This window comes from Silene latifolia, chromosome 9 (assembly GCF_048544455.1).
Source record: "Silene latifolia isolate original U9 population chromosome 9, ASM4854445v1, whole genome shotgun sequence".
Lineage (NCBI taxonomy): Eukaryota > Viridiplantae > Streptophyta > Magnoliopsida > Caryophyllales > Caryophyllaceae > Silene > Silene latifolia.
This window is the reverse complement of record NC_133534.1, coordinates 15,054,867-15,126,955: the sequence shown is the minus strand read 5'-3', so window position 1 is coordinate 15,126,955 and position 72,089 is coordinate 15,054,867. Positions and strand designations below refer to the sequence as shown.

At 36.7% G+C, this 72,089-nt stretch overlaps 4 protein-coding genes across 4 annotated transcripts; 1 reads left to right on the top strand and 3 right to left on the bottom strand.

Moving 5' to 3' along the window:
- Positions 1-9,050: 9,050 nt before the first annotated feature.
- On the bottom strand, positions 9,051-12,531 carry LOC141599196 (CASP-like protein ARALYDRAFT_485429). The gene is made up of 3 exons (XM_074419135.1): positions 12,015-12,531; positions 10,084-10,216; positions 9,051-9,581 (listed from the first exon to the last, which is right to left on the bottom strand). The coding sequence occupies exons 1-3, from the start codon at positions 12,143-12,145 to the stop codon at positions 9,387-9,389; spliced, it is 459 nt and encodes a 152-aa protein (XP_074275236.1). The 5' UTR covers positions 12,146-12,531; the 3' UTR covers positions 9,051-9,386.
- Positions 12,532-30,416: 17,885 nt separating this feature from the next.
- Positions 30,417-33,301, top strand: LOC141599195 (pentatricopeptide repeat-containing protein At1g20230-like). Its single transcript, XM_074419134.1, has 2 exons — positions 30,417-32,926; positions 33,017-33,301. The coding sequence occupies exon 1, from the start codon at positions 30,711-30,713 to the stop codon at positions 32,784-32,786; it is 2,076 nt and encodes a 691-aa protein (XP_074275235.1). The 5' UTR covers positions 30,417-30,710; the 3' UTR covers positions 32,787-32,926; positions 33,017-33,301.
- Positions 33,302-47,146: 13,845 nt separating this feature from the next.
- LOC141599193 (BTB/POZ domain-containing protein At5g66560) lies at positions 47,147-50,633 on the bottom strand. Its single transcript, XM_074419133.1, has 3 exons — positions 50,281-50,633; positions 48,657-49,898; positions 47,147-47,905 (listed from the first exon to the last, which is right to left on the bottom strand). The coding sequence occupies exons 1-3, from the start codon at positions 50,401-50,403 to the stop codon at positions 47,342-47,344; spliced, it is 1,929 nt and encodes a 642-aa protein (XP_074275234.1). The 5' UTR covers positions 50,404-50,633; the 3' UTR covers positions 47,147-47,341.
- Positions 50,634-62,797: 12,164 nt separating this feature from the next.
- On the bottom strand, positions 62,798-69,366 carry LOC141599192 (uncharacterized). Its single transcript, XM_074419132.1, has 6 exons — positions 68,929-69,366; positions 67,883-68,124; positions 67,388-67,585; positions 67,175-67,265; positions 66,160-66,424; positions 62,798-63,246 (listed from the first exon to the last, which is right to left on the bottom strand). The coding sequence occupies exons 1-6, from the start codon at positions 69,174-69,176 to the stop codon at positions 62,908-62,910; spliced, it is 1,383 nt and encodes a 460-aa protein (XP_074275233.1). The 5' UTR covers positions 69,177-69,366; the 3' UTR covers positions 62,798-62,907.
- Positions 69,367-72,089: the final 2,723 nt, after the last annotated feature.

Here is a 72,089-nt window from a genome sequence, read left to right as displayed (position 1 = left end):
TCTCTGGTGGATTTCAGGGTACTCAGTGGGTGATGCAACCTGCTGGTTGCACTGTAAGTTCTGAATATTGTTGGATGCAGGAACCACACCCCCCCCCCCCCCCTTCCAATGGTATAAAGAGGTCTCGGATTGTTGGAACATACCAAAACATGTGTTTGTTGGCTGGCTAATTCAGAGGAAGGCTCTAAATACTCGAGTTAAACTAGCAAACATTGGTGTCAGTACGTCTGATAGATGTATTCTATGTGAAGGAGCTGAGGAATCACATGAGCATTTGTTCAGTGACTGTGTTTATAGTAGAATGGTAATTGCAGGAGTGGAACATTAGCTTCATCTTAAACTAGATGGCAGGAATGGAAACTGTTCACAGAACAAGAAGAGAATTTGCAGGATGGCGAAGATGGCTACTTGGGATAACATATGGTTTGAAAGAAATAACTGTCGCTTGGAAAACAAGTTAAGGAGGCCTGAGATTCTAGTTATTGACATTATTAAACAAGTGCACAATCGTATCATTCAAAAGCTAGATGGGAAGACAGCTTCAAAGGATCGAAATTGGCTAGCTTTGCTTCATATTTGTATCTCGTAATATGGTAGCCTTTTAGTTATGTTTTGTCAAATATGGACTATGATGTAATTGTTTCTATTTTAATACAAAGCTCACATTTCATCAATTTTTTTTTTTTTGACATTTTTACCGATTCATTGATGTTATACCCAGAATCTAAATTGGAAATACATCAACACCAAAATGCCATTGTAGCTGCATCTACACGAAAACAAATACGAGTATAACCTTAACAAGAAATCTACATAGTATAAAAACCAAGTTTTTTCTTGACTTTTGATTGGCTACTCAATTTCTATATGTGGGTCCCCCCATATTTCTTATTCTATTTAATTACTCTCTCTTCTCAATCTAATTCCTATTCTTATATTCTATTTCTATTTTAATTACTTATGTCAAAACATAAGTTTATACGTTAAAATGTCACAATTTATATAAAATGTTGCAATTTACATACATTCAACGGGTCTAATATGTCAAATATCTTTAATATAATTCTAATAAAATACGATTGTATATTATCTGATATTCAAATATAATATTTATCAAATATTCGAATCTCCAAATATGGACTATTTATATTGTCACGGTATGAACACTGAATCACGCTCAATTATATGTTCATGTATCATATGATAGCGCATGCTATTACCACCCGTGCATTTTTTTGCACGGGTATAAAACTAGTTTCCAAAAAATCAATGATTTTTTTTACGACAATACTACATATATACGGAGTATAATATAATAAGAATATTTGGGAGTATCATTTCTAATCTATATAGCTGTATATTGAACAATATTGTGGAATCTTCACAGGATGATACAATATTTTTATTATTGTCATGTAAATATTAGGTGTATAATATCTTGGCTATATTAGTAAACCAAATAATAGGCTACCATGTTTGTAGGCATAATATGAGGAAGTGAATATTATGTAAAGTAGTATATAAGCTATGATGTAAGGAGTAGTTGATTATCAAGAATATACACAAACAATCTTTTCCCATCCTTAGCGTTTTGTTTTCTTTCATGGCATCAGAGCATTAATCCTGGCTCTTTTGTTCTTTTAAAAAAAAAAAAAATAATAATAATACAATAAACAGAACGATGACACAGGTTGGAGCTTTAGTCAAATCTGAGAAAAAGCAAGAGTTCATACCTCCTTCATCTCCTCTATACTTGCATCCTAGCGAAAGCACAGTCCTATCTCTGACTCAAATAATTTTTGATGGAGATAATTATCAATTATGGGCAAATGCAGTCCGGAACGGTCCCGATGCTAAAAAACAAATTAAGTTTCGTCGAGGGTACCATCAAAAAAACCGGAAGTGGTGGAAGGCGAGGCAGAAACTCTATAAGCCGTTGCTTGACGTCAATGCAACATTATGATAAAGGCGTGGCTACGGAATTCGATCCACCCAAAACTTCATTCTAGCATAGCCTTTTCAGAGACTGTCGTGGAGATTTGGAAGGAATTGCATGATCGATATTCCACGGGTAATGCGCCTCGAGTTCATCAACTCAAGAGTGATTAAAATGATTGCAAGCAAGAAAAAAATCAATCAGTAGTCGAGTATTATACTCGGTTGAAGGCTATTTGGGATGAGTTAGAAAATTACAGCAAGGTCCCTCACTGTACTTGTGGAGCCGCTGCCGCGATACTCAAGGAACGAGAAGAAGCGAAGGTACATCAATTCTTGATGGGGCTCGATAATACGCTCTATGGCCAGATTCGCTCCAACTTATTAATGGAAGACGAAGTTCCTGCTTTAAGCCATGCCTATGCACTTGTACACCGTGAAGAAAGACACCATGCTGTTACCAAGGAGAAGGAAGTCTTGGCGGAAGCGGCCATGGTCGTGCAGATTACAGAAGGTCCGAGCACTGACAGAAACAAGACTTACGATTGGGACAAGGATGGTGAATATATCAAGGTTATCCGCTGCATTCATTGCAAAAAATTATGGCACACGGAGGACAAGTGCTGGGAGAAACACGACAGAGGAAGAGGTCGTGGGAAGCGTGGAGGACGCGGCAGGGGTAACAGAGGCCGAGGCAACCAGCAGGCGCATGCTGCTACCGTGACGGAAGAGGAAAACTTAACTACTGATGAAGTCGTCCAGTTGCGGAGTCTTTTAAAGAAGGGCGAGAGCAGTAAGCAAACCTCAGGTATGAATAATAACAATTACGGTCATTGGTTACTCGATAGCGGGTGTTCGCATCACATGACAGGTAGACGGGAATTGCTAGTCGATGTTTGGAAGGACAAGGCATCCACCGTAAGCCTACCAGACGGGTCACGGAGGCTGCTCGAGTAATTTTAAATGACAATTTTACGTTGAAAGACGTGCTTTACGTTCCGTCGTTAACTTGTGATCTAATTTCTATACAACAATTAATTACGGAAAACAATTGTGTTGTGACCTTTTATAATGATCACTGTGTGATACAAGACCAATCTACGAGGATGAAGATTGGGAGGGGTGAGCACAGTGACGGAGTCTATTATTTCAAAGGAGAACAAGGACATATGGCTGCTCGAGCAAATGTAAGCACGAAAAGCTTATCGGGGGCACATTATTTTCTTACTATTGTTGATGACCGTAGTAGATATGTTTGGGTACGATTAATGCGTGATAAACACGAAGTAAGCCAACTTATGATCAATTTTTGTAAAATGGCCAAGACACAATTTGGGAAGGAGGTTAAGGTAGTGCAAAGCGACAATGGGACCGAATTTTTGTCCAATACTATGAAGGATTTTTATAATGAGCATGGCATGATTTTTCAAACTAGTCAAGTCGATACCCCAGAACAAAATGGTAGAGTAGAACGAAAACACCGATACATCTTGGAAAAAGCGAGAGCCCTTCGTTTCCAAGGAGAATTACCTATCGAGTTTTGGGGAGAATGTGTCTTAACCACTGTGTACTTGATAAATAGGACACCTACCCGATTACTTGACGGTTTAACGCCTTATGATGTCTTGTATGGAACTCACCCCACTTTTGATAATGTTCGAGTTTTCGGTTGTGTGTGTTATGCTCATAACAAAGATAGACCCAAAGACAAGTTTAATAAAAGGGGTAAAAGGTGCATTTTTGTTGGTTATTCTAGTAACAAAAAGGGATGGAAGGTTTACGATTTAAAAAGAAAGTGCATTTTTGAGTCAAGAGACGTTATCTTTTATGAAAATGTTTTTCATTTTGCTCATAATTATTCCATGCCCCAACAAGATATTAGCCAAATAAATACACCAACCACACCCCCTTTTGTTGATGACTTACATATCCCACGTGAGGTAGAGCATGTTCTAACCAATAAAGGATCACATATTGAAATCACTGGGAATGATAAAAATGAGAGCAAGATGGCAGAAGCAGAACCGAGTACTTTCCATGATGAAATTAGGGAAGAAATAGTAGCCACACCCATCACAGATAACGAAAATACCAGTGGAGAGGAACCTCTTCATGAGCAGGTTGATAGTAGTGAAGAAACAGCCATAGGAAGAGGAGCTCGACAAAAGTTCGACCCTTATTGGAAGAAGGATTACATTTGCAAATCGACTTGGATTATCAACTCCACTGGTAATGCTCACTCCTCACAATCGTCATCCAAAGTAAAAGGTACCCGCTATCCCTTGATTAATTATGTCACAACAAATTGCTTTTCTGATAATTACAGGACCTTTCTAGCAAAAATTGACGAAATCCGTGAGCCACGAAATTACCATGAAGCATCGAAAGTAAAAGAGTGGCAGGAGGCAATGGGAAAAGAATTTGATGCACTTGAGATGAATAGAACTTGGAAGGTTGTTGATCTCCCAAAGGGTAAGAAACCGATAGATTGCAGGTGGGTGTACAAAATCAAGTACAAAGCTGATGGCACTATCGAAAGGTACAAAGCAAGGCTAGTTGCACAAGGATACACTCAAGTGGAGGGCGTAGATTATCATGAGACTTTTGCGCAGATAAGTGCATATTTTATATACTTTCATCCCCTATATTAGCTCTATTTTATTTGTTATTTAACACTTATCATAGTGTCATAAGCTAATATTTGTTGTTCTAGTGTATTTGCTTGTCTTAACATGTTTTTGTAGGAATCTAAGCATTTAAAAGCTTTTTCCTATCATTTTGTACACTACGTCCACTAAGCTAAACAAGACCTAATATTGGACTAGCATGGAAGTGTTTGAATGGGTGTTTGCATGAAGATTTGTTGGATTGAAGTGAGAATTACAATTCAAGCCTAATGCAAAAGTCAAAGCCCAATGTTCAAGTCCAAGTCAAGGTGGAAAGCATAAGATTCCAACATGCTTAGGATACTTTTTGGGAGCTCTAAACATGATAGATGAAGCATTTACCCGGGTGCATTAAGGATCATTTATCGCAAACATTGGATTCCTTCAAGCATTAAACAAGAATTTAAGCCAAAATACCCGGATAACCACGACCACGATCGGGGCCGCATGCTCATTGATTGTTTACGTTTTCCTTCTCCTCTCCTATAAATAGGAGAGGTATTCCAAGGCTTATGCATCCAATTTTACGTCTCATTTTACATTACAATAAGCCTTAAGCACTATATTTCTCTCATTAGTTTTCTTATTAGTTTTCAATATTGTTAAGCATTTGGTTCTTAAACATTTGGTTCTTAATACATTTTCAAGCATTTGGTTATATATTGTTCTTCCATACAAGATCATCTCCTTAAGGTATTTCTATATAGTTTACATTTTTATATATCTATTTAGTTTATATTAGTTTATAATAAAGCACTCTAATTAGATTACTTTAGTTTAATTTCTTTTACATGTTAAATCATTTAGTTCATATAAATCACTCAATCATGTTTACCATTTCTCTTTATATAGTTTATAATTTACACCTTAATATGAGTAGCTAAATCTCTTAGTCTAAGGGCTAGGGGAGCCATGCATAAATCAAATATGTAACATGATAAAATAGGTTAATAATAATATTGTTCAAATTGCTTCTATCACATGCTTGTGCCATAACGTTTAATCTTTGTTTAAGGCCTTATTCAATTGATTAAGTTTGTTCATTCGTTCTATAAGTCGAGAGGCACGGAATCGAATTAGACTAAGCATGTATAGTAGGACGACCTAGCCATGGACGAGAGTTTCTCTATGACCCGGTCTATGGTTGACACTAATATCGTAAGATGGGTGTCTCTAAGCCTAAGCAATTGACAATGTTATTAGTACCGAATTTATCATGATCGTATTTTTACCCTTGCATGTGTGACCCGAACCCCTTAGACTCTCCTTTTAATTATATAACTTACATCGTAGTTTTTATTAATCATCAAACAAACGATTCAAATCAAAATCGAAATCGACCTTGATAAGAATCTACCCATAGCAATTCACGACGTAATTCCCGTTTCCTTGTGGTTCGACACCTATTACTACATTAATTTGTGTCTAGGGTATAAATATTATTTTTGCATAGGTACGCGATAAGCCTATCATGCGCCCGTCGTCAAGATGACGAGTGTCCGTTGCTTGCTCGCAGTGGCGGTTTCAAAGGGATGGTCCATTACTCAATTAGACGTCAATAATGCATTTCTCCATGGAGATTTGGATGAGGAAGTATACATGCGAATGCCACCTGGTTTCGAAAGGGGAGGTTCAACCAAAGTTTGCAAATTAATGAAGTCATTATATGGGCTCAAGCAGGCTTCTCGGAACTGGTTTGCAAAATTAACAGACTCATTAACGAGGTATGGGTTCACTCAATCGATGGCTGATTACTCGTTATTCACTTATAATAAAGATGGCATTTTTATTGGAATCTTGGTTTACGTCGATGACATGATAATTGTAAGTGATAGCGAAGAAGCAAGTGACCGCCTCAAATGTTTCCTTGATCGTAGCTTTGGTATAAAGGACCTCGGAAGACTAAAATACTTTTTGGGAATTGAAGTAGCAGCCGGGTCCAAGGGACTTTTTCTTAGCCAAAGAAAGTATGCCTTAGAAATTATTAAGGAGGCAGGGTTGGAAGGAGCGAAGCCAGTTGATATACCCATCCAACCTAATCATCAATTAGCTTTGGCAAGCGGAGAATTGCTACACGACCCTATGAAGTATAGGAGATTGGTAGGACGGCTCATTTATTTGACCATTACGAGACCCGACTTAATGTATGCAGTTCATATTCTGTCTCAATTTGTGCATGCTCCACGGAAAGAGCATTGGGATGCCGCATTACGAGCAATAAGATACATTAAAGGAAGTCCGGGAAAGGGGATTGTGATAGAGCGTAATAATGATTTATTGTTGCGTGGATACTCGGACTCAGATCATGCGAGGTGTCCGTTGACGAGGAGGTCAATTACCGGTTATTTTGTGACTTTGGGACACTCACCGATATCATGGAGAGCTAAGAAACAAGCTACCGTTGCTAAGTCGAGTGCAGAGGCAGAGTATCGGGCTTTGGGTGCCGTGACAAGTGAAGTGATATGGTTAAAATCTTTTCTTAAATCACTTGGGATAGATCACAGTTGTAACACCCCAAGAGTATGAGAGGAAAGTTGTCCCACATCGGAAAAATATGGAGCTTGTGATATGTTTATAAGAGATTCCACCCACCACTTAGTAACAAGACCTTGTACTTTTGGGCTTAAGTGAGGACAAATTATAGGCCCAAAGGTACACATCCTATCTTATTGGGGTTGTGTTATGACGGTGGCGGGTCGGGTTGTTATAACAGTACACCCATTAAAGTGTTTTGTGATAATACAGCCACATAACTTGGCTATATTAGTAAACCAAATAATAGGCTACCATGTTTGTAGACATAATATGAGGAAGTGAATATTATGTAAAGTAGTATATAAGCTATGATGTAAGGAGTAGTTGATTATCAAGAATATACACGCGTACAATCTTTTGCCATCCTTAGCGTTTTGTTTTCTTTCACTGTACATTATATGGTACCAGACTACCAGTTATGAACAAACAAGTAGAGACAAGTCGGTGTAGAGGCGGCAAACAATGACACGACACGAAAACACGACACGAACCCGACACGAAGTTAATGGGTTTGGGTTGAGCCTTAATGACCCATTTATGTAAGTGGGTCGACACGAACACGACACGAGATTTAATTGGGTCGGGTTTGGGTTGAGCTCTCTAAACACGAACCCGACACGAATGACCTATTTACTAAATAAATCATAATTTTTCTTGATTTTCCATCGCATAAATATACTTACACTTTCCAAATATAGACAAAACACGACACGAACCCGACACGAAATTAACGGGTTAGGGTTGAGGCTTGATGACCCATTTATGTAAGTGGGTCGACACGAACACGACACGAAATTTAATTGAGTCGGGTTTGGGTTGAAGGGTTTGTGACCCGATTACATGTGACACGAACACGAACTCGACTCGACCCGATCTGTTTGCCAGGTCTAAGTCGGTGGCATCGTATTCAAGATTTGAATGGTATGCACAAATAACTACAACTTCGGGAGGATCCAAAAATTGAAAAGAGGAGGCAAAAGACAGGAACCAAGACAAGAAAGCCATGGCAGCCGAAACTGAATATCTGCTACTTATCGTCCTGGGCACAACGTAATTTTAGGATATGTCATAGAAAAATATAATGTAACATTTAGTACTAATTTGCATCTTTTAAAAGTTCAGGGGTTTAATTGCACATAGTGGCAAAAAAAAACACTTGTTACCAATTCGTAAACTAAATTGAAACTGTCAAATTAAGATGCAACATTACTCGATTCGAGTTGTTATTGAAGCTTAACAAATGGCAAAGTCCATATTCAAATAACAAGGAAGGAGAGATAAGTGATTTTAATGGGGAAGAGATGAATTTTAACGGAGGATAACGGATAACATGCAGTGGTTAAGTGTAAGACAGGAAGAGAAAATAGATCTTAAAACGACAATTTACGGCTATGATTGAGTTTGGTTGCCTCGGATGACCAATTGGTAATGTTTTTCATTCAAACCAGTTATAGAGTGGTGTATAATTTTAAAAAACAATTAAAAAGATAGTAATTCTTAAAAATGAGATGATATTAATAGTTTTCCATCCAAATCGTTTTCCCTCCACAACTATACGGAGTAGATATAAAAGGAAAGTACAACATTTTTATAAATTTGCCAAAAAATGTAGAACAATACAGAGAAATGGAGGGGACGGGCGGATTTGCGGGGGGAAAAGGGAGGGCAAGTGTCACCCTCATAAGAGAATAATTTGTTATTGGTACTTATTAATAGCATTAATCTTCAATTGGCCGAATGGTTGGAGCCTCACTATATAAACAAGACCACCAGGTTCAAATCCCACCAAGAACATTACTCTGATGCCCTCCGTTAAGTAACCTGATGGAGGGGACCATAGTAGTTATAAAACAAAACCTAATTTACATGTGTGTTTTATGCTTAAGATCTCATGACCTAAGCCAAACATGGGCATTTTGGCTGGCAAGGGAGACTATTAGATAAAAAAGTTCACATTTTTACTGGTTCATTCATGTTGTACCCAGAATCTAAATTGGAAATACAACATCAAAATGTCTTTGTAGCTGTATCTACATGAAAACAAATACGAGTATAACATCAAATCAATGATTTTTTTACGACAATACTACATATATACGGAGTACTATATAATAAGAATAGTTGGGAGTATCATTCCTAATCTGTATAGCTGTGCATTATATGGTGTACCAGACTACCAGTTATGAACAAATAAGCAGAGAAAAGTCGGTGGCATCGTACTCAAGATTTTGAATGGTGGTATGCACAAATCTATAACTTTGGGAGGATCCAAAAATTGAAAAGAGAAGAGGCAAAAGACAGGAACCAAGACAAGAAAGCCATGGCAGCCGAAACTGAATATCTGCTACATATCTTCCCTGGGCACAACGGTGACTTCGCTGCTAACAATATCTGTGCAACACTTGCAGTTGAGCATGCTGCTCCTAGTGAAAGGAATGATAATACCTGATGAATTGAAAATTATGAGTGTATTTTTGACAATTGTTATATCAGCCCTATGTTACTTCGACGCTTTAATTGTGTGGCCTTATGGTCAGTCTGGCCACTCTCACGTGTCATTGTCCGACATGACCCTAAAGGTCTGCAATCCATACAAAACACTTCTCCGAGTGAATGCACAGAGAAAGGCTTATTTGACAAAAGTAGAGGATGAGCAGTATACATGTAAGTCATTATATACGTTCCCGACATCTTTGCATTTCAGTTTAAATAGTCTCATTATTTCTTTACTTTAATCAGAAACTTAGTATGTGTTTTAGAAGGCGTGTCCTTGTATCGTGCTCTTATTTGATACAAAGTCCTTATGTCTCAAAATTTGAGTCATAATGAACCCGATACTTGGATATGTATATCCGCATACCTGAGTTTGAGTAACACAGTATATACTCGACTCAATGAACGTAATTGGAGAAATAAATGAAATTCAAGTAGATGAAACTGTAATTACCCAATCTCCAACAATAATTATGATCATTACTCCAGGTTGGCGTTGAGGGAGTTTAACAAAGACGGAATATGCGTCAACTAGTCCCATTGTCACACTCCATGGAATCATCAACCCCATGATTGTTACCAAGAAGCTGCACAAAAATAATGAAAATTTTAATGTACAAGAAGTAGCTAAGACCTAAGAGGATAACATCAAAGGTGATGGAACTAGTCTATTTCATTTCAGTTGCAAAACCTAAAGTTTACCAAGTACGTATAAAAGTTGCGAAGAGCACATGCTTAGCAGAAATTCAATGGTTACGTTTTCATTTGTCAATGCTCGATGGTATATTATTATTCTTATAGTAGTCCTCCAGATACACTGATTTCCTAGCACTTTTCATATTCTAGGGGATTTTGAAAAATCAGAAGAATTCAGCATATCAGATTAAAGATGATTCTGTAAAGGACAGTCAAAGATTGAATTTAAAGACTATAGATTGCGCTATGCATGATTCCTTAATAGAAACCCCTGTTTTCAATGCTGAAATCTTGCATTGATTGGCCAAAGTCGTATTTGAGCTAGCGTGGAGTAACAATTTTAAGTTTCACGGTTTATCTATTCAATTACTTAGCCATCACTAAACGTGAAAGCGCATGATATATAATAAGTTCATACCCTGAACAAACACATCTTTCCTGAGAGTATTCCATGTTGTTTTTCAATGAGCGATTATTAACAACCAAGAGTAAGGCATGTTTTCATACAATTTCATTGCCGACATATCAATAACCAAGAGTAACGCATTTTGACATTTTCTGAGGGCCAGTTGCTGACTTTCTAACTCAGACAACAACAGCTGCCAATATGGATCAACTAATAATGATCCAAGATGGATACACCAACCTAATCATAGTCACTCTCAACCACAATTATCGGCAGTTGGGCAATATTTGTTTGAAATGTCAATTTAACATTTTTCACAAAACATACTCCACTGTTTATATCAACCTTGTCATCCTCCTCAATTCTGTACAGATATTCATGACGGTTTAACCACCAGCATAATTGATGATGATTATATATCGGAAAGATGAGGAGTCTATCAACAAAGTGGATAGAAAATGAAAATGTCCACAAACAACATTTTCATACTTCGATATAACTTTTACTCGACCCCATTTTGCTAAACAATTATAAATCATCGTTATTTAACAACAATTCTAATAATTTGACCTAAGCTAACAAGAATGATTAACCATCTCTTTACTACCAAAATTTATACTCCTATGTCCCGGTCATTTGGTGTCCTATTCCATTTTTGGGTGTCTCAAGTCAATTATTGTCCTTTCTATTTTAAGAATGAACTTGATGAGTAATTTGATCATTCACACACAATTTGTTGTCATGTGCCAAAACCAAAGCACAACAATTGACCGGGACGGAGGGAGTAATTATCGTATTTTCTTACTCCAAAATCAAGTAATTTGATTTTGTTGCTACCACGGGCGTAAGGCTGCCTACCTCTGATCCCTCCTTACCCCACAATTTGCGGGAGCCCTTGAGACACTGTGTTTTAATCTCATACCTATAATCCCACCATTTTATCATCATCCGAACCAAATTAATCTCCCTTCCAAAACCCCAAATTAAACCAAATAACATGATCAAAGATTCAAAATCACTCAATTATACACCCAAAACATCAAAAAACATATCAATTTGACAACATGCAAACACAATCAAAATCAAAATAAACATCAACACATAAAAAAAAAATCAAATTTTCGTTTGTAAAACGGTCTTACACAAGAATTTGTATAAAACGGGTTTTTTTTCCAACCGCTTTCTAAACCAACATGGCAATCCGTTTAACACAATATTAGTGTAAAACAGTCTCACAGAGGACTAACTGAAAATAAAAAAGAAGGGGAATTGTAAGAACATACCAGAAAGCAGTATAACCATAGAAATTAACATCAAGACACATGAAGAAAAGAGAAGCACAAGAAAAAAGAGTTTGTCCCAAACGAAGAGCTAAACTTGCGCTTGTACCCAATGATCCTGGAACTTCATCCATTAATAATTCTTTCCAATTTTCTTCATTTCTTCATCATTTTTTTAGTTTGTTTATCTTCATTTTTTGACGATATCTTATTAATTAGGAGTAATTAATATGGATTTTATCTGAATTAATTAATTTTGGGACTGATTTGTGTGTGAATTTGTGGAATTAATGAATTGAATTCAGTGTTTTCAAGTACCAGCTGTAGGCTAGAAAGGGAAGTTAGGAAGGTAGTAAATGAATTGACGATTATAATAAACTGGTTTTGGTTTCGTGAGTAATTAAATTTGTGATTATGATTTGGGAGATTATTTATATGGAGGACTTCTTGAGTTTTTATAGGTGGACATGGTTTGAGGAGATCAAATTTTTGTTTGTAACGTTTTGGGTCATTTTTAGGTAGATTAATTAGGCTAAGTTTAACGGGGTATGAAGAGACAATTGGTCTCCCTTGTGACCGGTTACCATTTGTGACGGATATTTTGTGAGTTAAAATGGTAATAAAATGGGTTAGTAGAGAAAGGGGACCACATGAATAGTGTTGCAGAGAGAGAAAAAGTGGATACTTTGTGAGGTAAAATGGTATCCATCACTCAAAAGTAACGGATATGTGCCGTCACAAACAAGAATTTGTGATGAAGAGAGGTATGAGTGTGTGTTTGAGGGTCAGATTTTTAGAGACTGAAGCTCATATGTGGATAAAGTGGTATAGATTGTACTAGAGTCTTAATATGGGTCTTTGATTTCCAAGACCCATGTTAAGACTTGTGAATAGTAGAATGTGTATTATTTTATCAATAAAATAAGATAAAAATTTATTTAACCAATTGGAATATCTTAGTTGCTCTTTTTAAGACGGATATATTCCGTCTTAAGAATAAAACGGGTCAAATAACATATCACTTGTGTGAATGAGATATATGAAAATCTAATTTATTAAATTATGTTTATTAAAAAATATATGTGTACCAAAAAATAGAAAAAAAAAAATTAATTATGTAGAAAAAGTTTATAAATAGTTTTTTGTCATTGTATGAGGAAGTGTATGGAAAAACATTTACTATATGCATGTATGAGGTTTTGGACTTGGGTGAACCACGAATTTTAAAATAAGACGGTCTCACACCGTGAGACGGTCCATTTTATAAAAAAAGTTTCTTCATTTGTGTTAATAAATGTGTTTTTTTAATATAATAGGACGATATCAAAGCGTGAGACCGTCCCACACAAGAATTACTGATCTAGTCTTTTTAATTTTCATGTTTAGACCCTTTTATTTTACGTGTGTAATTTGAAGTATAATATATTTTATTTATGTCGGTAGAAAAAAAAACTGTCACAAGATTTATTTAACGTATAATTTATTTAATCGTAGTTATCAAGTTAAGATATAAATAAAGAAATGAAAGTAAACAAATAAAATAAGTAAAATAAGTTAAGTGGTAAGTTGAGGTGTCAAAATCTGAAATGAGTCTGGAAATAAAGTGTGTTTTTTGAGTGAGTCTGAGTCCGAGTCTGAAAATAAAAAGGTAGTGGAAAGTTGAGGTGGCAGAGTCTGATGTCTGAAGATGGGTCTGGGGATAAACTTAGTCTTAATGGTGAACTGTTTATATAAAAAGTTTGTTTTTGGGGTGAAATGAGGCCTAAGATCAGCACAATATAAAGAGCGAGGTTACAGGAGATTCAAACTTGTGATATATGTGGGTTAATATCCGTATACTACCCCTTAAATTGCAGGACTATAACGTAAAATTTAACATGCAATTTATAGTCATAAAACGATAAAACAATAGAAACGATAAGTGTATAGAAATCAACCTCGGGTCCTTTAAATTGCGGCGTAAAGAACAGAAATCTAAGCAGATTTCCTCCTAATCGTTGCACCCAAGACTTGGTCCGAGATATGCCCTTGTGCTAGAACAGTGTTCTCCGATTGCCTTGCAATATAGGGAGAACTGTTGTGAGTTTTGTCGAGATGTGAGATCTCGGTTTCTACAGAGAAGAATACTCTTTCGAAACCCTAATTTTCTCTCAAATGATGATTAGGTTAAACTCAAGGAGGAGGTCTCCTTTTGTTCTCCTATTCGGCCGAGAACCGTGACCCACACAGGGAAGTGGGCTTCCACTTCCTCTTGGTTTTAACTCGAGGTCCGGTTCGTTAATTACTAAAATGTATATGACGCGATCGATTATAAATCATTATCGGTTATCGGAAATTAAGGCATCGGCTAATAATACGGGTTAGCTGAATTATTAATACGTGTCCGACAAAACAGTATTTTATAATTTATTTTAATATACATTTAATTAAATATAAATCATGTATATTTAATTTTACGAATTAACTGGTTAATTCGCCTTAGCCCATGATATTTAATCCGTATTAAATATAATATCTCAACATCACGTATTTGACTAATTACTAGTCAAATAACTCGGACTAACTGGTTAGTCAATTTTGGCATCTACATGACAGTATTTTCATACCGTCACATCTCTCGAACGTATCCTATAGGTGTGACTTTTAGGGACCAGTTGATCACCGCCATCTGTATGACAATAACGTCAAACTTATCTAGCAAGCCAACCGTTATTGATAAACGTGGATCAACGGATAATAATACCAAAGTATGCCCTTTGATCCTTTTAGAGGTTTATAAGTCCTTGCACTAACTGTTAAGGACACCAACCCCAACAAGCTCCCACTTGTCCGTACAAGTGTATGTGCAATGACGTTATCCGCACTAACTGGAGGACACAAGCCCCAACAAACTCCCACTTGTCCGAACAAGTGTAGGTGCGATAACCGATTCTCATATTCATTTAAAATCTCTCCCACTCAATGTAAAACAATTTGCAGATCTGGATCCACAAAGGTCGTATTTTACAATCGATCAGTATCTAGAGTGGTTTCCCCGACTAGAGAGTAACTTAACCGATAAAACGAATCCGTATCCGAGCATGGCCATGCATTTCGATTCTGACTCCTCGAGTGGCCCCGAGAAATATCGAGTACCTGATAAAGGCTGAATATTTCCTTCAACGCGACTCCTTCCGATCTAAGCACAAAGCATGAAATGACCCGAAAAAATCTACTTGGCCCCCTGTTACGGATGACCGTGAGAAAGAAACCAAAGTCACCCAAAATCTGCCGTAGTCTCAAGAGACAATCGATAGTCAAAAGAATCGACTCTTAGGATCACCATGGAAGTCCTATCCACGACCCGGCAACGAATGTTATAAAACATTTAGGACTCCACGTCGATGTCACAATTGTGTCCTACGAAATATCCGTATAAATCGCCTCTGTGATTGGTCACCAACCTGTTGACTTATGGTTCGTTGAACCCACCATCAACCAACGTCACGAGAATAATTGCCGAGTTATCACTCATGTGGGCAATTAAGGACTAACAAGATATGATGTTTGTTCAATTCACTTTGTGGTGTTCAAAATTGTCGTACAATTCCACATGAAAAACAAAATATATATATAAAATATCAAAACGATGATGTCGTATAGAGTACAAAGGAGAATGAATCGATCCATAAAAGAGTACTACAACTCAAGAACACGTTTGATTCCCATGGAATTTACGTGCCCTTCATGCTTATCTTGTCGTAATGCTTTAGTGAGAGGATCTGCTATGTTATCATCTGTAGCAATCTTTTCTATCACTACTATCTTTTGCTCCACGTAATCCCGGATTAGATGAGCTTTCCGTTGTACATGTCTAGACTTGTTGCTAGACTTTGGCTCCTTAGCTTGGAAGATGGCACCACTATTGTCGCAATAGATGGTGATCGGGTCATTCGAACTAGGCACTACGGATAGTCCATGTAAGAATTGACGCATCCATCCATATCGCTTCCTTTGTTGCTTCGCACGCGGCATAGTACTCGGACTCGGTCGAGAATCTGCTAACAATGTTGTTTGTTTCAACTCTTCCACCGATCAGCGCCATTAAGAGTAAAAACGAATCCTGACCGAGATTTCGAGTCATCACGATCCGTTTGGAAGCTAGCATCTGCAGAACCGGGCGCATAGCGTTTGAGAGCCTCCATAAGTCAATGCCCAATCTTTAGTCCTCCGTAGGTACTTAAGAATGTTCTTGACACCAACCAATGTGGTTCACCTGGTTCTTTGTTGGAATCGACTTGTCATACTCAATGCATATGCCACGTCCGGACGTGTGCATATCATGGCATACATGATTGATCCTATTGCCGAAGCATAAGGAATCCGTGTCATGCGCTCTTTCTCTTCCGGTGTCTCTGGTGCCGAGACTTGCTCAAATGCACCCACGGGACATGGGAAGGAACCCTTCTTGAGTTAGTCATCTTGAATCTCTCTAGGACTTTGTCTATGTAAGACTCCTGATTGAGAGATAACATCCGTCGTGATCTATCTCGATAGATACGGATGCCTAGAATTCTTTGTGCCTCTCCCAGATCTTTCATCCGGAAATGGTTTTTCAACCATACTTTCACCGAAGTTAAGAGAGGTATGTCATTCCCAATCGGGAGTATGTCGTCAACATACAATATTAGGAAGACAATCTTGCTCCCACTCGACTTGATATATAGACATGGTTCCTCGACCGATCGAGTAAATCCATTGTCTTTTATCACTTGGTCGAAGCGATGATTCCAACTCCTTGATGCTTGCTTAAGTCCATAAATGGAACGCTTAAGCTTGCACACTTTCTTAGGATGTGTTGGATCGATGAAACCTTCGGGTTGTACCATGTACAACTCTTCCTCCAAAAAGCCGTTTAAGAAGGCGGTTTTTACATCCATTTGCCAAATTTCATAGTCATGAAAAGCGGCGATCGCTAAGATAATCCGAATGGAACGCAAAGATAACTACGGGTGCAAAAATCTCATCGTAGTGCAAACCTGGCACTTGGGTGAAACCTTTAGCAACTAGTCGTGCTTTGTAGATATCTTGTCGACCTTCCACAGAATGCTTTATCTTGTAAAGCCATTTGCATTGAAGGGGACGAACCTTAGCCGGTAAGTCAACAAGATCCCACACGTTGTTCTCATACATGGAGTCCATCTCGGATTGCATGGCCTCAAGCCATAGCTTTGAGTCAGAACTGGTCATGGCACCTTTATAGGTTGCGGGTTCACTACTCGTTAAGAGTAGAACGTCATCTATGTCATGTTCCTCGACCATACCGATGTATCTGTCCGGAGGAATAGAGACTCTTCCCGACCTCCTAGGTTCCTCAGGAATATTCACCGCACCCGGGATTGAAGGAATTGGTTCCTCCAATGGTTGCTCGGTGTTTGGTTCTGGAATCTCCGACAAGTCGAAGGTTCTATCACTCTTTGCATTCTCGAGAAATTCCTTCTCTAAGAATGTCGACCGCCGCAACAAAAACGCGTTGTTCGGTTGGCGAGTAGAAGTAATGACCACGTGTTCCTTTAGGATAACCTATAAAGTATGTCTTGACCGATCGCGGGCCGAGCTTATCCTCGTGTCTCCACTTGACATAAGCCTCGCAGCCCCAAACCCGTATAAAGGACAAGTTGGGGACCGTTCCCTTCCATAGTTCATATGGAGTCTTGTCAACAGCTTTAGACGGACTTCGGTTAAGTATTAGAGCGGCTGACATAAGAGCATAACCCCATAATGAATCAGGTAAAACCGTGTGACTCATCATGGATCGAACCATATCAAGTAGTGTTCGATTTCTCCGTTCGGATACACCGTTCACCGAGGTGTTCCAGTGGAGTCAATCGTAGGGCAATCCCACAGTCCTTTAGGTGTTGATCAAACTCGTGAGAAAGATACTCGCCACCACGATCCGAACGCAGTGTTATTATCTTTCTACCCAATAGGTTCTGCACCCTATTTTGGTATTCCTTGAATTTCTCAAAGGATTCACTTTTGTGCTTCATTAAGTAGACATAGCCATATCTACTCAAATCGTCCGTGAAAGTGATGAAATACCTATAGCCTTCTCGTGCGGTGATTGACATAGGACCACATACATCCGTGTGTATGAGCCCTAATAGGTCAGCAGCGCGCATTCCAACACCTTTGAAGGAAATCCGAGTCATCTTACCGATGAGACATGATTCACACGTGCCAAATGATTGAAAATCAAAGGCCGAGATAGCTCCATGTTTGATGAGCTGTTTAACGCGTTTCTCATTAATGTGTCCCATACGGCAGTGCCATAGATACGTTTGATCTTTGTCACCAACCTTTAACTTTTTATTCATTACGTGTAATATTTCATTGGTCTGATCTAAAACATAAATTCCATTCATGGAAACTGCCTTGCCGTAAATCATATCGTGTAATGAGAAAATGCAAGCATTGTTTTCTATTACAAATGAAAAACCAAGTTTATCAAGCGCAAAACAGAATAATGTTTTTAGAAAGACTGGGTACATAATAGCAATCATATAATGATAACTCAAATCCGCTAGGAAGCTGGATCACATATGTCCCTTTGGAGATGGCAAATACCCTTGCTCCATTCCCAACACGCAGTCCACCTCACCCTTTACGAGGGGTTCGATGTTTCGAGCCCCCGCACATGATTACACGATGAGAACCACAACCAAAGATCAAGTACCCAAGTTCCGTAACTTGCGTGGTTAATCTCAATCATATGAATAAAAGTAGAAGAGAGAGAAGACATACCAACAAAGGTTTAACACGACTGCCTTTAAGTCCTCATGATAAACAGGACATGTGCGTCTCCAATGCCCATTCTTGTGGCAATGATGGCATTCCATGTTATCACTCTTGCTCTTTGTCATGCCCGATGAGTTACTCGACTCACCAGACCACTCTTCCCCGAACCCGACTTCTTGAACTTCGCCTTACCTCTCGTTAGGTTTGCTTGAGCTTTGCCCTTACCTTTCCCTTTGTTTGACACAACGAGGACATCCTGTTTCGAACTCCCGCCGCACTTCATGTCCTTCTCGGTGCATACGAGGAGGGAGTGCCATTCATGGGGAGTTTTCTTCAAATCATTCATATAGTAATTCGCTCTGAATTGCGAATAACCATCGTGGAGTGAATGAAGAATACGGTCGATAACAATATTCTCGCTGATGTTACGCTTAAAGGTCTCCGTTTTTCGACATTCTCAATCATGCTGAGAATGTGTGGGCTAACCGGTTGGCCCTTCTCGAGTCTCGCATCAAAGAAGCGAGTGGTATGCTCATAGGTCACGATTCTCGGTGCTTTCGAGAATTCCTTAGTGAGCGTGGTGAAAATCTTGTTTGCACCTTGGGCTATGAAGCGTTTATGCAAATTGGGTTCCATTGCAAAAATGAGCACGTTTTTAATCGCACCCGCTTCCATGACGAAATCGTTATAAGTAGCGATCTCGTTAGCTCCAGTAGTGGAACTGGGTGTGGCGGCATGGGCTCAAGTAGATATTTGAGCTTTCCGTCGCAGCGGCGCAGATTCCGTAATCTTTGCCTCCCCCATCCGCGAAGTTGGATCCATCATTCTTGATCGAGTAGACCGATTCATCCGATTCATGAAGATCCTAAGCCAGGACTCACGGTCCAATGTGGCACTTGGCATTGGGTTATCACTTGAACCAGCCATTTGATGTTTAGCGATTTAAAACGTGATCTACACTCGAAAAAGAAAGAAAAACAAAACGAAATAAGCAACTCATCGAGGTGATTTAAGTCTATTTTAAAATTCATTTTAAACATGTAGACTCTTGCACTTGCATAATTGATCTCCTCAAGAATGATACAAGTGATCCCAAGACTCAATTTCGGTAAATTGATAAGCCAACTGCTTAGCTAATTCTTCCGTAAGAACTCTTGGTCGATAGATTTCCGTAAATCCTATCTATAGTCCACCATAATCACAGGATCGCACGAGTGACCATAGTGTTGAGATAAAATAGGTCAATCAGTTCCAACTTACCCGACGTAGAAGGGGTCATAGTATGCCTACCGACGAAGAAGGGACTCATTGGAGTTTGACCTATAAAGACCGTTCTCAATTTTTGTTTATACGAGGAAGATCCCATCAACTAAATTATAATTCATTTTTAAGTGAACGAATAACTAGCGTCTGTCGTGAATGAATTAATTTAGATGATGGCTTAAAACGTGTGACATGAGAATGTCAATGAAAACTAACTCGTGACCTCTATATGTGTCAGTTTTCATACAATAAATTAGGTGGTTTGGTTTTTAGGCGGAATATGATGCATATTATCGTTGCGAAAAATAAATAAATGAATGCAAAAACGTAAATAAAAATGTCCTAGTGTGGCCTATCCTAGTAAAAGAACATAATACAACTTTGGAATCCACCGTTGGACCCGAAAAGCTTGTCTTGATGTTCCATCTTGATCCAAGTAGCGGGAGTGAGCATCCGGTCTCCATCTTTGGTCTTCTCAAAAATTACAATTAAAATTACAAATATAAACCTATTTACATTCTAATTAAAACTGTAATTACAAGTGAAAAATCCAAAACGGAGATACAAGATCTCAAAATACAACCAAGACCGTGTTCCATCATTACGGTAACACGTTCTACTAAGGCCACACTAAGTTACAATCGCTTGTAAAATTAAATACGTAATTAAAAGGCATTCACGGCATTCAACAAAACGATAAATAAAAAAAAAGCATCAACTAAAACAAATTCATTCGTGACATAATTCTGTAATTATGTTAAATTTATCCAAACCACCTTTTAATGATTAAAATTCGTGTGATAAAACCGCTTCTATCATTTAATTTTAATCTATTATAATCCGTCATTTTAAAAACACTTTAAAACAACTATATGGTACGTGAGTGAACCGATTCACTATTAAGCGAGTGTACTATATCCGGATAAAGTACATATTAAAGCCAAAGGAAAATTTAAATCAAAAGAGACAAATTTTCAAAGTCAAGAAAGACGAAATCCTCGATCCAGGGACATAAGTGCTCGATCGAGGGATGGGGAGCTCGATCGATCGAATCGCAAGTTGATCGAGAGGAATGCTAATCAGGAGGTGCTCGATCGACTAAACTGGTGGTCGATCGAGTACCTATATCAACAACACTACTCGATCGAGTACGAGGACAACTCGATCGAAAGCGGAGGGGTTTTGAAAAATGTGCGATCGAGTACGAAGGACTCGATCGAGCAAAAGGTTTTGAGACAGGGTCGATCGAGTACAACAGGGACTCGATCGATCAAAAACAAGACAAAAACAGCACTCGATCGAGTAGAAATACGCTCGATCGAATGCAAAAGTGGCTGAAAACTTCAAAACCCTCGTGAAAACATATTTCGAGACAAAATCAATTGCAAAAATGATCAAAAACGCATTAAAACAAATTTGACAATTGACAAAAACTTGACATGTTGCTATAATCTCTGTATAAAATAACAACATGTAAAAACAACATGAAATTTGAAGCAAAACAGTAAAAAACATGACACGGTTTGGTTTTCGAGACAAAACAGCAACAAGAGCAACCGTGTAAACAAGACACGGTTCCCAAAGCAACCAAAAACGCAGCAAATTAAAAAAATTTCTGCCGAGTTAAAAGGATGGCTGCCGAGACAAAATTTTTTAACCAAAATACATCGTTTCAACAACGTTTTATGAAAAACACATGAAAAATTCACGTGGCCTCGCTCTGATACCACTTGTGGGTTAATATCCGTATACTACCCCTTAAATTGCAGGACTATAACGTAAAATTTAACATGCAATTTATAGTCATAAAACGATAAAACAATAGAAACGATAAGTGTATAGAAATCAACCTCGGGTCCTTTAAATTGCAGGCGTAAGAAAGTAAATCTAAGCGATTTCCTCCTAATCGTTGCACCCAAGACTTGGTCCGAGATATGCCCTTGTGCTAGAACAGTGTTCTCCGATTGCCTTGCAATATAGGGAGAACTGTTGTGAGTTTTGTCGAGATGTGAGATCTCGGTTTCTACAGAGAAGAATACTCTTTCGAAACCCTAATTTTCTCTCAAATGATGATTAGGTTAAACTCAAGGAGGAGGTCTCCTTTTGTTCTCCTATTCGGCCGAGAACCGTGACCCACACAGGAAGTGGGCTTCCACTTCCTCTTGGTTTTAACTCGAGGTCCTAGGTTCGTTAATTACTAAAATGTATATGACGCGGTCGATTATAAATCATTTATCGGTTATCGGAAATTAAGGCATCGGCTAATAATACGGGTTAGCTGAATTATTAATACGTGTCCGACAAAACAAGATTTTTTATAATTTATTTTAATATACATTTAATTAAATATAAATCATGTATATTTAATTTTACGAATTAACTGGTTAATTCGCCTTAGCCCATGATATTTAATCCGTATTAAATATAATATCTCAACATCACGTATTTGACTAATTACTAGTCAAATAACTCGGACTAACTGGTTAGTCAATTTTGGCATCTACATGACAGTATTTTCATACCGTCACATCTCTCGAACGTATCCTATAGGTGTGACTTTTAGGGACCAGTTGATCACCGCCATCTGTATGACAATAACGTCAAACTTATCTAGCAAGCCAACCGTTATTGATAAACGTGGATCAACTGATAATAATACCAAAGTATGCCATTTGATCCTTTTAGAGGTTTATAAGTCCTTGCACTAACTGTTAAGGACACCAACCCCAACAATATATTATTACGATATCTCAATCTTACTTATTAGAGTAAGATTTCAAAAACGTTACAAGCTTGTGATGTGTCACAAATGAAAATTTGTGATATTGAAGATAACTAGTTTTCATCCCGTGCAAAATTGCACGGGTATGTTTTTAATAACATTGATATAATGATTAAAATTGCACGGGTATAATATAAGATATTAAATTATAAAAATAATTTTTTTTATTAATTTTTAATTAATTTTAATGAGGTTTTGTTAATGGGCTAGTCTTATGCATAATATATAATATGGTCTTATGTAATAATTTGTTTCGATATTAATCTTGTAAAGTTTGGCCTAAAATTATACTTTTACTAAGAATTCATACGCATATTGGTGAATGTTTTATTGATAATGTCATTGGTGAATCTTTTTTGAAGAGATATGTCTCTTTATCCCGTTTTTAATTCGTTTTTCTCTTCTTCTTTTTCAAATTCATTTTTTTCCCGATATTAATTAGGTTTTAACTATAATTAGTATTTCATTGTTAGCATTTTCTTAATTTTCTTTAATTTATAAATAATTGTTGCTTTTAATATCCTGCTATTAATTAAATACTACATTTTTTTATGCGTTTTTAAGGAATTTCTTGCTTTTTTTTGTTGTTAAAACTGTTCTTCATTTTTATTTTCTATATTACATGAGTATTATAGATGTGCTAATTATTTTTTGGGATTTAAATAATTAATATTCATGCTGAACAATTTTTACAGTTTTGTTATTATTTTCTTTTGATTACGAAAAATATTAATATATAAAATTGGACATTTTTAGTAATATATAATGTTTAGTATATTTAATATTGGTAAATTGAAAATATACTAATCAACATATTATCAAATCAGCGTATAAATATGGTAAAGCACACTGAAATTAATTCAGTTGTAAGTACAAAAGGGCCCACCATTATAGCTTTTTTGGAAAAAAAAAAGAAAAAGAAACTTATTAGTGATGACGTGGACGCACCAAATTGCTTGAACTGTTTCTCTATTTATATAGATAAGATTCCTAACGCGAATCTTTAATTTCACATTTACTTTCATAATAAACGTGCTAATTTTATCTTTAATTGTAGTTTTTACATACCAAAGTTGGCTGGTGTGCGTGGTAAGAGTTCTCATTTCTTAAACAAGTGATCAGAGGTTTAAGGCCCTGTTTTTTTGGACTTAAAATCACTTAATTTCAGTTCACTTCAGATCTTATAAGTTCAGTTCAGATCCTATAAGTTCAGTTCAGATCCAATAAGTTCAGTTCAGTTTAGATCCTATAAGTTCAGTTCATTCCAGATCCAATAAGTTCAGTTCAGATCCTATAAGTTCAGTTCAGTTCAGATCCTATAAGTTCAGTTCAAAAAATTTCAGATCCTATAAATTTAGTTCAGAAAAGCTATATACGAAGTATTATTTTTAAAGACCGATAGAAAAACATTTGACATTAATTATTCGATACATACATTATTATTTTAAAAAAAAAATCACTCCTCTCATTAATAATTTCAGCGTCACAATAGATTTGAGCATGTTTGATAAAAAGCGGAATGAGGCCATGTATTAAGTACGAAACAACATAGTCAAAAACATTTGGCGAGGCAATGGATTCGTTGTTGAGAGTGATAGTGAAGATGAAAGTGCTGAGAATTATGATAGTATGGAAATAAATAGTTAGAAAAAAAGATATAATATGTGATTTATTTGTTATCGTAATGTAATCGTAGTATGATGTATGAACAAACCAATGCATATAAAGCGGAAAGATGTTATTATTTTACCTTGTGTTTTAGACTATAATTTTTTTTATTAATGTTCTCTCTTGGCAAGTAATAATAATAATAATAATAATAATAATAATAATAAAAATAATAATAATAATAATAATAATAATAATAATAATAATAATAATAGTTAAGTTAAATAAAATAAAATAAAATAAAGTTAAGTTCGGCTCCTATAAGTTCAGTTCAGAAAAGTTCAGATCTTATAAGTTCAGTTTAGTTCAGATCCTATAAGTTCAGTTCAGTTCAAATCCTATAAGTTCAGATTAGTTCAGATCCTATAAGTTCAGATAAGTGCAGATCCTATAAGTTCAGTTCAGATCCAATAAGTTCAGTTCAGAAGATCAGATTCGTTTCAGTCCAAAAGAACAGGGCCTAATTCCTGTACCCCGAAAGAGATTGCCCAAACTCTCGTACCTCTCGGCAGAGATACAACACACACAAAAATTATAGTTTTTTACATGTTTCTTTTTTTTTGAGGAAAGTTTCTACATGTTTCATTATTTGTGGTATCATTTTTCCTTTAAGTTATAAAATGATTTTATACTAATTTTATTGTGAGACCGTCTCTTATAAAACTTATTAGGGAAAATGCACGTGGTGCCCTTGAAGTTTCGAATTTTGCCCGAAATACCCAATTTTTTGTTCCGGAAAACTTTAAGAGGCTATAGCTCGTGTCTACGAGTTCAGAAAGTGATAATTTTTTTTTTCAAATCGATTATCTTTCCGAGAACTACGATTTGAAAAAAAAAATGTCGTATTTGGATCCCGTGGCTAGGAGTTTTTGTACGTCAAAGTTTTTTTTACCGAACAAATTTTGAGTGACCATATCTCTTGGTCACGAATTCCAAACACGACAATTTTTTTTTTCAAGTCGTAGTTCTCGAAAAGATAATCAATTCGAAAAAAAAAGCGTCACTTTCTGAGCACGTAAACACGAGTTATAACCTCTTAAAGATTTCCGGATTAAAAAATTGGGTATTTCGGGCAAAACATCAAAGTTCAAGGGCACCGCGTGCATTTTCCGAACTTATTTTAATGGAATATACTACTTTGATTCTCTAAGCAAAGCTATTAACGTTATGCCTAGAAGAATCTTATTATTCTCTCATACATAAATGCAATTGGATTTGACGAATGGTTTAATTGGGGTAGATCAGTTTGGGTTGGGTTAATTTCAGGTATGAAAGGACCGACTCAGAATGGTTAGGTCGGTTTAGATCATTAACTTCAGGTTTATTTAGGCACTATTACTATCAAGTTATTTAAGGATAATAATTAGTGTGTAACAATAAACATTAACTAACAAGTTATTTAGAGATAATTGAGTTTGTGCAAAAGCCCGTGTCAAGGCCAAGTTGTACCACGCTTTCTAAACCTAAATCAAGAAAATGAAGTAAAATTATTCGAATAAATTGACTGATGTTATTTTTTTTGGTTTAAACCATCCGATAATCCGAACCACATTGGGCCGACTAATTCGGATTTCGGGGCGTGTCCAAGGATTACGGTATTTAAACCCCTCACAATCGCAGTTGTGGGGGATCGATCCGCAGACCTCCATACCAAGCGCAACCCCATGCTACCACTGCGCCAACCAACGATTGGTAATTGACTGATGTTATGACTTATGTCATTACTCCTTAGTTTTTCGAGTATGTGGAAATATTCCGATTACAGATTTCTACTGTAGTTTCTAGTTGTTAAATTAGCAATTTTGAAATCACAATTTGTTAGAAAATAAGCTAGCCAAATACATTTTCAAGTCCCCGTTGGATAATGGATACTCGGTTTCGTTCACCCCTAGCAAGTAGCAACCAAGATTCTATGTCCAACAAAACCTTGAGTGCAAGAATAACACCATGAGAATTGAGGGGTGAGCATGGACCATGTTTATCACTTTTTAATCTTTTATTTATTTTAGTGATCCTTTTATGCCCATATGTTTTTTCTTCCTATTTTAGCAAGCATACATTCCAAAAGTCTAGAATTATTTTATTACATAGTGAATATATTCTTGCGACGTTGTAGACAATGGAGCATGATATATTGCATGCATTATTGTTAAGAACGATTTTCCTAACGTATGTGTTAAGGTCATACTCCGTATATTAATAAGCTGAATATAAAAATATTTATAAGATACTCACATTAGTAATCTAAGTATAAACACTCTTTTATCATAATTAATAAGAATATCTATTGAATTTTTTCATATCTAACTTATTAATACGTGTCCTTAGAACACACGTCAGAAAACCCGTTACTCAAAGTACATGAAAAACCCAAACAATGTGGAAAAATGATAAGATCTGGATTTGGTCAGATTACTAGAAGCATGCATGACATAGATGAAAGTGGGTAGCAGAATAATTGTGGTGGAAAATTCATTTGGCCGTACTAAAAAGTGGTTCAATACAATAGAAGTTGCCAATATCAACGGCCTATATGTAAACTTGTTATACACCATTCTTTTCATAGTAGTACGACTACCCTTTGTATCCTCCACCACTTGAGTCCACTCATCTTCGCAGTCTTGGATTCTCTTCTCTTTAGAATCTGATTGCCTTTACGAAGATCCGATTGTGCTAAAAGAGAACAATCAAAAGTAGACTCGGTTGCTCGGTTATGGCCCTATGGGTCGGGTCATGTCGAGTTTGATTTACGTCAAGCAGGGGCGGAGCCAGGATCTCAAATTTGGGGTAGCAAAATAAAGTCGTGATACTTGTCCAATAATTTGAGTAGCGCAAAATATTGTAGTGAACATGAGTACATAAAATACGTATATTCAAATTATAAAACATTCAACCATTAATTACAGGTTGGAAAGTCGATAAACGATTCAAATTGCATGATAATTATAGAGCAGAATTTTCATATGGAGCAAAATATCGTTTTCATATGCAATAACAATCGTAATATAATATCATTTTTATTTGTAATTTATGTTTACAGATTCACTATTTACCAATTACTTTTTCGTTTTTTCGTATGCAACAATAAACGTAATCATTTCCGAATGTTGTTTTATAATTTATCTACTAGGAGTATTTTTTTGTTGTATTTAAGTGTGTATATTTTGCAAATATTGTACCATTATTATAAATAAATCATAATTATAGAAAAGATACTATCAGATATCTCAACCAAAATTAACGATATCACGATATACTTTTTAAGAATCTTAAGAGGCTTATTTATGGAAGAAAATAAAAATTAGAAGGTTGTAGCTAATAAAAAATGGGAAAATTAAAAGATTTACTGCTTGTTATAGGATTCGAACCCACATCACCCAAGCAAAACACATACTCTTTACCACTTAACCAAAGTGCTTCACTTAACAATTAACCACGTTTAATTTATATATTACAAGCAACTGTTCGATTAGACCAGTTTGGGGTAGCAAAATTTCATCGTTCCAACTAATTTTTTGGAGTTTGGGGTAGCAATTGCTACCCCTTGCTACTATACTAGCTCCGCCCCTGACGTCAAGTTAATAACGTGTTTGGGTTAGTTATGGTGATGTTGGTTACTCTTATAAGAGATTAAGAATGATAGAAAGAATTGCTTGATATAGTACAATGAAGATACTAGAATTACATGAAAATAGGAAACAATATAACTAAGACTAATTGTAATCCTAAAACTAAGGAAACAAACTACTAAAAGATTGACAAAGATTACAAAGATAATAACAATATTATTCACAATAATAATGGAGGATTACGTATCCTTAATACGCCCCCGCAAGTTGGACAAGCCGGAGGATAGACCAATCTTGGATAGTAGCGAGACAAACCGTGATCGAGCTAAAGGTTTGGTCAGGGCATCTTTGCCAATTGATCATTCGTGTGAATATGTTGAACCCGAATATCATTATTTTGAACATGTTGGTGCACAAAATGAAATGAAAGAGCAACATGTTTCATTCGAGAATGAAACACCGGATTTTCCGAATAATGCATAGCTCCTAAATTATTGCAATAAATGACAGGAACTGAGGAGCTAGCGAGGCGCAATTCCGTGAGCACAGAGCGCAACCAAATAATTTCAGTTGTAACATCCGCAATGGCGCGAAACTCCGCTTCAGTTGAGGAGCGAGCAATGGTTTTCTGTTTGTGAGAGACCCGTGATATAGGATTTCGACCAAAATAGACAATGAAACCCATTATCGAAACATAGAATTCTTTGTCGCCTTCCCAATCAGCATCACAAAAGGCATGTAAACTAGTGGGTGAGCGAGAGTGCAATTGAAGACCAAGATCACAAGTACCTTTAAGATATCGTAATAGACGTTTAAGCGCGGCCAATGACACTCTTTAGGGTCGTGGAGGAATTGGGCTAATTTGTTTACGGTAAAGGAGATGTCAGAACGGGTGTGGGCAAGATATTGGAGAGACACAACAATGGCACGGTACTTGATGAGTCATAATTATATACATATTTATGCCTCCCCTTAGTTACTTTTGATACGGTTTTCGTGCTAGTTTATATTAATTATATGCGTTTATTGCTAGAATGTCGATACTTCCGCTATTTAGTGTTTAATGCAGGAATGATGCATTTATGAAGCAAATGAATGAAATAAGCACCGCGGAGTGGGCATGAAGGAATACACCGAGCATGGCACGAGAATCTAGAAGAATAAAGGAAAAGAAGTGAAGAAGACCACACGAAGAAAAAAGCTGAAACAGGAGAATACTCGATCAAACCTGAGCACACCCGATCGAATGGGAGTGTACTCGATCAGGCTGGCGACTTTCGCACAATTTCCTAAAGTAGGTTACACTTCACTATAAATACCCAATTACCCTATGTTATTTTTATGCTTTATTTACTTCTTAAAACCCTAGAAAACTTTTACCATATGTTATTTTTATGCTTTATTTACTTCTTAAAACCCTAGAAAACTTTTAGTTTAGTTTTATTGATATTACTTTCATATCATGTGCCGAATTTCTACTTCGTGAGTTATTGGAGGCTGTCAGGATTTGAACCAGTGACCTCTTGGTCACACTGGCTCTGATACCATGATAGATGAACCATCTCAACCAAAACCTTAAGGTGATGGTTGAAGCCTCAACTATTATATTTATTCCTATTACGCCCCTCACTCGAGTAGCCCTTGGGCTCGAAGAGTGGTTTGTGCACAGGCCCCTTCATACCATGTGTTGAATTTCCACTTCGTGAGTTATTGGAGGTTGTCAGGATTTGAACCAATGACCTTCGGTCACACTGGATCTGATACCATGATAGATGAACCATCTCAACCAAAACCTTAAGATGATTGGGCAAAAATGTTTCCTTTTTTTTTTTTACAAATGATTCCCTTTTATCTTTTTTATCTTTGTGCTAAAATCAAAAATAAATAAATAACATGAACCAACAAACTTAAAAAATCTCCTACTTAATACTCCCTCCAATCCACACCAAACTCCCCATTCACTTTTTGGAGGTCAAACTTCGAAAAGTTTGACCGGTAATTCACTCAAAACTATAAATCATTGAAAAATAAAAATTACATATTTAGTTTTGTTATGAAAATATCTTTCACAAAATTATATTTTTTGTGAAAAATTTCTACGTTTAAAGGACGAAAACTACGGTCAAAGTGTCGCCTCGAAGACCACCCAAAAGCAAATGGGGAGTTTGGTGTGGATTGGAGGGAGTAATGTCGATGCGAGTGGTTGGGTCAAAATCCAGGTCCACCACGTGGCCCAAATCCAGCCTAAAACTATTTTAGACTTTTTGGACCGGCCCGAACTAGTATATTGCTTGCATTCATTGGGAATTTGGATATGCATGAATGTCTTGCCATATTGTGCAAAAACCCTCATTGCAATTCTTTGATTTTAATCTTTTATTATCTACGACTACGAGTATTAACAACTAAATTGAAATAAGTAGTCGTATAGAGAAAGTTGTACCGAGTTTTGATATCACCCTTGTGTATATACCCAGAGTATATATCTTAGATTCTTAGGCAATTCTCCCGTGCTTAAATATTTTTCTAGTCAACGTATCTTTGCTGAAAACCAAGACTTTTTTTTTACTGTAATTGTTGGTTAGAGTTATCTCTTTCAAATAAATATTATCTGCCGCCATTTTTAAATCTCAATTTGTCATGCAGAAGGCCATTTTATCCAAGTTAACCAGTAACCATTCTCATTTCCAAGCTGAAAAACTGCTTAAGCATGTACTCGATTCCGGCGATTTAGCTCGTGCCCGCCAAGTGTTCGACAAAATTCCTGAACCAAGCCTATATTCTTGGACAGATTTAATTACTGCGTATACAAAGCAAGGCCTACCCCATGAATCAATCAAGTTGTATTCTTCGTTTCGAGATAAAAGCTCTCTACTGCCTGATAGAGTATTGCTTCTATCGGTTGCGAAAGCTTGTGCTTCTTGTGCTCATCTTACAAAAGCAAGGGAGATTCATGAGGATGTTGTAAGGTTTAGGTTGCAATCGGACCGTGTTTTAGGCAATGCCCTGATTAATATGTATGGGAAATGTAAGTTCTACGAGGGTGCTCAACTGGTTTTTGACGGGTTGCGTGTGAAGGATGTTATTTCTTGGACCTCGTTGTTGTCTTGCTATGTCAATTGCGGGCTTTCCAAGCGTGCTCTGGAGGTTTTTGGTGAAATGGGATTTACGGGTTTTAAAGCAAATGAGATGACTTTGTCTTCGATACTTCCAGCGTGCTCTGATTTGAAGCGGTTGAGTTCAGGTCGAGAGATTCATGGTTATGTCATGAGAAATAAGTTTGACGAAAATCCGTTTGTAAGTAGTGCTTTGGTTGACATGTATGCAAGGTGCTCGAGTTTGAAGCATGCCAAGTTGGTGTTCGATAACGTGCCTAGGCATGACATAGTGCTCAGTAATGTGATGTTATCAGCTTATTTCCTGAACGGAGAATCAGGTTGCGCTCTTAATCTTCTCGATCAAATGAGCGCACAAGGGGTCCCTCTAAATTATGAATCTTGGAATACTGTAATTAGTGGGTGTGTCCAAAATGGAGAAAACACACAAGCTCTTGAATTACTTGCTCAAATGCAGAAACAAGGGCTTAAGCCTAATCATATTACAATTACTAGCGGTTTACCTGCATGCTCCAGCTTAGAATGCTTGAGGACGGGAAAGCAGATTCATGCATTCATTTCGAGGAATGGCATGTTTGAGGATATGACATGCACCACAGCATTAATTTACATGTACGCCAAGTGTGGTAAGCTTGAAGTTTCTCGACACATTTTTAACATGATGCCTTCTAGGGACATTGTAGCTTGGAATACTATGATTATTGCAAATTCCATGCATGGAAATGGTGAAGAAGCTCTTATGCTTTATCAAAATATGCTAAATTCTGGGTCTAAACCCAATTCTGTAACATTTTCTGGTGTTTTATCTGGTTGTAGTCACTCGAGGCTTGTGGAGGAGGGTCTCCGAGTTTTTGATTCAATGAGCAGGGATCACTTGGTTGAACCTGATGCTGATCATTATGCAAATTTAATTGATCTACTAAGTCGCTCTGGCCGCCTTAAAGAGGCGTATGGGTATATCCAGAGAATGCCAATGGAACCAACCGCTAGTGCCTGGGGCGCTTTACTTGGCGGTTGTCGAGTGTACAAGAATGTAGAACTGGGTCGAATTGCAGCGAGTCATTTGTTTGAAATTGAACCTGATAATCCTGGAAATTATGTTTTATTGTCGAATATCTTTGTTGGAGCGAAGCTATGGGAAGAAGCTTCTCATATTAGAAAGCTAATGGAAACTAAGGGAATTTCCAAACTTCCTGGGTGTAGCTGGATTCAAGTCAAGAACAAAGTTTACACCTTTTCGGTTGGTGACAAGAGTAATGAACAAAGCGATAAGATCTACAAATTTCTAAACGATATCAGTGATAAGGTCAGATTGGCAGGCTATCTTCCAAATACTGATTTTGTTTTACAAGATTTGGATCAAGAAGAGAAAGAGGAAGCCTTATGCAACCATAGTGAGAAGCTTGCAGTCGCGTTTGGGTTATTAAATTTGAACGGGGAGACCTCAATTCGTGTGTTTAAGAATTTGAGAATATGTGGCGACTGTCATAATTTCATCAAGTTTACGGCCAAGGTAGTGGGCGTACAGATCATTGTGCGAGACTGCTTAAGGTTTCATCATTTTAAAGACGGGACATGCTCGTGTAAAGATTTTTGGTGACTGCTCGGACAAGAATACTTGGGTCTATGAAGGTGGATATCGAGTACAATATCCTTCGGAGAAATTTGCTCTGCGTTCTGCACACTGATGAGCATCGTTTGGCTCCTCGTAGATCATAAAAATCTTGCTAAAAATTATAGGTAACATTTCTCCTTACGCTTCATTTAGGCCTTTACTAGCATGAAACGGTTTTATAGAAGGGTTTTTATTAAGATCTCCAACCCATTTAGGTGTCACAAACTGGCCCCTTTGGATGAAGCTTAAAGCACGAGCTACGTTGGCATTCAACTAATAGTCTGAGGTTAGATTGGATGATAATGTGGAGGAAATGTCACCTTACAGCAAGCGTAGCTTGTATTTTCTATGCACAATGAGGAATGTAAATCTTTCTTAACTGTGGTTTGTTTTATTATATTTCTAAAAACTAGTTTAAAATCCGTGTAAAGGTGCATGACATATATAAAACCATTTAAAAGTTTGAGTTATAAGTTTATTGAAAATTACATTTTTCTTCATCCACTTTAAATTTTCTTACTTTAGAAATTATCTTAGCATTGTTGTCAATGTAACAAACAATTTGGAGAAGAATATTTTTAGAGGAAGTTTTTTTTGTGATAATTATTGAATAATGAATACTCAGAACTACAAAGACTTATATAGGAAAGATACTACAACAACTGACTCCTACTTTTCCTGCTTCCTCTAACTGACACCACTAAAGACTTCCCTACACACGATTGCACTTCATGTCCTATAAACCAGGACCATGACCAAATCAACAGAAAAACATAATAACAAATTTCCTAAGACTTAGCAACTTAATTGACTAATTCAACTGGATGTGTTGGATCATATTTCAACACCACCCCTTGATTCAAACATCCCGACTCCGATCCTCTCCATGAAGAATTGATGCTTTGCCTGAGACAGACCCTTTGTAAATAAGTCAGCATTCTGCACGTTTGTTCCACAAAACTTCAGCTCCACACTGCCATCACTCACTGACTTCCTGATAAAGTGATGTTGAACCTCTATGTGCTTAGTCCGGGCATGAAATGCAGGATTTTTTTGTCATTGCTATGCTTGACTTGTTATCACACCATAACTCTGTTGCACCCTTCTGCTCATACCTAGCTCCTCCTCCTGCAGCCACATACTCGGCTTTAGAGGATGACAAGGCCACAGTCTCCTGCTTCTTTGAGCTCCATGTCACTGCACCGGAACTAAAACTGAACATTGAACCAGATGTACTCTTTCTATCATCAATATTACCTGTCCAATCACTATCAGTGTACCCAATGAGCTTAAATTCTTCTGACTTGGAATACCATATTCCATACTCTGATGTCCCTGCCAGATACTTCAAAATCCTCTTTGCAACACCCAGATGTTGCTTGCTTGGCTTGTGCAAATACCTTGACACAACACTGACACAGTAAGATATGTCTGGCCTAGTGTGTGTTAGATAGTTCAATCCACCAACTAGACTTCTATACAGTTTCTCATTAGCCCTAGGAGTTCCATCATCTCTTTGGAGTTTGTCATTTGTATTCATTGGAGTAATAGCAGCATCACACCCATCCATATTGAATTTCTTCAGTAGATCTTGAGTATATTTTCTTTGATTAAGAAATATACCATTATTCCTCTGCTTAACCTCTAAACCAAGAAAGTATTGTAACAGACCAAGTCTGTCATCTCAAATTCACTCATCAGTGGCTTTTTGAAATTTTCCAGTAGTTTTTGAGATGAAATGAAGTAGATAATATCATCTACATACAGACAAACTACTAGAAACCCATGACCTTCTTGCTTCTTGATGTATAGAGTAAGCTCATTCTCACTTCTCTCAAATCCATCTTTTGCAAAGAAATGATCTATTCTGCTATACCAGGCCCTTGGAGCCTGTTTCAATCCATACAATGCCTTCTTCAGTTTGTATACTTTTTGCTCTTCATTCTCTTTGACAAATCCTTGAGGCTGCTCCACATAGACTTCTTCTTGCAACTCACCATTCAAAAATGTTGATTTAACATCAAACTGAAATACAGGAAGACTGAATTGTGCAGCTAATGCAAGTATAACTCTCACTGTCTTAAATCTTGCAACATGTGAGAATGTCTCACCATAGTCAATTCCCTCAAGCTCTGCATACCCCTTTGCAACTAGCCGTGCCTTATGCTTATGTATGGACCCATTTGTATTATACTTGGTCCTGAAAACCCATTTCAGACCAATAACATTCTTCTGAGTTGGAAGATCAACTAATTCCCAAGTCTCATTCTTCTGAGTGCACTTGATTTCTTCCTGCATTGCAGACTGCCACTCAGTCTGACTCTGCGCTTCAGCAAAGGTTGATGGTTCTGTGACTAATAATGCGAAATCACAGGTGTTATAGATATTTATCATGGATCTTACACCTCTTGGACCAGTATCTTCTTCTGAATCAGAGTATTCAGGTGATGAACCTCCATGACCTGGTGGAGTAGTCGGAGGAGTGTTCTCAACATTTTCTTCCTGAACTTTTTCATCAGAGTTTTCAAATGTGAAAATTCTATGAATTTCCTTATCTTCAGACTTCTTTTCCCAGTCCCACTTATTTTCTTCATCAAACACCACACTTCTGCTAATAATGACCTTGGCATTGACTAGATCATAAAGTCTATATGCTTTTGATTGAGTTGCATAACCAATAAAAATGCACTTAATAGATTTTTTATCTAACTTGGTTCTCAAATTAAGCAGGGAATATGCAACACAACCAAAAACTTTTAAATGACTGACCAGTAGGCCTTACCCCTCTCCATATTTAATATGGAGTCTTATTTGCCACAACTCTTGTAGGAGAAATGTTTAACAAATACACTGCTCTTGCAACTGCTTCACACCAAAAATCATTAGGCAACCCTTTGAACCATAACATACTCCTGGCCATTTCCACCACAGTTCTATTTTTCCTCTCTGCCACCCCATTCTGCTCAGGTGAATAGGGTGCTGTAAGTTCTCTCTTGATTCCATGATTCTCACGAAATTCATTAAACTCTTGTGAGACAAACTCTCCTCCTCTATCTGTCCTTAGAATTTTTATTCTTTTTCCACTCTGATTTTCAACCATTGCCTTAAATTTTTTGAAATTCCCAAATGATTCACTCTTGGTTCGTTGGAAATAAACCCAACTCATCCTGCTATGATCATCTGTGATGAGTAAAAAATACTTACTCCCATCTAATGACTCAGTATTCATTGGCTCACACAAGTCAACATGTAACAAATTCAGACACTCCTTTGCTCTCCATAAACTCTCATTTGGGAATGATCACTGTTTTCCTTGAGTGCAACTCTCACAAAATAACAGATCACCTAACCTAGGTAATCCATCTACTAAATTCTTATTACCTAAGAACTTTAGACTCTGCATATTTAAATGCCCGTACCTCAAATGCCACAACCTTGTAGTGTCATCACCTTTCACAGTCAAGGCTTTGCCTACCTTTTTTGCTAAATCCAAGGAAAACATCCTGTTTCCACCCATGAGAGCCTCAGCAACGACCTCATTGGATTTCTTATCCTTAACTACACAAGACCTATTGTCAAAGGTAAGGGACATGCCTGAGTCTAGCAATTGACCCACACTTAACAGATTGTAGGCCAAAAGTGGTACATACTGAACATTACACAGAAGTTTAGTATTATCTGACTCAGTTTTGACAGCAACAGTACCAATGCCTTCCATATTTAGTTGTTTATCATCTCCCAACCTTACTTTACTCTTCTTTGACTCGTCCAAATTTTTGAACAATGCTTTGGTACTTGACATGTGATTTGAGCAACCACTGTCAATGTACCACACACCTTGCTCCTTGTCTTATGTTTCTGATCTTGTAAGAAAGAGTTTTTCTTCCTTTCCTGCAGCAACATTAGTTTGCTGATCAGATTGACTTGCTTCCATATCTCTTTCCTTCTGCCAGCAATTGGTCTCTTTATGGCCAGGCTTTGTACAATAATAGCATTTCAGGGAACTCCTTGTTCCCTGACTCTTCTGCTTTTAGCTCTCAGCTGCTTGGCCAGAAGATCTACCACGTCCACTGCCTCTGGAACCTCCTCTTCCTCTACCTCTGCCATATTTGGTTGACCTTTCCTTGGAAGAATCATCCTTCACTTGCAGTGCCTTCTCCTCCACTTGCTCAGAGCTTCTCTTGATCCTTTCTTCATGTGAAAGAAGTGACCCCACTAACTCAACAAAGGTATACTCTTCAAGGTCCTTTGATTCTTCTATGGCAGCCACAATATGATCAAACTTCGCTGTGAGACTTCTCAAGATTTTCCCCACAACTTGTTCATCTGTCATCTGCTCTCCATATGCCTTCATCTGTTGTACCACCCCAGACACTCTAGACAGATAGTCTTGTACAGACTCTTTGTCACCCATGAGAGCTGTCTCAAACTCTCGTTTCAAAGACTGTAGCCTAACCTTGACTACCTTTTTGTCACCTACATACCCTTTCTTGAGGATATCCCAGGTTTCCTTTGAGGTGGTTGCTGATGCAATTTTTGAGAAGATTTCTTCATCCAAGGCTTGCTGAATAATGAATAAGGCCTTGAAGTCTTTCTTTCTCTTCTCCTTTAACTGAGCATCAGGGTCATCTGTCTTTGAATCAACAAACCCATGCTCAACAAACTCCTAGAGTTCTTGAGATTTGAAAAGTGTTTTCATTTTCAATTCCCAAAACTGAAACTTGACACCAGACTATTGGAACTCGATCCATTAGTAGACATGATGAAACAATTCCGAAAACGAACCTAAGACCTGATACCAAATGTTGTCAATGTAACAAACAATTTGGAGAAGAATATTTTATTTTTAGAGGAAGTTTTTTTGTGATAATTAATGAATAATGAATACTCAGAACTACAAAGACTTATATAGGAAAGATACTGCAACAACTGACTCCTACTTTTCCTGCTTCCTCTAACTGACACCACTAAAGACTCCCCTACACACGATTGCACTTCATGTCCTATAAACCAGAACCATGACCAAATCAGCAGAAAAAACAGAATAACAAATTTCCTAAGACTTAACAACTTAATTGACCAATTCCACTAGATGTGTTGGATCATATTTCAACAAGCATTTGTTCGATACTTTTGAACCAGGTTTTTAGTGCTTTTATCATGTTTTCAAGTCGAATTGATTTTACGATTGAATAATGTGAAAAAGCAATTGATTTATTGATATAAAAAAGAGTTTGCATTGGCTCTAGAAGGCTACAATTTCTAGGACATGCTCTAGATTATCGCAAAAATATGATGCTGTTTGACATGACGGTAAGAAAACAAATTTTAGACCCGCCTCAGACTAAGACTCGAACGCAAATCCGGACTTGTAGTTATCAACCTCGGTTTGGAAGTTGATCCACTTGCGCAACACTAGTTAGTAAATAATATGCGCTTAAAAGTTAAATTAAGACCGGATTATTTTCTGGTCTAATGAAACGCGCACTTAGTCGTATTACAATAGAAGGGAGGGGAGATTCGAACCTGAGACCTATTATGCACAATACATCTGGCTTTACCACTACACTAAGACATTTTAGGTAATTAAGACTGAATTATGATCATGAGTGGTAATCACGTAATACAACTGGATTATGATCATGAGTAGTTAGTTGAAGATATTATTGAATATTGTTGATGATATTATGATATCTTTGCAAATAACCGGCCTTAACAAATGAGGGCTGATTTATATCGACAACGTTTTAGTAAATTAAAAAAATTTCCTCTCAACTTCAACTAAATTAAAAAAAAAAACAACAATTAACAACACGGCGGATCTCGAATCACCGGTACTTAAACAACTTAATCGCTTCATTATTTGGTTTTTTTTTTGGGCACCGTTAAATTCATTCGATAATTGATTTACGTCGTATTGACTTAGTAATAACAAACATTGCAGTTTTTCAGCGTAAATCTGAAATTTGTACCCCCAAAGTTGAACCATGGACCAAACGTCGGAAACCAACGTTTGCCGTGGTCCAAACGTGGGAAACCAACGTTGACCGTGGTCCAAACGTTGGAATCCCACGTTTGGCCACGGAGTTTCTTTTTTTCTTTTTTTTTTTTTTTGGAAAAATTCAAAAAAAAAAAAACTCCGTGGCCAAACGTGGGATTCCAACGTTTGGACCACGGTCAACGTTGGTTTCCCACTTTTGGACCACGGCCAACATTGGTTTCCCACGTTTGGACCATGACAAACGTTGGTTTTCAACGTTTGGTCCATGGTCGATTGTTGAATCTCAACATTTAGTCAATGAGCTAGTTCATTTTTTTTTAAAAAAACCGTGTTTAATACGTTTATTTGCCGATTTTTTAAATTTATTTAAATTTTCTAGTCGATGTGCGTTAATTTCTAACATCTTTTAATTGGTTTAATGCGATGAGAGAACGAAATGTAGTTGGTTTTTAGTAGAATTTGAGAGAAACTTATTTAGAGAGAAAAAATAGTGTAATTATGCAAAGGGCATTATCGTCTTTTGGAATGAAAACGTCGATGATATTTACTAAAACGTGGACGATATTTACAAATCGGGTAACAAGTACAGAGCTAATATAATCGCAGGAGGGGCAGCTGTTATCTGATATCGTAGGAGTTATTAGTATCTACTGTATAACATTATAATAAGCAAAAAAAAGGTGGAGAAAGCAGAGTATATAAACAACAAAGCAAGTGTTGGAATATATTCATCTTCATAATTAATTATAAGTTAATAAGTTATAATTAGTTACTGGTATTGAATTTTAATAACGATCCAGTCGCTTCCGCATAAAGGTTGTATAAGAATAATAGAATGGGGTGGAAGGTAGTAATATGCAGCATGCTATTCATGAGCATGAGCATTGCGGTGGCCAGAGGTGCATGCATAGGCATAGCATGCCCCGGGCGGGGTTATTTAATCACTCCATCTTGTCAACAGTTGGTTAATTCCTCAAAGATTAATCAGGAAGATGCTGCATCCTGTCTATCCTTCTTAACAGATCGTCTACGCTTAGAATCTCCATCCCGCTTTTGTCGAAGCGTGATCAAAGCCTTCAATGTCAATTCCCGAGATGAAGTCGTGACCACCATTAAAACCGTAATTTCATCAACTACTACTGTCAATCTTCTTGTTCGCCAACAATATGAATCTTTCTCATCCCGAATTGATGCCTGCGCTTAGCTACCAGCTAACTTATAGATAAGACTGCGTACTTTCGACTTCCTTTTATTCGACTTGCTTTTGATGCCAGAAAACGCAGTACTATCTTTTATTATCGTTACCTGTTGTTTGTTGCGCATTGTTTATTTTGTTTGATTGATTGTATTTAAATGATTATTGTTAACTTTCTTTTTGCTTTTTTAATTAACGGAGCGTTGGAGATCATATATCTTGTATCAATAACAATAAGTATCTCTGAATGATGTCCATTTTAAAGGTAAGACAGATAAAATCAAATAGGTATCATATTGTATTAATATGGTAGAATATGGCCTATATAAACAAACTCATAAAATAAAATATAGGAAAAGTGATATAAAGAAGGTAAGATACAATTAATTGTTTAATAAGGCGGTCTTATAGTATAAGACCAGCCCATTAACTATAAGCCCCAACTATTATGTTAAGATTAATTTAAGCCCATAAATCCCCTGCACTTCTCATACCTTCATTACTCTTTCATCTCCCTCCTCCCACGTTCCTCTTAAGGCCTTTAACGCTGTAAGTCAATCTGAACCTTACCCCGGAATCATCCTCCTCAACTAACGCTCGGAAAGTCGTAATCATCATAGCCAGCCTTGTTTCCGTGCAAACCCCTTAAATATACATCTCAAAGTCGTGAGTTTTTAACGCAAGACTTAAGTAGTCAAAGTACCAGTTATTATATTAAAATCCTACTTTGTAAAAACTGAAGCAAACCTCTTAAAGCACTGAGTATTCAAATTAAAATTAGTAGTCACTAGACTAAAACCTTAAAGTATTTAAAAGAACAAGAACTCCATGACAACAAAGTCTGAAAACTTGAAAACTAAAATTACAGGCTTTGAAATCAAAACTCTTAGTTATTAAATTAAGTTTTCAGGTCAATAAAATAAACATTTGTTGGAAATATAAATTAGTATTTGAGCTAATTTAACAACCATCATCTTTGCTTAAAATCTCAATGTTCACACTTAAAAATCATGAATTTTCAACTTAAAACACCTGGTTGTCAAAAGTTGGAGCATCAAGTTTTCTTCTTAAGATCTTGTACTTTTTTTCATCAAATTCTGAACCTTGATACTTGGTGATCGGTAGCATCGTTGTTGCTGGCATTTTTTGTGTGTTAATTAATTACTATGTGGAGAGAGAAATTGGGTATTTAGAGGGCGGTAAAGGTGGTGGAATGGTGGTTGCGGATGAGATAGGGCGGAATGGCGGATAGGATACATAACGCGTGGCGGTATCGATGAACGATGATGATGTTTAACGGTGAGGTTGCTTGGAACTGGCCATGAGTTCTCAAATTATTTTCCCTGATTATAACTCTTTTATTGGGTTTCTCTTATTGGGCCCGTCCTATAGTATAGGACGGTCCTATAGGAGAGTTGCTGTTAAAGTTGTTGGAGACTTGGAGCACAATTATTAGGCCTAAGTCATTAGGCCCAAAACCAGTATTGAGGCCCATAAGGCCTTTTCAAAAGCCCAAGTGGTTCAAATGTTGCTAAGGTGGAGATTGTTAGGAATTTGTGCCTTGAATTTGTGTCGAAAACGGATTAAGCTAAGGCAAGGATAAGTAGAAGCATGACGAAGAAGGTATACTTCTTCACAAATTCTCATTATAGACGGACACTATCTGTCTATACATATAGACGGATACTATTTCTCCTCACAAAATACTCATTTGCCATAAAGTGGGATGCACATGGGAGTGCCCCGTCTTGTCCCCTACCCATTTTATTAGAGGTCTTTACCCGTTTATACGCCCCACCCGTCTATACCAAGACCTGTTGATACTTCTTATGCCAAGCTTGAACTCTGATGTTACCCCCTCGTCCAACGCTCATCTTATGGGCTTTCATTCTCTGTTTATGTTAAACCTCATCTCTATTCTTAAACAATGGGCCAAGTACTCTTACTAAATTTAAAATAAAAACTTACCGAGTAAACAATTAATAATATTAAGGCTCTGTTTGTTAAACAGTGGATTAATATTTATAGAAGCAGGTTGTAAAAGCAGATTATGAGCATGTTTGGCCTAATTTGCTTAAAATGAGTTTCAATTTTTTAAGCTTAATTTTTCAAGAGTAGTTTTCAAAAAACAGAAACATCAAATTGATGCTTCTATTTTTTAAGCTTAATTTTTCAAATGTAATTTTTAAGAAACAGAAATATCAAATTGATGCTTCTATTTTTATGGGCAAAAACATGACATTTAAGCTTTTAAGAATCTACTATTAGCTTTTAAATTTATGATATGTTTGGCCAAAAAGTGTTTTTAAGTCCAAAAACACTTTGAAAAGTAAGACCAAACACACACTAAATTTAGCAGATTATATTAGCGGGTTTGAGCAAAATATATAATTAGCAGAATTTTAATGGCTCTTGGTAATCAGCGGTTTCCGATTAACAGATTGTTTATTTCTTATGTAAAATGACTAACATGGACATACATGGATCAATTATTGACAACTATGATAACATATTTTCTCAAGGATAAAAATGTGTCAACTTAAATATTCTATAATATACTGATTGAATATGCTGGTAGGAGCAACATATTGTAAAATAGTAGATTGCACTCAAATCTACTATTTCATTATGTTATTTACCAAACACTTTAAACAGCATATTAACTGGTCCAGTCAAACATGCTAAAAGGTCTCAATATGTTAAAAATTTCATAATCTACTATTTACTACTCCCTCCGTTCCAGTGATATGTTTACACTTCCTTTATTTCCCCCTCACAAAATAAAGGAAGTGTAAACATCTCACTGGAACAGAGGGAGTAAATACGTCCTAAATTTTTCACCCAAGCTAACTATAAATCCTGGTTTCGCCACCATGCATGATTATTTTTATGCTTTTACGTTGATAGTCACAAATCTAATGCATTGTAAGAAAATCGAATGCTTGAATTGAAATACTTCCACAACAACTTCGATTCAACAACCGATATAAACTTCGAAGAAACAACACAATTCACATAGGAATGATCCACCTTTTTATCAAATCAACTGCTCACCACCTGCTTCATAAAAAGCAAGTCAACCTTGGTTTTAACTTTATAAACTTTAAGCACGTCTTGTACGTTTGGATCTTTAAAATGAAACAAGTTCACATGATTATGGACGAATTATAGAGGTCGGAATTGTTGGGATTGTGGCTGTCATAATTATCTATCTAATTCATATGGAAGCCACCTTTTCTGGGCTACAATAATATTGATATAATTACATCTAAATTTGACTAATCATCATTTTATTTGGTTAAGTTGACAAGGTATTATCAATCTATCATTTTTTATCACTTTTTGACTAGTTATCATTTTTTAAACTTGGTATATGTGTAGACAGAACTACCAATGTAGTTATGCTCTGAGCTGACTGAATTAGTCTGGTCAATGGTAGGGTAATGGTAGTTGTTATTTCCCGCGTTCCAATCATTTATTTAAATTTGATTAAAATATTTGGATGAATGAGACAGAATGAGTTTGTGCATGGTGGCAAACCTTGTCGTGGTGGTCGGGGAGGATGCTAGTGGAGTCATTAGTGTTGGTGGGATTACGCCTTGGCGAGCTACGACACTGGGGCAGTGTGCTTATTTGGGAATGGGGATGTTAGGGTGATGGAATTTGGCTTTGTTAGTTTTTTTTTTTTTACATTATTGATGTCAATTAGTCCAATAGGCAATAATCAACTAATATCCATTCACCAGACTAAAATTGATGGATAAAACTAACTAAAAGAGTGAAAAATGTAAAGAAGTATAAAGAATGATGAGTTCGCATAGAATTTTGTAATTTCTCTTACACTCTCACCATAAGTCCATAAGATCATCGCTGAATAACTCATCAAAATATTCAAATGCAATTTAGATCCTCTTTATTATCTCCCATCTCCATTTCTTTTAAACGACTTAGATTATTTCTTGAAACGATCATCAATAGAATAATGAATGATGATGTGGCAGAAAATTAAAAAATCAAACAATATATAATATGAACCTATTAAAGGTAATGGATAAAAAATGGAGAGGATCCTAACTCGTTGAAATGGTGATATTTTTGCCTTACCGACTCAAACTCGAATACTCCGTATAATATAAAATCGTTTAGGCCTTAGGGAGTCGACAAATCCGTTAGATATTACGGTAGCTGAATATAGGCGGCAATTAAAGGGTAGCCCCAACCAGCGTGCCCCCCATACGGGCAGGCAAGGCAAAACGCCATTACGTACAAGGCAGGCAAGATATATATGCAAAGAAGCAATAGAAGTGCATAGACATGGACATGTGTAGCTCACTACTCTCACTAGCGACACACCAACTGCTACGCACATACTCTTCAATTTCAACGCCCTCTAACCACATGCTACTACTACGTTACGTTGTTATGAGGATAGTCTCCCTTAACTCTACTCTCCATCTTCTTCCATTTTCATTTAACGGTCTAGATTCTGTTCCGATTCTAAAAACGATCGACTCTTTAATAAGGTTGAAAATGAATCATGTTTATTGTCCCCCATTCTTTATTACTTTGACTCTTCTGATTCCCCCACGTACTTGTGTCTGATATTTGACACTCGACACTCGAATAAGGGTATGACACTTTAACACTTTATTTTAAGACTAAATATGCATATTTTTTATAAAAATAACTGAGTAATCTGACACTTAAACATACACCCATGTCAGATATTTCTAAACGAATACTCGTATGAGCAATGGGTCAGAATGTAATGTCACTATCTATATACGGAGTAAATGATGATTTGAAGTGTCCTTGCAATCCCGCAATCACTACTCCAAGTCTCTACTAGCTCTTCCATTATTCTTGAATGTTTGTAATCCACTACCTTACTGCTTACAGCTTACTTCACTCCCCCACACACTTTTGGCCTCTAGCGGTCTCCTAAATTCTCTTCTTAAAAGTCGGTCCATTTTATTTTGAGTTTTATACCTACTTTTACGCATAATGATAAAGTGAGTCCTGTTTATGTAACAGTTTTTTGCAGTTTTATAACGATATCTTTGCCAATTAACTAATCATTATCCACTAAGTATACGTCACACCAACTTAGCTATATTGAAACGCATAAAACTTTGCCATGTAAAACCATCTTATCTCACAAACACCGAAGGTTGGCGCAGTGGTAGCATGGGGCTGCGCTTAGTAGGGAGGTCTGCGGATCGATCCCCCACAACTGCGATTGGGAGGGGTTTAAATACCGTAATCCTTGGACACGCTCCGAAATTCGGATTAGTCGACCCAATGTGGTTCGGATTACCGGATGGTTTAGACAAAAAAAAAAAAAAAAAAAACACCGAATAAATACTCCGTATTGAATAATAAGGTGTAACTAGATTTGGTGTCCGGTTTCGCCCGGGCTACCTCTATTTACCGTTAAATTTTATTTTCAATGAAATAAATTATGTTAGAGTCAGACGTTTACTATTAGTAATAAATTTTTCTATGATATATCTTGTAATTATAATGAAAAGTAAAATTTATTTTCAAATTATGAGACACGTTCACTATCCCGCTATTAGTATTATTACTTTCACGATATTTTTTGTTAATATCATTACGTTCACTACTCCCGTGGTCACTATTGTTTCTTTTACTAATTAATCTATTTTTTTTTTTGTTAAATTCATTATTCCCGTTAATTTTATCCGGCCTATATTTAAATAAATAAAATATTTCCTTGAGTCGATTGGTTATTTAATTGTTCATACTTTTTCTCATTGTTACCACTGTTATTTTCACTACATTCGTTGTTACATTCACTACTCCAACTATCATTATTATAACTGTCACTACTCCCACATTAATACCGTTAATTTTATTAATCTCGTTGTTGCTACTATTACTTTTACTATATCAATACTATATATTAAATCCAGAAACCAAGGGACTTCAATGTAATTAAAGAAAGTTATACAAATTAATTATACTATATAGTTTTAAATTAATAGCACCGTGTGATGGACCTGATAAAGGGACCTCAATGTAAATATTATATAGTTTTGGTTAAAAGTATAATATAAAGATGTCTTGATGAAGAATATTTATGGAAATTACATTAAATTAAAGTAATTAAATTTAGCAAACACAATAATATAGTAATTTTCCTTAAAATTAGCATGCCCCACTTATGGAATTAATTAGTATCATCATAGAATTATACATTAAATTAAATGTAGTAAAAGTAATACTAGCAGCAACGAGATTAATAAAATTAACGGTATTAATGTGGGAGTAGTGACAGTTATAATAATGATAGTGGGAGTAGTGAAAGTAACTACGAATGTAGTGAAAATAACAGTGGTAACAATGAGAAAAAGTATGAATAATTAAATAACCAGTCGACTCAAGGAAATATTTTATTTATTTAAATAGAGGCCGGATAAAATTAACGGAATAACGAATTTAACTGAAAAAAATAGAGGAATTAGTAAAAGAAACAGTAGTAACCATGGGAGTAGTGAACGTAATGATATTAACAAAGAATGTCGTGAAAGTAATAATATTAATAGCGGAGTAGTGAACGTGTCTCATAATTTGAAAATAAATTTTACATTTCATCATAATTACAAGATATGCCGTAGAAAAATATATTACAAATAGTAAACGTGTGAGTTAGACAACTCCAACATAGTTTATTTCATTGTAAATAAAATTTAACGGTAAATAGAGGTAGCCCGGGCGAAGCCGGGCACCAAACCTAGTTTAACTTAATTTATAATTCTATGATGATACTAATTAATTCCATAAGTGGGACACGTTAGTTTTAAGGAATATCACTACATTATTGTGTTTTCTAAATTTAATTACTTTAATTTAATGTAGTTTCCATAAATATTCTTCATCAAGGCATGTTTATATTATACTTTTAACCAAAACTATATAATATTTACATTGAGGTCCATTTATCAGGTCCATCACACGGTGCTATCGATTTAAAACTATATAGTATATTTAATTTGTATAAATTTCTTTAATTACATTGAAGTCCCTTGGTTTCTGGATTTAATATATAGTATTGATTGATTTAATTGAACTGTCTCACACAATAATTACCGTCCGCAAAAATTTTAAAACAAAATTACATTTCTCAAATCAAAGTATATCACATTATCACCATTGTAATGCATGGTATGTGTCCCGGTCCATACATCGTTATACATGCTCGAGAAATCAGATCTATTTGATGAGTAAAACCGATAATGTAGAAAAAAATAATTTAACTTGGATGAAATGTATATGGATATTTAGCATAATGCACAAACATTTACTCCGTTACAACTTGTGTTAATGTCGATTATTATTACTATGATGTTTAACTTTCCTAACCTCCACAACCGTTGATTCATGAGAATCACAAACTTGAGTCTTAAATTTACACCCAAATTTCTTACTAAACGTACCATTTTTCCAACCCTTTTTACTCGCATTATTATTAATTGGTGTTCCGACGCTTTCAATTTTATCAATAGCCTTCTTCATAGTAGAGCATTCCCTTTCCAATTCATGCACTCTCGTCCTCATCCTATCCATGTCGTTACGTAACACCTCATTCTCTCTAATTGCCGCGGCCCAAGTCACACTGTTGACATTTTTAGGTGTTGCCATTCTTCTATGTGAATGTGGACTTTCGTCATTGTCGTAGTAGGGAATGTGGGGGTCACCGGTGGAGAGTGTCCCGGCTATAGCGTCTCTGAGTTGGAGTTGCTCGAAGAAAAGGACTTGGACGATTGCACGGAGTGGTAGACGCTCGTTTTGTGCCGCGTGTGTGCACGCTTCTAGTGTTAGCTTCTCGAAGTTCATTACTCCGCATATTTTTTCACGGTCTTCTTCCGATATTCTTGAATGTGCCTATCATCGTTTCCAAATTAACCTCCATATTTTAGTAATCTAAAAATTTAATCAATATATTGAATTACGGAGTAATAATAATCGATTGAATAGAATACTAAATATGACCTGTATCGTTAAGACTGACATGAAAATGACCTAATCCAAAGTGATCCGTAAATGACTTGTTAATATTTGTAGATCCATATACCTAATCTAAACATGAATAACGGTTTTGATACGTCCTACACTAAACAATTGTGGGTGCATTGACTGACAACCAAGAACATTACGAGTCTTAAAAAATAAAAAATAAATAAAGACTTGTCGATTACTCGATTAGTGTATTACCTCGTGAAAGTACGTTTTCTTTATTAGATTTGTTTGTTAAGTACGATTTGGAAAGATACTGGATATTATGAAGCATCTTTAAACGGTAATAACAACAAATGCATAACATTAAACTCAATTTTTTTGTTTAAGACGGGATTATCCCATTTTAAATTTAAAACAGGTCAAATAGCAGAGATAAGACAAAAGCAGATCAGAATGCCTAGATCTTAGCAAAAACTTGTCATATTTAAGCAATTCCGGTGTTGTTGGCTCGTTTTAATTTTATGACGAATATATCCGTCTTAAGAAAGACTAATTGATCGATGCGTTACCATGTTAGATTAAAATCGAATTTTTTAATGTGCAAATTTAAAACTTATTATTAAGGAAATTGAAAGATAAAATCATTGTTACTATTTTTGATGAAAAAGAGGGGTACCTTGAGGTAGACATCGACGGCTCGGTATACACCGTCATCGTACACCCTAGCTTCCTCCGGCAAAGATAAGGCTAACCCACAAAACTTGTCCACAATTAAATTAGAATCCGACGCAATTTCCGACAAATATCCATCGATCAATTTTCCGACCAACATTATCGTCGTCGACCTCGAATTTTCACCGTCAACCTCCCCATCATCATAACACTCAAGAAAGTAATCCAAAATTCTCTCAACACAATCAACATCATACAATGTTTCATTCAAGTACGAGTAACTCGGAATCAACAAATCATCTAACGTCGCTCGCTCCAATTGTGCACCAATTTTCCTCTCTAACGACCTCTTACACTTTTCCGAAACCCCCAAAATGTTCGCTGTCCGAAGCAGACCGAACAAAAACCTTGTCATCGCTGGAGAACGCGAACGTGCGTGCACGTTCGCGTTCTCCAGCGAGAGGTTAGAGATTATATTCTCTAGTAACTCTCTTTGTTCCGCCTCTGTCGCAATCATTGACGACGAGGAGGATGATGAAATAGGCGATTTTCTGTTTTCTCGTGTGATACTAGGGAAACACCGTCTCGCGTAGTGAATCAAACAACTTTCGAGAATCTCTTGATTAATATCGTTTTCTCTCATTGACGAGATAACTCGATTGAACAAACTCGAGTTGAGCTTAGCCAAATCTTCAACCCACGGCTGTCGAACCCGCGCGGTCGAGGCACCAGTTCGATCCGGTTCGGTTACAGGCCAACCGAATAATGTCGGATCGTATAACGATGCTTTGGTTGATATAGTTTGAATGCATCTCTCAACAATTCCTAGATTTTCCGAAAGCGGAACTAAATTTTCACACGATCTCAACGCTTTAATTGAATCTTTGATATTTGTAAACACATTTTGAGTGAGAAATCTCTCGGTTTTCGAGATGAGGTTGTTCTCGCAGTATTCTTCCGTCATTTGAAGTGCTTCTCCAGCGCATCGGAGCGGGGCCGCTTTCTTGGCGGTCAGCTCGATTTTTACTCCGTAACAGAATTTCGCGGCGGTTTCAAAGGTTTCGGAACCGCCTGGGAAGTTTTTGAGTAATATGTGGCAGTAATCATGTTCTTCGTGTTCTTCGATTTCTTCGATATCGCTTTCTAGATCGCTGGTTTGCTCGGGTTTGGTTCGGGTGTGTCGTTGTTCCGCTTCTTGTAGTGTTATTAGGTCCTGGAGTTTCTTGCTCTTTGACATCAATGGAAACTGAAATAAATGAAATTGAACAAATAATTAAACACAAAAATTCCGGAGAGACGGTCTCTCATGAGACCTACTGTTAATTAAATTACAATAATAAACAAATTTAATTATTCAGTATTTTCTCTATTCAGTGGTGGATGATTTGTAATTAGTGCGGTAAACAACTTCATGAGGGAAGGTGAATGAGTAATGCAATAAAATAAACGCGAATATTTTTTTGGAAATTTTAACAAAAGTTTTCAAAATTTTCATCTTTCTAGCCCCGGAGCTCCACCAGACAACCATTGGGCAACCTTTTTATTCTTAGTGATGATTATTTTAATCAAAGGTAAACAAATGATTGGAACGAAGGAAGCATAAGATTTGAGAAGGAAAGGGAGATTGCCTTGTGGAGATGGAAGGTCATATGGTCGACTTCGACAAGGACGTCGCTTGGTAAGCCGGTGGTGCAAAACCATGCTTGGCGTTTAGAAGGTGTAGTACTTGGTGATTTCTCACTACTTGTCATTTCTATAATCTACTCTTTTACTTTCTATTATGTGTTTTGTGTAGTTTGATTTGGATTTGTAACGAAAAAAAAAAAATCAAAAGAGAAGCAAAGAAATGATTGATCTATGTATGGAAAAAAGGGTGAGGATGTATGAGTAAGTGGCTAAGTGGGGGAAGAGCAGATTTTGGTTGAAAGTCGAAGTGACAACGTATTAAAAGTGAAGTAGGACAATAGAAAGGGTGAAGAATGGAGAGAGAGGGGGAATTTGAGAATGGTAAATAAAGTCCCCTTTGGCCGGAAAGGTAAGGATGACAATTGACAAGTCAAGTACTAGGCCCGACCCGGCTCACGGGTTACATTTGGCGCGGCCCACATAGCCCGCTCCATACGTGTGCTGTGTAGGAGTTCCATATTTCGAATCCGTCCCAACCCTTTGGCCCACCATGCCCCCTCCCCAACCTGGCTTGCCCACAACCCCCCTAAGACTCACCAAGTCACTACATATCGGGTTGTAGCTTGGCCCGCCCTGCCCCATTATCGGGCCGGTTAAGAGCTTAGTAGGGTGAGCCCGGCCTGGCCCGCACTTGGCCCGTGGCCAGCACTAGTATGCAACTATGCATATAATCGTATTATTAGTTTACTTGTGTATATTACATGAAATGAGATCATTGTATGTTATAGTTGTTCGCTTGTCCAGGAACCGGACTTAAACCAAGCTTGAGAGAGTTTGTATAGACACTGTATTTTCCAATATTTAGAAAAAAGTGCATCGTTAACCAGCTAACACTTAAGTAATTATTCACTTGGATAGACTTATATTTGCGGGTAACTATTTACAAATAATTGTGAGATAGAGATAGGGGATCCAATGACCGTGTTGTCTTATTAATTTGAATATGAGTGTCCACCATTTTTAAATCAGACAAGAATTTCCATTAGATATTGAAACTTGGAAAGCAGGACATCTACATTGTACTCCGTAGTAATTAAGTAGGTAACACACTATTACTCACTATTTTAAATCTCGAAAAATAATTAAAATTATTAGAAAATTTCTAAAAATATAATCTTAATAAATATATCAAATTATAAGAAGAATTTTTTATCTCCAAAATTTTATTTCTGATTACGAGCCTACGCCATAAATAAATAGAGAAAAGGGTGAGGAAATGGTAAGGAAGACGCAGAATAACAATGTTTGGTTATAGAGTAAGTCTTGCTTAAAACGGGTCGGATTTTAAGACGGGTTGTTGTGTGAGAGGAAATGGGTAGAGGGGACAAAGGTGGGACCCCCCATGTGCTTCTCCACTCACCCTAAATGGGTATTTTATGAGAGAATATGGTATCCGTCTTATTAATAAGACGGATACCTTGGTCTGAAATAAGAATTGGGGTTGGTTATAATAGGTGAATCATGCATTATTGCATTCCTAGTGAAAGTGGCCTTGGGCCGCATGCCAGATGTGCATGAGTGTTGAATTTTTCAATGGAAAAAGGTTGAAGGTAATGTCATTGTTGCCGGCCAATCACATACGGAATACTAAGCTACACTTGTGCTTAACAATGTCCTCAATCATTATTGGAATGAGTAAATCAATTCGTTAAATTGTGAAAATAATATATGAACTCGACTCCAACTCTTTATAGAATATGGTCATGTTCTTTCTGGCTTATTTTCAGCTCACATCAGTTCAGCTTAACTCTATTCAATTCAGTTCAGTTCAGCTTCATTCAGTTCAGTTCAGCTAAGTTCAGCATATTTCATTTCTACTTATCTTAAACTTATAAATGTTATTAATATTTTAATATTTATTTATTTATTATTATTATATTAAAATTATTATATCAATATTATTAATATTTTTATTATTGTTATTAATTAATTAATCATCACAATTATTATTATTATTATAATGAATATTGTGATTACTACAATCAATAATATCGATATTAATATAAATAATACAATTACTAATACTCTTATTAATATGAATATGAATATGAATATTAATTAATTATAATATTATTAATAAAATAACATTGCTACTATTAATTTTAATAAACTAAAAATATTACTAAAAATATTACTTTTATTATAAATACGTTTTTTTTCAAATACGAACTTGATGTGACTCATATTTGAGCACATTTAGTCCCCGAATTAACCTCGTTCTCATGCTTTCTAGCACCTATTAGGGTCATTTCTTATCTTTAGTTTCCCATTTTGTATATTCTTTGAGGTTTTGTGTCCTTGGTAGGAGAGGATTGTAACCTTGCATTTATGGAGCTAAATGGATTGCATCTAATGACCAAGCATCGAAGAGGAGACAGACACTAGAGGCCTAAACAAATAAATAAAGTGAAATGGGCAATGATGAAAAGATCCTTGCATCCCCAACACAATCCCCGCGGATTGATAAGGAGCCAAACAAGAGAAGAATCATGTGCCACGATTCGAGCGGCTCGAGCCCAGGACGAGCAGATCAGAGCAACGATTCGAGCGTCCCTGAGCAGGACCCGAGCGTACCAGACCAAGATCCGAGCGTCCCGACTGCCAGCCCAAGCGGATCTCCTTACAGGACCAGCCGTGCATCAGGTGAGGACGAGCGGATCCTGGTGGGAGTTGCAAAGACGATCCGCGCATGTCCCTCGGGAGTTGCAATTCCTCAAGCTTCTCTTAGGGTCTTAATAGTCATTTAAGCCCTTAGTAATCCTAATCCTTTTACTTAATTTTAGTATAAATATCCCATTGTACTATCAAGCTTTAATCAATCCTTAATCATCTCTTAATTTAGTCTTAATTTAGTTATAATACTGTTGTAACGGAGGCGTCCCGTTAACCAATAGTTAGTTGATTAGGGCGATAAGAACAAATAATAGCGAATAATAAATAAAGAGACACACAGATATACGTGGTTCACCAGTAAAATAACTGGCTACGTCCACCCTGAAGGAGAGAAAAATTCACTATTGTGGAGATAATAGTACAATGACAATGAGACCCAGGTATACACGCGCTCAATATGAGTCTAAAGTATACCCTATTCTACCAACAAAATAGTAATCTCAAAAGAACAAAAGAGACTACCTAAATGAGATGAAGGACAAACGATCTTGTGGCCACCAAGATCCGAACGGACTCCTTCGATCTCCAAATTCAGACGAACGCCAATCTACTTGAGCCCGGAACAAACTGAAGGTTCCTCCCGGAGGGAACCTCACAAATCGACTCTCATAAGATTATGCTCTCAAATACTATCTCTACCTCCTTAATTAACCTAGAATAAAACTTGGGTCTTTATATACTTATTCCACCCAAGATAAAATATCTAGACCAATTAGGAATTAAAGACTTTAGGAAATACCTAAACAAATACGATTAGGAAAAGTTAAGCTAATTTCCTAAAACCAAACAAACACCAACACACGTAACAATAAGTCTTGCTTGTGACGGGTCGGATCTTACGACGGGTAATTTGTGAGTGAAAATGGGTAGAGGGGACAAGGTGGGATCCCACCCCATGTGCTCCTTCTCTCACCCCCTATGGGTTTTTTGTGAGACAATATGGTACCCGTCTCTTGTTTGGGACGGGTAATTTGTGAGTGAAAATGGGTAGAGGGGACAAGGTGGGATCCCACCCCATGTGCTCCTTCTCTCACCCCCTATGGGTTTTTTGTGAGACAATATGGTACCCGTCTCTTGTTTGTGACGGATACCCTCCGTCACAAATAAGAATTTGTGCACACGTAAAAGGCAAAGATAACATTAAGATGTTCAAGGTGGGACCCGCACTACTAAATCTCCAAGAAGCTACTCACGTAGCAAATGCACACACACATTTCGGTCTTGGACGATATCAGCTACATGTGCGACTCGCAAATCCCTCGGAGCCTTTCTTTGACTTTATCGGTGTTGCTTCTTTTTCTCGTCTTAGCTTAGTCCGTCTTTGACACAAATTCAAGGCACAAATTCTTAACAATCTCCACCTTGACTTGAATTATCCAAAAACGGACCAAACTCAAATCAGCTTCAACAGAGTCGATCCTCAAGTCACTACCTGTCCCGATAGTCTCCACTTTGACTTGAACACAACTCACAGAATGGACAAACGAACCAAGTGTGCAACAAACGTGACCAAATATACGAAGTACCAAATGTAGCAAGCTGCAACTACCAAACGTACCAAGTACCATATATCTTCATACCAATAGGAAGGCCAAACGTAGCAAACTCCGAAGAGGCCAAAAGCCACCAAATGCCAACACAAACATATGAGATGCCCAATATCACTACTGATGGAACGGTGTACCAAAAAACAAACACACACTAGATTCCAAAACAAAATCTCCTCCAAATTTCATGGCCAAATGTACCGTCGTACCAAATTGCCCATAGAAGGACACAAACGCCATGAACAAAACAGAATGTCTCACTTGGTACAAAAGAAAGTGTCGCGAACACTACCAACATGCCTACACCAAGGCAACAAATACCCAAGTCGAAACCAAAAACACCATCCTATGCGAGCACAAATCACCTCCATCAAAGATGCAAATTGTTAGACTAACAAGTCCAACCCAAAAGCTCCACAGAACAAACTCCCGTCGAAGTTTCAGATGACCCCTTACGAGATCCCAACGACTCTTTTTCAAGAACCCAAATAGCTCCACCTGGAGCCCAAATTGCCTCACTGAGACACAAAAACAGCAGTAAGTTAGTCTTGAAGGATCCATTAGCTTGACCTGTATAGTAGTAAACTCCACCTTACCGCCAACACTACCATCCTTACACAAACTCACCAAATCCAGAAGTATGTCAACTTTCAAAATATTCGCTCCCAAAATATTTTCACTCAAAATTCAACAAACCCAAATTAACGCCTAAAAAACAATTACAGCGGAAGCAGATCCCAAATCAGAACTCTAGCTCTGGTGCCAATTGTTGTAACGGAGGCGTCCCGTTAACCAATAGTTAGTTGATTAGGGCGATAAGAACAAATAATAGCGAATAATAAATAAAGAGACACACAGATATACGTGGTTCACCAGTAAAATAACTGGCTACGTCCACCCTGAAGGAGAGAAAAATTCACTATTGTGGAGATAATAGTACAACAGCAGACCGGTATACACGCGCTCAATATGAGTCTAAAGTATACCCTATTCTACCAACAAAATAGTAATCTCAAAAGAACAAAAGAGACTACCTAAATGAGATGAAGGACAAACGATCTTGTGGCCACCAAGATCCGAACGGACTCCTTCGATCTCCAAATTCAGACGAACGCCAATCTACTTGAGCCCGGAACAAACTGAAGGTTCCTCCCGGAGGGAACCTCACAAATCGACTCTCATAAGATTGTGCTCTCAAATACTATCTCCACCTCCTTAATTAACCTAGAATAAAACTTGGGTCTTTATATACTTATTCCACCCAAGATAAAATATCTAGACCAATTAGGAATTAAAGACTTTAGGAAATACCTAAACAAATACGATTAGGAAAAGTTAAGCTAATTTCCTAAAACCAAACAAACACCAACACACGTAAAAGGCAAAGATAACATTAAGATGTTCAAGGTGGGACCCGCACTACTAAATCTCCAAGAAGCTACTCACGTAGCAAATGCACGCACACATTTCGGTCTTGGACGATATCGGCTACATGTGCGACTAGCAAATCCCTCGGAGCCTTTCTTTGACTTTATCGGTGTTGCTTCTTTTTCTCGTCTTAGCTTAGTCCGTCTTCGACACAAATTCAAGGCACAAATTCTTAACAAATACACTTCTCAATATTAGTCACATCTTAATCTTTCCTTAATTCTCTCAATTGTTCTTAGTTTTATTTGGGTAATTAGAAGATTATTTGGGTCTATGGGAGGATTGACAACCTTCCATCAATTATCAAGTACTTCTATTATTTTTTGCTTTATTATTTGGATCATCTCACATAGGTATAATCTCTTTTACCCTTGTTTAATTATTGTTAATCACATCATTTAATTTATTCATCATGTTTTGCTTTGTTAGTATGATTGACAACCTTATTAGCATGCTAAACTTGATCATGAGTGAGTAGTTCTTTAGCTAAGGTTAATGGGGAAACAAACATGGGAATTGATCTATGCTTAATCTAATATGTTTTCATAATTAATTTGCTTGCTTGTTGTGATTTCAACCTATGCACATGTTATGTTTGATGAAATGCGAGCCTATGAATCCTTGCACTTTTTACCCATCTCTTGTCTTTTCAATGAGGCTTGTAAGACATAAACCAACTCGAGCCTCATTAGACCATGCATAAGAGTTGAATAGGAGGAGACTAAGTCAACTTTTAGGTGTTGTACAGTCTAGACGACTCCACTCCGGGACCCAAATCTTCCTAGGGATTGTAAGATATACACTAACTCGATCCCATTACAACAATAAGTGCTTTCTTCTAATTGAGAACATGTTTGTATGATCTATTTCCATGAATCCCCTATGAACCCATGACACCCTAGTGCTTTTAATCAATTGTTTACAACCCCTTTATTTGCTTTACTTTGTTTTCATTAATTTACATTCATCTTGTTGATTAGTTTAGACTACATCTCATCTCAACCCAATTTGTGACACCCTAAGACATAGCTACTTGCAATTGAAAATCTTACATCAATACCCGTCCCTTGGGATCCGACCTTTACTTACCTCTTTACTAAGAGTCGTTTGTGAAGTTATAAATATTGTTTTGGTTGGTAGCTTTTGACGACGAGTTTAAACCACGTACACCAGAACTTTATTTTTTCACATACATTTTTTCTTAAACATTCCATTTAGTACCTTTTTTTTTACCTAAAACCCAACCAAATGAACTCTTATCCTAAAATTTATTCTAATTGCTCAAATGACTCAAAAGATTGATTCCAATTTAACAATTCATAAATTATTTTACTTTTTTTTTATCAATTATTAATATTATTTATTGATTTTTAATTAATCGTTCAAAATTTATTTGTTTGTTAAAGATAAAATTAGGATTTGTTAACTTTTATTTATTTAATTAATTTAAATTTGGATTGACGGTGGTTCTTGGTGGCTACCGAATCACTCAAATTAGTATGATACTTACACGAGCTAGGCTTTGAACAACAAGTTGGCAAATTGGTGCTCCATTATTCCATCTAATTAGGATAGAAGGTGGTTTTCTTCCTTTCTCTTTCTCTTCACTTGGGGAGTTGGGTTCAGATGTTGTTGCCTTCCTCAAGCGGATCCAGAAATTCTCGGTATCTCAGGATGCGGGAGCTCGGGTGGCCGCTTACATTTTTACTAGACTTAGATTTGTTGTTGCTAAGGGTGTGGGAGCCCAGATTGTCTCTCGGCTCCCCACCAATTTCATGTAAATTTTTATTTTCATTTTAATGAAAGCTGCGCGCATCTTTTTTATAAAAAAAAATAAAATAATAATAATAACAATAATAATAGTAGTGGTAATAATAATAGTAGTTTTTGTAATATAATAATAGTAATGTAATAGTATTAATATTAATAAATATAATTATAATAATAATTATTATTATCATCATCATTATTATTATTATTATTATTTATTATTATTATTATCATTATTGTTTTGGTTCAGTTCAGCTCCAATCAGCTTTAGTTCAGTTCAGCTCCATTCAGTTCATTTTAGTTTAGCTCAGTTCAGCTCCATTCAGTTCAGTTCAGCTCCATTCAGTTCAGTTCAGCGTTAAAAAGTCAGAAAGAACAGGACTTATATCACCTTGTGATCACAAGTTGCTAAATCTTAGGGAAAATTTGTGCATTTGTAAGAATTTTTGGTCTTATATAGTTATGCGCATGTTTTAAACATAACTAGACATACTCGAGAGTTTATCACTTGCATATTTTGATAGCACCGAGGTTTTCCAACATTATTTAAAACACATTATTTTACGGTTTATACTCTTTTAATTTCGACCCTAAGGTAGTACTGGTAAAAAAAAATAAGATATAGACATATTAGAATAGTATTATTAAACATTAGGTGAAAATAAATCTAATATACTCCGTATATAACACTATAACAGAGAGTACCATCCTTCTTAGTTTGGGAAGGTAAAATTGTACTTCTATACTTAAATGAGAATTTGTGGAATGACATATACAACTGAAGATATATTAATCAATTTAATAAGTAATATTTTATGAAAAATATAATCCTCCTACATGATATTTTTATCATCATGTAACTTTCTAAAAATATTTTTTGAAATTAAAATTAAATTTGCCACCTAAAAATTTACTCCTATGAACTATGAGTACATATTAATCCTTCTCCTTTAAATCCTTAAGAAGTCGATTTACTGTAGCTTAGGAATAGTATCTCCAATGAACAGTGCTTAGCAATAGTGATTCATCCTAGCCGTCCATCCTTTACTTCCTCTAATCTCAGCCGCCCACAACACACATCCTTCACATTTCTTCCTTTCTCTTTTCCTCCTGCTCACACTTTCCCTTTCCCTCTACACTTCCATCATTCCCTCTTCTCAACACCCAATTTGCAATATGGATCGATCCGGATTCTATTAAACGGGACAAATATAATTAAATTAAGCTAAAATTCAATATTAACTTAAAATAATTTTATTTCTTTTAAATAGGCAATATGCTAAAGTCAACATAAGTCAATCTAAAGATTAGACAATTACAACTTTAATCTCGGAGATAAAGATCAAATTAACGTAATCGGATACCGCGACCGTTAGGTCGAGGGCAACCAACTAGTATGTAAAAACAGGTAAATAATTTAAAAGTCCTACCTACAAATTTGGTAACATTTAAGAGTAGGACATTGTTGATCATGATTCACGAACACTTGAGAAATGTCAACCATGATTCACGAACCAGTCAGTAAAGTACTATTCAATTCACTACCAATATACCATATATGTCTTGCTACCACGATTTACTGAAATTCAGTCCTATATACAACGTGGTATTGTAAGCGGTAGAGTGACATTGCTCCTACGAGTTACTGATATAGTCGTATATACGGAGTATATAATTTTTTTTTTTTTTTTTTTTGGTCAATCGAAGTGCGCACTAGTCACATTACAACAGAGAGGAGGGGGGATTCGAACCTGGGACCTAATGTCCACAATACCTCCGTCTTAACCGCTAGACTAAGACATCTTTGGTATATACGGAGTATATAATAAAGTCAATAAAAAAGGACACGTTCATAAAATGATACCAAATTACTCAATTAAAGCCATAAGGAACATTTTAATCATTATTACTAGGAAAAAGGTCTTTGAGACATGTAAAGTTTGCTTAACCTTAAAACTTGAATGGTTGAACAAATGATGGACTTAGAGTACGCATGATTAATTCATAGAGTGGATAAAAAGCATATCTATGAGATTAAAAAGCCAATAAAATCATTACCGAGTAGTAGCATTTAATATAATCTAAATTATTAGACTTTTAATGGGCGATATCATACATTTTATATCGAGCATGATAGAAGCATATATAGTATCAATTATCAAAGGATTCACGGCTTGTAGTTTGTACGTTTGTTTGGGTTAATTCCACTTCTTTCTATCAAAAATTTTTTTTTATCAAGGATTCAACCACAAAAGTTTCTTATTTTGACAATGCAAAAGTGTTGTATTTGAACATTTTCGCATATTAACGTAATTTAATTTATATATTTTAATTGGCGAGTTTTCAAAAACACTCATAATATATCTCATTTAAATATAAAGTTAATGTATTATCTTGTATATATGCAACTTGTACAATTTTTTTTTACCTTCATTCATCTAGATCAGTTTCAAGACTATACAACTGGATGTACAATGAGCATTGTACATCTAAGGTTATTTTAGTCTTTTTCCAAATACTTTTACAAAATAAAATAAAATAACGTAATGCAATTTTGAATTCAATCCTCCTTTCTCTGACTGCTTCCATATTTTTCTAACTCCTCTCCATTTTCATCCATCATCCAGTTAATGAATCATATTCTCGTTTAAATTATTATAATTAATTGAATATATGGAACAAATCATATGACGTGACTCGTGAGGAAAAAAAATTATCCAAAATTTTTAATGCATGAAAATAGTTGAAGCTCGTATTCTTTTTACATTAGCTCATATTTTTTATCTTTATAACTCATATTCTTATGTGCTCGTATTTTAAAGTTTTTGATCCCTTTAAGCTCATATTCTTTTTAAATTAGCTTGTATTCTTATCTTAATAGCTCATATTTTTATGCGCTCGTATTTTTAAGCTCTTAATCCTTTAAACTCGTATTCTTTTTACATTAGCTCGTATTATTATCTTAATAGCTCGTATTCTCATGTGCTTGTATTTTTAAGTTCGTGATTTTTTTTAAGCTCGTAGTCTTTTTACATTAGCTCATATTCTTATCTTAATAGCTCGTATTCTTATGTACTCGAATTTTTGAACTTGTATTCTTCTAATAATAGTTCGTATGATTGGTATAGAAATTTATCTCAAAGTATTATTAGATCCATTTTTCCTTCTTGATGATGTTGTAAATTGCTTCTCGTTCACCAAAATATTATTAGATGCGTTTTTCTTCCTTGATTATGATGCCAATTGCTTTCTTTTCCCCATATTAGAATCAGAATTACAGATCGTTTAAGAGAAATTTAGAGAAGAGTAAGAGGGGGTAGGGTTTGTCGACTGGAGAGAAATCAGAATTAGGGAAAACTGAGATGTATAGAATTGTTTTTATTGGGCTTAGATAATTTAATATGTAATATATAGGCCTGTTGTACAATGCTACCGTACAACAGGTTGTAGGATCCTATTTGTGCATCTAGATATTTAACTATAGGGTTACCTAGTGGTAGTAATAATAGGATCGAATAGAGTTACGATGTATAGTAATTAAGGTTGTGTTCTATTGGGATGAAATGAGGCGTATCAAACGTAAGCTAAGCTAAATTGAAGCTAAACTTATTTAAATAGTGTTAAAACTATAAAGACAAGCTCAGAAAAGGTTGGTTGCCAAAGAATGATTTAGAGATATAATGCATGGCAATATAGCATTAATTTGATCGTATCTTTCAGTGCCGTAAATAAGTGGGTACATTTAATGTAAATTTAAATGCATGTTTTTGTTTGAGGTGATATATGAATGCATGTTACGTCAATCATTAATGGGATAGCAACTCCCAATTCAAGCTCAACAGTTTTGATTCCAAGATCACCAATCATCAATTCATCAATGATCATACTCCACAATTTTACAGGTCCTCAATGTTATGTCAACCATCTTACTATTACTATAACGGGTATATCTGTCACAAATTTGTGATGGGTCAGAAACCTGAAAAAGTACCTAAAACTTGAAAAGGTACCTAAAATGTTAACTGAAACCTGAAAAGATATCCGATAAACTAGCTAAAAATTAAGAGCTAATAAGGTAACCGATTATATGAAAAAAAGTGTGTGGCAGATGAAATGACGAAAAAGGATATAATAACTACTTTAATATCGGTTTTTCTATCGCGTGTCCTTAGGGCACACGATTTAATATTATAGATTAAAGGGGTAAAAAGGGAATATAAATTAAGATCAGGTACCTGAAATCCTAAATGCTACTCTATGTAGCATTTTATTTCAGGTAACTTATTTGAGCAAATAAGCTACTTGACAAAACACTTGCAAAAATACAAGTTACCTGAAATTTTGATCAAGTAAACTACTTTGACCAAATAAGGTACCTGAAATGTTCTGTCAAACAGAGCCTAATTGTTTAACTGATCATCTTAGATTTTATCAGCTATACTAACTTATACTTCCTTCATCCCAATCATTTGACACCTTTTATATTCTTCGTAAGGAGTATTTTAATTCAAGGTAAACAAATGATTAGAACGAAGGGAGTACTTTTACAACACCTGTTTACGTTAATGACGAGTAGAAATTTGGAATCACCTTTTTTCTATGTTAATTATACAGAACACAATTACCTAACACCATTAGACAAAGGGCAAACGCCAAAGCAGTAGGACTACATAGTGTAACAACTAGCTAGAAGTGGGACAAAGTCAAGCTCATGTTGCCCTACTTGACGAAAATGCATGAACCACAAATTGCAGCCAAACATCTTTTAGGAAAAGCTAACTAGCTACCAAAGAGAGTGGTCTGAGATAGACCATCCAGATAAGAGAGACGGACGAGGCCATCTCTGGCCTTAACAAAGGTACTGGGCTCGTAGCTTACACAGTTACACGGGTGTGATAGGCCAAGCCCGCTAGACCGGACCACTCATTTGACCATCACTATTCACTTCTTAGCCTTCTTGTAATATTTACCCGCAATACGTGTTTTATAAATGCGCAAATGAAGCAGAGATAAAACAGAGGTTACCTAACATCAGAACATGAGACAACAAGAACAAACAAGCAACGCTACATTCTCGATGATGGCAATGTTATGTTCTGAACTTGTTTAAGGAATGCACATACCAAATTCACGTGCTACATGTAAAATTGCTCAAGAAGCAGGGCTAACATCAGCATTCCCATCTGGTTTACTGTCAAGAGAAGGCCTTTTAGTGGAGCTTGACTCTGCACCAGCCAAGCTCATAACCGGCCGCTTTATACCTCGGCCAACGACACCAAGATGTGTGACTTCAGGGCTTCCGCTAGTAGTGTGAGCAGTGGAGAGAGTGGGAGAATCAAAATCTTCATTGTTAGCAACAATGCCCAGGCGTGAAGAGCTGGCCACTGATGCTGCTGCCTGGTCATTATTCCTACCTTTAGCAGCCATCAATCCAAGAATATCAGACAGGATGGATGATGGGTGGGACACTAGTTGTTGCAGATCTTCAAGCTGCCATAGGTGCAAGTGTGCGGCGTTAGCTTAGAAACGTCATAAACCTGACAGAACGAGTTCGACCTAAATTGACCAAACACAAACCTGGAAAGAACAACCTAAAGACGATTCAAAGCTGAAATGACACGACCTGAAACAATCTGACCTACAAAATAACCTAATCCTAAATTACCCATAGCAATCCAAAATAACTAGTTTGTAACAATAGCCTTAATACTCTGATCCACTCCACTGTGTTCTTACTAGTTGCTTTTCCTGGTCTCCTACACGAAACTTTTGACCAAGTACTAATTTTTGTAGAATATACCAATGTGAAAAACATGTTACAAATTTGCGAAAAACATGTTACAAATGTGACAAATGTGAAGAACGTCTGAAATACATGTTACAAATTTGCGAAAAACATGTTACAAATGTGAAAAACAAGTTATAGACTAATTTTGTAAAAGGTTTGTTTATAACAAATGTACCAATGTGAAAAACATGTTACAAATTTTTTTTGAGTGCTTTCTACTCCCTCCCAAACTTCCACACTCATATTTATACTGGAAATACAAAGGCGTATTAGAAAAATAGAAAGAACCTCTTTGTGTTGCTAACACAAGGATAAGGTTGCGTACATCCCACCCCTCCTTAACCCGTAACTAGTTTTAAACCCGTGCAAAAATTGCACGGGATAAAATGCAAGCAAATTATAAAGATTTCTATAAAATAAATTTAACTTCGATGGATAGGAACGGAACAGTCTCACAACACGACTGTTAACTGATTGACAATTAATACACAAAATATTGCATTAACGTAATGCATACTGAAATAATGTGTCCAATTAATGAATTAAACGACAACTAAGGGATCCTAAAATCTTAGGTAATCTAAACGAAAAGACAAATTCTTGTTTAAAACGACGGTACCTGTGTGTACCATTTTAAGTTTAAGACGTGTCAAATAGTATGAACAAATAAAAATATAATGCATGAAAAAAATATCTTAAATATTATAGTAAATAAACCTGATTTATGACAAAATTAAGAGAGTAACTGAAAAAAAAAAAAGAAAACAAAGAGTTGGGCCTAACAATGACTCATATGTTAGTCTGCAACCATACCCTAGAATTGAAGCTACCAAACATTCTGTCATTAATCATATTATCATGCTCACAGAAGTCAAGTCGTCTTTTTTCCTCCTAATCTCTTCATTCTTGTCCCTTCCTTTAACTCTTACCATATCTTCATCTCACCCCTCTTGCCTATTTTACTATCCCAATATTACAATCTTTAGTTGAGACTCTTGAGAGTTATGAATGCAACTTATTAAAGTCCTTAAATAAATGAATGGCGAATAAAAGGTACGGAGTACTTTGTATTTCAGCGGGTAGTTTAATTTTCAGAAATTCTTGTTTACATCCGTTATTATTTACAACGGAGGTATAAATTCAACCCGATTAACACCTTTTTTCGGGGTGATAGGGTGATAAGTCTGATAACCCCTCCGTTATAATTTACAACGGTTATAAGCAAGACTAATTGTGTTTTCCTTAACCACAAAATTGAAATAAACAAATTAAATCCCGTCATTTTACTTTTTTTTTTTGTTTAATAAAATCTAAGTCTTAATATTCTATTTTGTGAAATCACATCGAGTTTACATGTATTTTTCTTTCGACATGTATCATCAAATGTCAACATCAAACAATAAAAATATTTAACTTATTATTTATAAAAATTTTATGCCTAAATTAATTTTAGTCTTATTTTTTAAATCTTTTGAAATTATTCTTGACATTTATGTTTCTAAAATTATTTTTAAAAATTACTGTAAATCTATTTTAAACAAAAATATGAGTATATGACCAAAATCTGCCAATTTTATGATTAAATCATGACTCAAAACTTGATTTTTTTTAATTGTGCAATCTGGAAATAAATGTAATACGGAGTATATAGAAGTTTTTATTTTTATTTCATACTTTGTAATTTATTTGGTCGTTATTTTGTATTATATGTAATGTAATTTTTACTGGTTATTTACTTTATGATCTTTGTAATTCTTTATTTGATTATACTATATAATAATTTCTAATTTATGATCTTGGCATGATTCCACGCTTTAAGTTTTGCAAATAAATAGTTTGATAGAACATGGGTAGAAAAATTGTCAATTATTCCTTAATATGAGGAGCCAATAGAATTGCTCTAAAAAACCCATCTTTTATACTAGGTAGATTTGCGGCAGCCATTGGGTTAATATTGTTGTTATTAATGAATATACAACATACATTGATATAATATGTTTAGATATTCCTAATACATCTTCATATTTCTTATTCCATATATAAAAACAGTGGTCGTATGGAAGCATCTTCCAGAGATTTAGAGGGAGTAATATATTTATCGCCAAAGTTGCCAAACTTTGACCATAAAAAAAGATAAATGAGAAGCGCATAGTGGATTTGTTATACTCCCTCCATATTTTAATGATGTTGTGACTTCTCTAATATATGAGGAATATTTTATTGAAGTGGGAAGATTATAAAGCTATGGAGGGAGTAATAATTACGACTCAATTAACCGACTCATTACTAACGCACAAAAAAAAAAAAAAAAAAAAAAAAAAAAAAAAAAAACTACCGAAATCACCATAATGATCCAACTTAAGCTCAAGCAGTCAAAATTTGACAGTCTTGCACAAGACAGAAATCCGACCCTAAACGGCCTAAACTGTTAAGTAATACTCCGTACTTAAAAATACTTAGCCTTAGACACCAACCCTTCTAATTGGTTTAGATGCAACTTTTGGTACCACAAACAAAAAAGTGGTAACAGAAAACAGCAGCAAATGAAGTAATTGACAAAAACATGCACAACTGGTAGGAAGGGAGGGGTAAAAGAGAGAAGAAGAAAAACTTGCCTTCTTCTCCAGGTCACTGGAAAGGTTCGTCAGTGTTTCAATCTCCCGTCGCATATCAGAAACTAGAGTCTCAGTCTTGGAGGCAACTGAAGAGTGAACCCCATCTCGAACAGTTTCAGAAGTTGTTGTAGAAGCACATGGGCTCAACGTTTTATCCATTAGGCGCTGTATCCTTGACTTGCAGACAGAGACAGCTTTCTGACAGTATGGGATAGCTTCCTCAGCTTTTGACCCAACTTCTAGACAAAGGCAAATGCGGAAGTTTCTGATAGTGTATATAATTAAGGTCACTATGTTACTCCCGACACTTCACTTAACTGCCGTGTTGCTGTCAGACACGTGTCGGTGTCCGACACGACACTTCGACACTTCAATTTAGACCACAAAACAGGAAAATTCATCCCAAATAGCCGTGTCCGACACGCCGACACGAGTCGGACACCGACACGTGTCGGCGTGTCTGAGTAACACAGATTAAGGATACCAATTAGCAGATATTAAGGGGAATTTCGTACATTTTATATTCCCTTCCTACCCGTGAACTCTTTATGTTTTTTCTCTGCACAAAGACCAACATATAAAACAAATGTGCAAAATTGCCCATCTTCTACTTTCTAAAGGCCGACTTACAATAGTTTGGTAAAGGCTTTTGATAATGTTACGATGTTTAAACAAGCTAAACATGAATATGTACGGAATTGACTGAGAAACTCATTCAAATAACAAGTAAAGAATTGACTTGAATAGGTTGAGTGAAACAAAAGGGAATATTCGAAACTCTAGCAGACACAAATCATCAATCAACATTTATCTGATTAAAAATTAACGACTGATACACAATCAGACATAATTTTGTTGATAACACAAATCATAGAGAATTTGACTATAGAAGTCCATTACTGCAAACGTGTGAATTCGCGGCCTAGTAGTCATTCGTCAAGAAAAAACAACAGCTCCCTGAACAGATTAACAATATGTCATACTAGTTTCAAGTGCAGAAAATGGTTAAGGATACAGTTCTGCAATACGACGACTATCCGATTCAACCAAACTCTCCAAAATTGAAAGTGCTTTCTGATAATCACTAAGAGATGTTTCAATATCCTCTGCACCAGTCACCAAGATGTCAAACCAGATTAGATAAAATTAAGCACAAGAATAACCACGTAAACTAGAAGCCAATAAAAAGAATCCCATAATTATTAGACCTGCGGCACTACGGCAGTACCTCTTTCTAGTGAAACTTCTGCTAAAGCTGACAGTATGTCAACCATATCCATTGTCTCCTTGGAGTGCTTCTCAGAAATTGCCCTCGCAAGATCAAGCATTTTCCACGCAAGGTCTAAGTCAGACTCATCTTCCTCTTCTTCCCCATGTTCTTCCGTGTCACTCTCATCAACTTTGTCTTCCTTTGATTTGGTACAAACTGTATCCAGGGTAAAAATAATAAAGTGCACACATCAAGCAGACATGTCCAGCTCAAAAAAATTTCTCACTCTCCTCACTATCGTAAAAGGAAAAAAGAAGAGTGTGAAAAAATCACATCAATTTGTCTCTACACCTTTAAGCCCCTAGTGAATCAATAATAGTCAAGTTTTAATAAATCTGGTGCCAAGCGCAAAATTATATATCATTAGCAGTTAGCGAATATCCAGCTCAAGTCAGTAAACAGACAAGTAAATATACTTTTTATACAAAAATAAAGGTATGCCAGAAACATTACCATCTGCAGTTCCCTGCTGTAGACTAGAGCTTGAACATCGCTCAACGTTACTGGAGACAGAAGCTATGGATGATGTGCGCTCAACATTGTCAATTTTAACAGAACCCTGCTGGGATTCAGCATCCTTCTTTGGCATTGTTCCCAACGGATCAGCCTCCTCCTGTGCTTTGCTGAGCAATGCTAGACCAAATTTGTAGTATGAATTCACACATTCAGGTGCAAGCTCCCCATAATGGGCAACCCTAAAACCATAGCAAATATATCAACTCAGTCTCCTTTTCTACAACCGATTGATCAAAAGGTGAACCAATAGTCGATCCCCATGCCTGCCTTCTTCATTTACCTCACTCGATTTTCAGACAACACTACTCCACAAACAAGACCACCCGTCTAAAATGCTTGTAATCTTGTAACATCTCTGTTCCGTAACAGAACTCTCTCTCATACTTTCCTCTTTTTCCGACAATATTACCAGTTACGTCTGTTCCACCCAAAACACAAAACAATGGTTCTTGACAATTTTCTAACATTCTCTCTCCCAACTTTCACAACTACACTACTCTAACTGCAAAACCACAGAACTGAAACACGTCTTGGACAAGAAGAAAGTTATAACTCTATATTATCAGTAAATCTATCATCATGCCTCATTTTCGAAAGTCGACACTATCCTACTTACTGCAATTTATCATAGCAGATTTTCTTCGAATTGCACACTCATTCAACCTGAGATTCTAAATATATCCAAAAGCATAATTCAAATTATCACCAATATAAAAACTGAATCACACTAACCTCAAAATCTCAAATAACCAGCAAATCGACACTATCCTATTTCCTGCAATTTATAGTAGCACATTTTCATAGAATTGTACACTAATTGGACCTAAAATTCTACACCAAAAACCCTACTTCAAATTATCACAAATGAAATTGAAATCCTGAACTTCACTAACCACAACAATTTCCAGCAAATAATCAACTCCAATTAAGTCAATTAAAACAATAAAGAACAATTAAATTGAGGAGAAATGATAAACCCTCACCTAATTTCAAGAGCACGACTGAAAAAGTCAGAGGCCTCGGGGTAATCACCTTCTTTGAGAGCGTCGTTGCCTTTCTTCATCAATTCGTCGGAAAATTCAAGAGAGTTCTCGTCGACGGCCGGAATTTTGGAAGTTTGGGGGATTCTGACGGAAGTTTCTGAGTTCGTCGGCGCAATTGATTCGATTGTTGCCTCATTTGTTACTTCCAATTGTTCGACATTTCTAGGGTTCATACCTTCTTCCGCCATTGTTGTTCTAAGATGAAAGCTTCGTGAATGGCGAGAGGGAGAGAGTTAAAGAAGATTTTTCTGGTTTTGTTTGCGCAATTGTTAAACCCTTTTGCGATTTTGGTAATGGCAGAGACACTAATAACCGCGGGAGACGAGATTCATTGAATTACTGACCGACGCTTCTTCCGTTCATTTTGTTGATGGCAACTTAGGCCCTTTCTTTTGAACTGAAATTGTCTGAACTAAATTTGAATCAACTTAATGGGTGAAAAGCCAGAATCAATCAACTTAATGGAATTTGAATGAATCGAATCAATCAATCAATCAATTGAATCAATCGATCTGATCTCAATCGATCTGAATCAAATAATAATAAAAAGATTATTATTATTATTATTATTATTATTATTATTATTATTATTATTATTATTATTATTATTATTATTACTATTACTATTATTATTGTTCCGGGTGTAATTCCAGAGCAAGTATTGTTGCCACCCGTGGCTTGTAGAATGATGTCTTGAGTTGAATCCCTCTTGTCTTTATCGTTCCCCTCGGCCTCTCACTGCAATGATGAACAGGCGGAGAGCTTGGCTTTGTGCAGCGTCTTTCACTCCGACGCTCAAGTCGGTAAACTTAGAGGATAAGTTGTTGTTACTTGGCTAAGGATGTATTGTAGAGAGATAAGGGAGATATTACCAGATGAATAGTGATTCTTAGGTTAATTTATGGATCATTTCCTCAATGAAGGTTGAGAAGTATTTATAGACTTTCACCTTTTGTCACGTAGTGGCCAAGTGGCTAGCCGGTGGAAAGACCGTTCTACCCTCGGCCGATGGACCCATGGCGGGCCGGCCGAGGGGTCTTGGATATGAGTACGCGGATATGTGTCCCTGGGGGGTTGCCAAGCCGAGACCAGTGACATGATAGATGGGTTGCATCGGCTAGATATAAGTCGTTGACTTTCTTTGTGGATATCCTTGACCTTGCTCAATGTGTTGACTTGTCGGCGGTGCGAGAATATGCCCCATCAATTTGCCCCAGCGTAGTCTATGCCGTGGTATGGGCTCCGATGTATCTTGAGCGTATATTCTGCGCAAGTAATTTCTAAAACTTTTCGGTATCGGCTTCTTCTACCTCGGCCTGGTTCTGCTTAGGCCGTACCATATCCCCCTCCACATGGATGTGTAAAGGGCATCCGATGTGGAAAAGAAAGTGACGCCGGCCGAGACCGGGGTTGGGAGTCTTAGGTTGTTTTTGATTGCCCCAGTAGGTGCTTCCTAGCTTGGTTGATCATGTGGCGGCGGAGAGCGGATACCTAGGAATTTGTTGAGAGAGATGAATAGGCGAAGAGAGGTGAAGGGGCGTGTTGAAGACGCTTGACCACTGTTGCATTGATTGACGTTTGACTGTTGCGACGATTGACTTTCCATGGTTGCATGTCCGACACGTGTCTGTTCTTTGATTAGTTTGGCGCTTAAGTGGGTTTGTTCTCGATTGGTCCTTCTTCATGGGCTTTTCCTATAAATAGGGCGATTATTAGTGAAATTGGCCACCAATTTCATTCTCTCCAAAATTTTCTTTTCTCTAAACTTTCAAGGGCTTCTTTGTCTTCTAATTTTCAGAGTTGTTACTCCGGCGAGTATTTTTCTTCAAGGTAAACAAGCAAATTTCCTCACTTCTTATTTCGTTAAATAATCATTGCTATCATGTCTTCTGCGACGCCGGGACTAGCACTTCAACGCGGGGTTCCCCGTCGCGTCTTGATGGGGAGGGGATACTAGATGCCATCCCGATAAGGTTTGGGGGCCCTAGGTCTCCTTCTCCCGTAGTTGATCCACCAATTTTGGAGGAGTGGGAGGATGAGTATGATGATGCTGATGATGATGAGAGGACTTCTTCGATGGTGAGAGGCCGTCTATCCGGATCATGGCGAGGCTCACGACCGGTCTTGACCGTGTCCGGACTAATAAATTCGCCAAATGTTCCGGTGCGACTCTTTTCGGAGGCCATTTCTCCTTCGGTGAGGGGTATAAGATCGTTATCCCCGAGGAGGGTCGGGCGATCTGTTGCCCTCTCCCGGTCACATCGGCGTGTACATCGAGGCACTGGAGTATGGGCTCCGGTTTCCTTTGAATGAATACGTCATGGCTATCATCAAAGCTATGAACGTCGCTGTGGCCCAACCGCATCCGTTGGCCATGAGGACGATAGTCGGCTTTGTGTGGCTCTGTCTCTTTAGGGGGGAGATCCCAACGGTTAACTTATTCCGCCGCCTTCATCATCTACGGCCGTCAATCGCCGGTAAAGTGGGGTGGTACGGCGTGCGGACGGAGCCGGGCTTCGTCTCCGTGTCCAAGCTTACTTCTTGTAAGGATCGCAATGGCGATGGGTGTACGTCCAAGTGCCGGAGGACTACCCATTGCCTCGGTCCTTCCGAGCCCTGTTTACTTGCGGTGTAGAACCGGAAGAATATGAGAAATGTATTTCCCGGGGTAAGGTTAAGATGGACGATTCGATGGTCCCTCTTGCGCGGAGGAGAAACGGCGATCTGTGTTTGATCTTTGAGAAGGGATGGCTGCCCCGACTCGGATTATCCTTCGGGATGAGTCGCTTTGCGCGCGTCGGCCTCATACCGGCCCTCAATCGGGGTGAGTGGGGTCGGTGTGAGGCCCGTCTTTGCTGTTGTATTTGTTTTAGAGCTTTGTTTTGCTTCCTTTATGTAACTCTTGTTTGATTTCTTGCAGACCCGGTTTGGCCGGGATCATGCGAGAGGACCTTAAAGAGGTTAGGGCTTGATAAGGACGGGAAGGTTGTTCAACGGCATCCTACGGTGACGCGCGTGATCGCAGATCGGCTCCCAACGAGGCGATGGACAAGCGGTGAAGGCATTGGATCCGGAGGCGGCCCGGGCACGGGTTCTCGGAG

What these genes read in the sequence shown, in the direction of transcription:
- LOC141599196 (XM_074419135.1), bottom strand. Translation starts at nt 12,145, where the DNA reads ATGGATGAAGTTCCAGGATCATTGGGTACAAGCGCAAGTTTAGCTCTT. An exon ending in TATGGTTATACTGCTTTCTG is followed by an intron (nt 10,217 to 12,014) that starts GTATGTTCTTAC and finishes ATTTTTGTGCAG; the next exon opens with CTTCTTGGTAACAATCATGG. An exon ending in TAATTATTGTTGGAGATTGG is followed by an intron (nt 9,582 to 10,083) that starts GTAATTACAGTT and finishes TCAATTCATCAG; the next exon opens with GTATTATCATTCCTTTCACT.
- LOC141599195 (XM_074419134.1), top strand. Translation starts at nt 30,711, where the DNA reads ATGCAGAAGGCCATTTTATCCAAGTTAACCAGTAACCATTCTCATTTC.
- LOC141599193 (XM_074419133.1), bottom strand. Translation starts at nt 50,403, where the DNA reads ATGACAAGTAGTGAGAAATCACCAAGTACTACACCTTCTAAACGCCAA. An exon ending in TGACCTTCCATCTCCACAAG is followed by an intron (nt 49,899 to 50,280) that starts GCAATCTCCCTT and finishes CATTTATTTCAG; the next exon opens with TTTCCATTGATGTCAAAGAG. An exon ending in CCGTCGATGTCTACCTCAAG is followed by an intron (nt 47,906 to 48,656) that starts GTACCCCTCTTT and finishes AAACGATGATAG; the next exon opens with GCACATTCAAGAATATCGGA.
- LOC141599192 (XM_074419132.1), bottom strand. Translation starts at nt 69,176, where the DNA reads ATGGCGGAAGAAGGTATGAACCCTAGAAATGTCGAACAATTGGAAGTA. An exon ending in ACAGCAGGGAACTGCAGATG is followed by an intron (nt 67,586 to 67,882) that starts GTAATGTTTCTG and finishes CCCTGGATACAG; the next exon opens with TTTGTACCAAATCAAAGGAA. An exon ending in AGAAGTTTCACTAGAAAGAG is followed by an intron (nt 67,266 to 67,387) that starts GTACTGCCGTAG and finishes TGACTGGTGCAG; the next exon opens with AGGATATTGAAACATCTCTT.